The sequence below is a fragment of the Chelonoidis abingdonii genome, chromosome 15 (genome assembly GCF_003597395.2).
Source record: "Chelonoidis abingdonii isolate Lonesome George chromosome 15, CheloAbing_2.0, whole genome shotgun sequence".
In the NCBI taxonomy this organism is placed as follows: domain Eukaryota; kingdom Metazoa; phylum Chordata; order Testudines; family Testudinidae; genus Chelonoidis; species Chelonoidis abingdonii.
The window spans coordinates 8904668-8976474 of NC_133783.1; the positions used below are offsets into that span (position 1 = coordinate 8904668).

Here is a 71807-nt window from a genome sequence, read left to right on the forward strand (position 1 = left end):
CAGCCACAGCCATGGAGCTAGGGAAAGTCACCTCTTTCTCTGGCTACTGCAGCCCTGAACATCCCAAATTCTCCCCACCCCATCTTCTCACCCCACTGCCCCCTCCAACCTACTCCCTATTCCTCCCAAGGCCATCACCTCACCTTACATGTTTGTCTTCTCCAGAGTCCAGGCACCTGTATGGCTCCACTAATTAGGTATGTGGCCCTTCATTCTCTCGTGTGCAGCTGCCCAGGCATGCACCTTAGAGGGAACTATCCGTAAACCACCTGAATAGAGCTCGCTGGCCACTGGTGGTCTGTGGGCCACAGTTTGAGAACTTCTGGCTTAGCACATCTGAATAAAATACAAACCAAAACCACCAGGTGTCTGAGAAAGAACCTCAGATAGCAGGCAAAGGACATATAGCAGTAGGATAAGTGCATACATAGCACTAGGTACCTAATATATACTGTGATCACTGGGCACTCCCAGGTGTAAGACCTATGGCCCAAAGCCTATGAGAAAAGAAAGGTAATTGAGTGAGCTCTCTGGTGACATCTGTTGGAGAGACAGGGGAGTTTATTGAGTGACGCAGAATCTCATTTAAATATCACAGTATTCTCTGCTGTCATCTGCTAGAGAGCAAGGGGAGCCAACGAAAAGGGCAAGTCCTTGGGTGCACCTTAACTAAGGGTAAGGACATTGGAGTATAAGTCAACTAAATTTTGTACTTGAGGCCCGTATTTATGAGATTAGCCTTTTGGGAGCCCACTGGGGCAAAGCCTGAATAATAACTGGATCTGCGGTCATCCTGATGAAAACTGATGTTTGCCTAGGTGGGGCAAGATGCCATGGACAGAGCTAAAGAGTCTGTGGCAGAGAGACTGCACTTTCTTGGCTGGCTGCTGGGAATAGCTTTCTGGGTAGTAGCCAGGGGCTTTGATGGGTTCCTAAGGCCCCTGATCACCTTGCATCTTGAAGAGTAGGGCTAAACGCTATAATTGCCTTTTGTGGGTAGAGCTCACCAGAGATCCCAGTTGTCTAGCTGGTGGTGAGCAGAGAACAAAGCCCAGCCACAATTCCAGTCACCTGAGCAGTGAATAGAATAAGGCAGCAGTTGGGCCCAGCCACAATACCCAGCAGGTGAAGCAAAGCAGCAGCTGGAGTCTTCCAGCAGGAGAGCTGCAGAGTGAGCACAGTTGTGTGTCCTACAATGGGAGCAGAAGAATTCACAGCAACTATCTACATCAGCCTCGCTACTCTGGTGAGTTCTCCCTGTCCCAGCAGCTGAAATCACTATAACAGGACAGGTGGTAAAGTCCCAGAGCTTCTTACAGAACAGGGACCCTAATTTCCTGGACTTCTGGAACCACAAACTCTGACTGAAGAAGGAGGCAGAACAAACTATCAGCCATTCAGGGGCTATGTGTTTGGAATTTATTGCACCTTGAGGTAAATGAGGTGGTGTTAATATTTGTCCCTATTCAACCTGATCTTTCCATTTTATCCATGCCCTCACCCAATACAGTTTGTTTGTTTAAACTTCTGTGCTTGCGAGTGGGTCCAGATTTGCCTAGCAAAAGCCCCAGAGGGATTATAGGTTCCCAGATTACTGGATGTGGGCTCAAGCCAAAATTAAAGAGAATACCCTTAAATCAGGGTCGCCCAGAGTCGGGAGCAAGTGGGGCAATTTGCCCCAGGTCCCAGGCCCCGCAGGGGCCCCCATGCGAATGCTCTGGCCCCAGCCTCACCTCTGCCTTTCCCCATCCTCCGGTGCCTTAGCACACTGTGACCAGGAGTGGCCCTAGACAGAGCTAAAGCAGCTGCTCCCCACTCAGAGCCACATGGTAAGGGGGCGGGGCTGCGAGCGCTGGTCCCACTGGAGCCAGGATGCTGCAGCACTGTCCAGGGGCCAGGACACAGCATGCTGAGGCTCTGGGAGAGGAGGGAGGTGGGGGTAAGCAGCATGGCAGGGAGCTAGGGGGGGTTGGATAAGGGGCAGGGAGTCCCAGGGACAGTCAGGGCACAGGGAGTGGGCAGAAGTTCTGGGGGTTTAGTCAGGGGATGGGGAATGGGGGTTTGGATTGTAGGCATTCCGGGGGTCTGTCAGGACTCGGCGGGGCTGGGGATGGATAGGGGTTGGGGCAGTCAGGGAACGGGGGGGTTGTTGGTTAGTGGGGTCCTGGGGTGGTGGTTGAGGGGTCTCAGGGGGGCAGTGTGAGGACAAGGAGCAGGATGGGTCAGGGATTCTGAGGGGTGCAGTCGGGGGGCAGAAAGTGGATGAGGGTCAGATAGGGGGCAGGGCCAGGCTGTTTAGGGAGGCACAGCCTTCCGTAATCTAAAGCTCATTCACCAGTTTGAGGCTTGCAGACAGCTATTTAACACAAAGAGACAAGCTGTTATCTTTTCCATGGGGGAGGGATCACATGAGAATAGCAATATCCTACACCACCTACCTCCTTCCCAACCCTACCAAAGGAGACCCCCCCCCCTCCCCTGGATTCCCCGAGGCTCCAGAGGAGTTAATTCAGTGGTTCTCAAACTTTTGTACTGGTGACCCCTTTCACATAGCAAACCTCTGAGTGTGCCCCCCCCCGTTATAAGTTAAAACACTTTTTTATATATTTAACACTATTATAAATGCTGGAGGCAAAGCGGGGTTTGAGGTGGAGGATGACAGCTCATGACCCCCAGTAATAACCTTGTGACCCCGTGAGGGGTCCTGACTCCCAGTTTGAGAACCACATTTTAGCACCCTGTGTTCATTCACATGCATGTGCTATTTTGAGCATTTCAGTTTTCACAACATAAGCTCATCCCGGATTCTGGAACAAGCTCAAATGCTCAGTCGTGGAGTAATGTACATAAGCTATATAAAGAAACCAAACCCATAGTAACCGTCTCACAGTTTGGTGAGGAAACCCCAGGGAGCCAGTCTCTAGGAAACAGATACATTATGATCGGAGTAACTACCATTAATGGCTTTAGCCAAGATGGGTAACGGAATGGTATTACTAGTCTCTGTTTGTAAGAGGGTGGAAATGGAATGGCAGGAGAAGATTCATCATTACCTGTTAGGTTCACTCCGTCTGGGGCACTTGGCATTGGCCACTGTCGGTAGACAGGATACTGGGCTGGATGGACCTTTGGTCTGACCCAGTATGGCTGTTCTTATGTTCTTATGTTCTAAGCTAAATGAACCCAAAGTTATGGAGACATATATGACTCATTGAAGCCAGCAGAGTATCAGAAACATGGAAAACCCTCTGACTGGATGGGCTCAGGCGTTTGGTCACAAGCTGAGATGGTTCAAAAGTCTTGGATTTTTTTAAGCAGAATTTTTTTTATTGTTTCTTTAAACAAACACAGCAAGCAGCAAATATTTGGCCACATGCTTCTGAAACCCCAAACCATGTTCAGGTTTTGGCAGACTAATTTTAGCTTTTCAATTAAAAAAAACACAACAAATTTTGAAGGAAAGCAAACATTGTCCATGATTTTTTCTGCTTTTTAAAAACTCCTAGTTTTTGATCCAAAAAAATTTTGACGGAAAATATTTGTCCAACCCTTTTAATAAGCTTTAGTGCCTTTTAGCACTAGCTGATGCTGAGAACCAGCGATACCTTGTAAAGATGACTTGAAAAAAGTTTTCTCAAAACTGGGTTTGTGCCGAAATGCGGAAGATTTTTAAATGTTTATTTTTCCCAGGGTTGCCCAGGGCAGGAGAGGAGGGCAAGTGGGGCAATTTGCCTCGGGCCCCACAGGGGCCCCCCAAGAATATAGTCTTCTATAGTATTGCAACTTTTTTTAATGGAAGGAGCCCCTGAAATTGCTTTGCTACAGGCCCCCTGAATCCTCTGGGCAGCCCTGCCTAAAATAAAGACATGGCCCTTGTTACTGCCAGTGCATTCATTGGCAGAAGGGTTACACAGACTAAGGATCCTCATTCTTAGGATGATAAGGGATCATGGTTTCAAATGGGTATAGTTTTCACTGTGTTTCATTAATCACTGAGAGCTTTCCATGGCCTCAGGCCAGGTCCATGTTCAGTATTTCCAGCTTTTGCAGTTTTATCATGTCTCGTGATATTTGGTCTTTTTATATATAAACTTTCAGAACTGTGAAACAAATCTTTTCCATTACTTTTGTTCAACTTCCATCAAATACAGATGTTGTTTCATTATCATAGGGCTGCTTGGAAGAGTTGGCCAGCACACAACTGCTTATTTGTCGGGTTCTGTATTTTATACTTTGATCCTTCTGTGGTCTTCTGTGCCCACATGGAGCCCCATTTATCCAGGTGAAGCAGTCTGCCTGTACATTGGACATGGCAGGGGCAGGGCCCTCTCTGTGTCCTCTATCACACAGCTGTTGCAATACTGTTTTGCGGCAGTTATGTTGCAATGTTTCATCACCATATTGCATCTGCCTTTGAGCTTTGTCGGGACTGTTTCAATGCCCTGTGAACTGTAGGATAGCCCCATCAAAATTGTGACTGTACCTTTAAAAAGAAAAATGGCAGGGGGTGGGGGGTGGGGAAGAGATAGAATTGATAAGGTTGGCTGGGCTGTGAACTCTGGTTTTGTTGTTGTAGGGGTTGCTCATCATAAAGGCTACCTGCAAGTAGTGTCTCTCAGGAGCGGCACCAGGGTTTTTGGCGCCCTAGGCGGGGGTCCTTCTGCGCTCCCAGTTGTTGGTGGCAATTCTGCAGCGGGGGGAGGGGTCCTTCCGTGCTCCTGGTCTTCGGGGCACTTCGGCGGCAGGTCCCGGAGCGAGTGAAGGACCTGCTGCAGAATTGCTGACGACAACACAGAGCACGGAAGGACCCCCCTCCTCCGAATTGCTGCTGAGGGCGGCAAAATGCCGCCCTTCCAAATCCTGGTGCCCTGGACGACCGCCTAGGTTACCTAAATGGAAGCGTCAGCCCTGATGTCTGTGGTTTTCAGTCATCAGTCGGTGCTTAAGGTGCTTTAAGAGCTGATTTATTCTGTGTCCATTTCCAACGGTCTCTGCATAACTGTGACCCTGGGAGCCCATTAATGCCAGTTGGCAGAGGGCCCATCATACTGTAACTCAAACCAGGCCTAACACATTCATTATCCCCAACACATTGTTGTCATAATGTGTATCTGAAAGGTGTCATGTCAGGTATTATATGTAAGCTGGTACCATGCTGGTCCTGCAAATCATTCTGTGGTGTATGTACAGGTTGTGTACCAAGGGTTATATATGTCTGCTGGAATAGGTGCATAAAACATGTTTGGGAGGCACAAACCCAACTTGCCCCAGACAAATAAATGTGCATTTATCTATCTAACCAGCTTGATTACAGGTAGAGGACAAAGAAGGTAAATTTACATATAAGGCAAACAAAGCCATCAAACTAACAAGCGACAGAGGAAGGAACTTAGTGAACTCACTGGAGGTTGGAATCTGCACACCAGGAAGACTTCCTGGCTCTCAAATCTATCTATTTTGGTTAATTTAAGTGGAGCAAATCCATCACTTAGGAGACATAGGATACAGAACCCTCTGAACCTGTGATAGTTGGATCCCCTGGCTTGGAGGGCTAGAGAGGCTGGTAACTTGAGGAAAGTAAGAAAACTGCTTAGGCAAAGATTTTTACTTGGTAAAATTAAATTTTAGTCACTAGAAAGAATGTTTTAGTTTTGTTTGTAACCATACCAGTCTCTTTTTCTCTTGCTTAGTATCACCTAAATCTCTGTTCTTTGTTAATAGACTTAATCTTTTATTACAAAACCATCGCAGTGCTATGTATTCAAGTGAAGTATGCATCTTCTGCTAATCTAATAGGCTGAGGTGTGCATTGTCTCTTTGGAGGCAGCAAATTTAATAATTCCTGTGAACGTCACAGGGACTGAACATTGCAGAGAAGCATCTCTGGGGAAGTTGGGAACTGGGGTTTACTGATTGTTACCTGCAAGGCAAGATTTAGACTGGCAGGGTCCCAAGACGTTTGCTGGTAAAGTAGACAAACGGAGTGTGTCACTTCCTGAAGCAGAGGGGTAACACAGTGGCTTACGGTTCTGGTTATTCTGAGCAGAACATCACAATAAGATCAAGAGCTTGCCTAGACTCTCTGTCTGGGAAGCTTCACCCTTAAAGGCACAGTGCCCAGTGCCCATTTAAAAAAAAAAATCTCTTGCTTTGCTAAAAAAAAAATCACTAGATGCAGAGTTGCTGAAATTTCATAAACAATGCAAAAATAAAAGAGACAAAAGCAACTCTTTGTTTTAATCAACCTTCCCAATGTCCCTTCAAAATGATAAGTAATAAAAATAACTGGTTCAAGCTTCTCATTTCCCATGTTGTTTGTTGTCCTGGAGTGAGTACTTAGTGGTTTACACATCAAGAGTTCATGATTTTAATACTGGAAAGTAAATGAGAACTACCACACAAACCTAGATTGACCTATATGCTTCCACTAGAAATAGCATATCACAACTTGGTCTAGTCTTTGTAAATAAAAGTCCCTCCTAGACAAGTATGCACTAAGCCTATTTTGAGAATTTAAGTAGGATGTAAGAGGTGCACTCACCTTATTCTGGCCTTCACCACAGGGGGCAATTTCACCCAGAGGAGAGGCAAGTATGGAGGATGCCCCTACTGACACAGTCCTGGGGAAATGTATGAAAAGATTAGTAAAAACCTGAAGATGCCCTGGTATCACTCCTTGCAATATGAGTTAAGATTGAATATGGTTTTTGTTAGCTGATTTGGAATTAGCTTAAAATACAGTATGGCTCACATTCTGCTTCAATTTACACTCTGCGCAACTCAATTGACATCAATGATATTTCATGAATTGAGCAGTGGACTGCATTTGTCTCAGTGTGTTATTAAGTGTTTGTGATGTTTTCAGAGAGACTGTAATGTGCACTCCTCTGTTTCCACTGACAATAAGTTAAATGCAATGAGAAGAGGAAAACTGACACAGGAGTTATAGTAATTAAAGGAAACAAAAATGCTTATTTCTTTCTATTCATTTTTTTTAAAATAACAATATATCTCGTTATTAAATTCTTTGAAGATGAGAATTTTACAGAGTAGGGCCCTCTGCATATAGCAACATGGAAAGCCAAAGTGTTTTTAAACTTGCCCATGTGTGATTAAACAGAAGAGAACAGATTAGCAGAGGGCATGTCACGTTTCAGTGTATCAACATGTTCACAAAGGTAAACGTTCTTTTTCTCAACACCCTGCAAAAAGATTGGTATTTGCCTGCAGATGAAGAGATCTGCAGTAATGCCAACTCCAACTGTTCAAAAATCATGAGTGAGGCTCCAAAAAGCATGAGATTGGCTTACAAATCATGAGATTTTTAAAAAAAAGTGTTAGGGTTTTCTAGTTTTTGATCTGTTAAAGTTCATGTTTTCAAGTTTTTCTGTGCAATTGCGAGGGCTAGAAATTTACATGTTTCTTTAAACATTAAAGCTGATATCTGCACTAAAAGTATTGCTATCACCGTTATGGTTGATTATGTTTATTAGAGCAGTGCTGAGGGGCACTAGATCGAAGTGCAAACACAGAGTAATAGCTTCTCATGCAATCACATCACCCCAGGAGCTGGGGTTTTAAGAAGCTTACTAACAATCGTGAGACCCACAATAATATTGTGAGTTGGTAACTCTGTGTATGGGCTTTGATTGTGCCTTTAACATATTGGCCCATGTTGGGGGCTCTGCAGAGCTGCACTGCCCCAGGGAAGTTCCAGAAATCAGTGCTTCAAGAAGGAACAATGCCTCCCCGGACAATTAGTGCACCAGGAAGCAGACTCACTCCCGTTGCCTTTAAAGGGGCACTTCCCATCACAGCTGGCAGCTCTGTCTTCCCATCTGTCCCTGAACTTAGCTCTAGCCCCTTCCCTTCCTTGCGCTGATGCGTTCCCACAGCCAGGCTTCTGCCCTTTTTTGTTGTTTTACGTTTTTGCTTTCTCAGTCCCTCTCCATTAGTGTGTTGTTGCTGAGAGTGTGCCTCAATTTCCTCCCATATTACCTCCTCTTTTTCTCCCTACCAGGGTTTCTGAGGATGGTGAGCTAAGTTCACACTCCTTCTTCCCACTGCCTAACATGTATGTTGCCTGCAAATGAAGTATCTGTTCCATTGTAATGCCCCACCCCAAGTGGCCAGAGACCTCACTGGCAGCTCAGCAGGGGAGCAAAAGTCAGATAGGAGAAAGCACTCAGCAGTTTCAGCACTGCCACAGCTGCAGATTGATCTTTGGACCTCCCAAAAAGCCAGGACATGGAGCCCATGACTCTGCCTCCAAGGTTGGCCCAGGACAAATGAGCCACGACAAACTTTCAGTCCCAGCAGCAGGTTTCCATTTCAACATATAGCTCAGCAATGGAAAAGGCTTGTAACTTACTATTTCTAAAGGGAATGTTGACATTAGCCCTGGGCAATAAAACCAGCAGACCCACGGCCCTAGCCCTCCGGTATGTCCTGGCTGTCGTGAGTTTGCATTCCAGAAGCAGAATCAGAACTAAGGCCGTGTCTACACCAGGATTTGTTGGCAAACATTTCCCACCATTGATCTCACTGCTGAAGCAACACAATTGTTAGTAGTGGTGAATAGGGTGATATGGCTGCTAGGGTTTTCAGGAGCATCACTCCATTTTGATGCCTCTGTGTCACTCTGATAGCACAGAGGGTTTGTAAAGTCAGTGGAAATGGCTCCTAGGCAATACCTCCAAAATACAGAGGTTCTCCAGACATAGGGAGCACCTTGGAGATGTGGTCAGACTGTACCGCGGCAACAGCTGTAGCTGTTGGAATGGCCATTTGAGGTCATTGCTATATATAAAATAAAGCACTTCTGATTTATGCCAAAAACCTGGCAAAAATACAGGGAGCCATAAAGGTGGTTTAATTCCAGCTTTGACCCTACTCTATTTTTGTGCTAAGCATAGCTTGGGTGGGGTGCAGTATCAGGCCCCACATCATCTAACCCTGCTCAGAGCAGATCTAAGTGACATGATGGTAAAAATGCTGGCAGAGACTACACTAGTGTTCTCACCATTGCTATCACTTGTGGAGCTGCCCTGGTGTTAGCAGCCGTGGGAAACTTTTGCCAAAAATCCCCTGCATAGACTGGTCAATGTCTATAAAAGCACTGAGTGTGTGCCTACTGTGAGGATAAAGCAGTGGCAGTGAGGTGTAATTTGATTATGTTTTTATTAAGGAACCTGTTTTAAATGTCTTAAAAAATAAAACAAAAATGCATGGATGCCTTGCTCAACAGCAGGAGAGAAAATGAGCAGGAACAGTGCCTTTTTCAATAGGCTACTCCCCTCCCCCCACCAACAAAAAAAAAATGCTGTAAAATAGTTGCAACAAAACTTCAGTGCAAAAAGCCTCAACCATGGAAATTTTTAGCTGTCTGTCAATGCCCATAGTAATTTTACAGTGCAGTTAGGGGTTAAAGTGAAACAAACAACTGAAGGCCATTGTTTCCAGGGTTACAATTATCAGCTAAATAAATACTGGGTTTTTTTAAATTACCGTATCTACTAAACACACCATTGGCAAAAACAAAACTGTTTGAGGCAATAGTGAATCAAACATAGGTGTGTTTGAATGCAGCCAGTAGTTTCTGCAAGAAGGTCTGAACAGGAGGTGGGGTGGAAATGAAGGATAATGATTGGACAGTCCCTCAGTACATTCCCAGAAATGCTACTTGAGACCGGCATGCTACTCAGAGGCCAGGCACTGAAAAAAGTGCATTAGCTGAACTCTTCTCTCCCCATCCCCCTGGAACAACTAATCTCATTTTTCTCCTGCAGAGTTTCTTCCCACACATAACCTGAGTCAGTCAAGGCATCCAAGTTTATAAAGGCATGCAGGGACTGTTCTTAAGGGACAGAAGATCTGCTTGTCATATGGGCAGAGCCCAGAGCTGCTCTCCTTTTTGACTATGGGGGTTTTGCCTTTGACATCTGTGTGAGCAAGGTCAGGCTCCTGAGATATTAACATATCCTCTGAGTAGAGAGGAGACCAAGACACAAAATTCAGATCCAGATTTTGAACACATCAAAGTTCAGGTCTGCTCAGAGCTGTGGTTTTGATTCAGCCCACTATAAATGTAAAGACAAACCATGATATTTAGGTCTAGGTCCAGACTCAGACTCCGTCCTTTCTTCCTCAGAAAGTTTCTCCATCTCTAGTTTTAAAGAACCAGTTTGACTGTAGTACTTGCCCCACCCACACCAGAACCTTTATCAATTTCTCAAAGCAAATTCAAAATGAACCTTATTCAAAATTCCAAAATGTGCATAAAAGATTTTTCACTTCCACTTTCCAGCTACGATGGAAAATACTGAAGTACCATGAGAATGACCGTTCTTGCAGTGTCTCTGCCCATGATTGAAAGCAGGAAGAGATGAGATCTCAGAAGAAAGTCTGTTCTCAGGATTTCCAACCCAGTCTTACAGTCTCTAAAGGTCTGGATAAATCAGATAAGCTTGGTATGATACCCAAAACTATTGGAGCCTGAGCTCAAAGCCTTTTCAGATTCACCCATTGCTAGTTTTATGTGCTAGATGCATAATGATGGGAGAGGATGTATTTCAATTTATAGTTAATCATTTATATAATTACAGACAGCAGAGAGATTTTTTGTTGCTTCACACTCAATTGCTCAGATAAGATGCAACATCTGTTTTTCCCCTGTAATTAAGACTTGATTCTTTTTTCATAATTCAAATATGTACCTGAACTAGTTGAAGTACACAGAGCTAAAGTTATATGCCCCTGGTCACACAATAAGTTGATGATTTTGATGGCTATTGGAATAGAAGTTCTGTTTCTGAGCAGGAATCAAGACCTTTGTCAAACCCACAACAAATTTGCAAGAGCCCTCATCAGAGATATACCCAAAAGCAAAAGGCCAGTTATGGTTAGTCTACCTGTAAACTTTGGTTATGCAACTAATTCTATGGAATAATTAAGTTAGCAGAAAAAAATTACCACTGCTGTTCTCCCCTAACTTCTTTCTGTGCCTCTTGACTCTTCCTTGACTGCCCACCTTTTCACTTGCTGGCCTGAAATTAGAGTTAGTACACTACATTCCTGCAGCACTGATATGCATTACTCAGATTTCCTACTGAGTGAAGTTGACTAATCATCATGCTAGTCGATTTCACTAACAATTGGTACATGTAACTCCTAATTCTAACCCTCCCATTTCCAAGTTTATTTGCTCCAAATCATATTTTTGAAAAAATAGTTCTGCTCATGATGAGAGAGACAAGGTAGGTGAGGTTATATCTTTTATGTGATGAAATTCTGTTGGTGGAAGAGGCAAGCTTTCAAACTTCACACAGATCCTCCTCAGGTCTGCAGAAAGTAACCAGAGTATCCATTTTGTTCATGACAGTCTTCTTACCCAGGCCACAGACCCACCAGGGGTTTGCAAGCAGCTCGCAGTTTGAGATCTACTGAATCAGAAGACAATAATCCAGGAAACAACTTTGTCCCAAACCTTCTGATATAACCATGACATCACATGTCCTAATGGGCTCTGTCCACTTTTGTAATGGCACATTATACTACAGTTTGAGTTATTTCTTTCAGCCCAATTTTTTAGTGGGAGGGCTCACATGCATCAGTTCACTTCTGGCACTACTCTTGGTGAAACTGCAGAATTAGCCACCTGTGTGCAAGAGATTTAAGCATACATTAACAAGCCACTTTAGGCCGATGGGTTTGAAGCTGCAAAGGAAATGACTGAATCTTTCCTTTAGAGCTGTATATTTCTCTAATGCCATCACGAAAGGGTACAGAATTCATTTTGTGTTATTACCAAAATGAATTAAGGCTGAGGGGTTGAGTCCAATTGCAGAATACTGTACTACTAAGCATGACAGCTAAATACTATTTTGGATATAATCTTTTCATTTTCCAGGGCATCAGGCACTCAGAGATCTATGGGGAAAGGTGAGCTTTGCATTCCCACCCTTTAACAAGAAGCAACAATGAGCCTCCTCTCCCCTTATTTATCTGTATATTCCTTTTCTCCTGAAAGGTAAAAGTTTCACACTGTGTGCGACTGAGCTTCCCTCTTTTTTTTTTTCTTGGAGGTCTGGCTAGTTAAACTAATTCATTTAGACCTTACTCTGGTCTTCATATCTGCTTTCCTCCGTACACTTGCTTCAGCTCTGGAGGAATGGCAACAGCTGTGAGGGGCATACTACTATCAGCACATTCTTTGGATGGTCTCTACATGGGGTCTCCTTTTAGCCTAAATAAACCTGCAGGCATTCTGAGGAAAGGAAGAGAGAACACGTTAATGATTCTTCTGTCAATATTTTGGCAGTATATTTTCCCCAACATTTTCTAACACCTGCTCCCAAATTCTGCCTTTCCCCACAAATATATTTTAAGGGTAAATCATACTGCAGCTTAAGTTTCACTTACTGATTGCAGTTCTCAATACAGTGCCTTCCATTTTATTCAAGCAATGGTCAAATTTCATCCGCTATTTAATTGGATTAAAATTTCTCAATTTGTGTGTATTAAGCACAACACAAATGCCACTCTGTAGGCCTCACAGGATGCACAGCCAAGAAGAGGAGAGGGCAAAGGTAATTTTAAGCCACCTTTGCACCCCTGGATTCCAGGACCCCTGGATTTTAATTTTAAGCCACCTTTGCACCCCTGGATTCCCTTCTGTAATTTGCAAAAGCCCTGCCCAGACCATCTGTGGACTACTCTGTACCCCAGAGTAGTGTTAAACAGTGGCCACTCCCTCTCTCACCCCTGTCCTCACACAGGAATGTCTCCATGAAAGGCCACAAAACGTCAGCTCTGTTCTATTCCTGAAAGGCGGGGGGGGGGACGAGACAGAATTCCTCTAGGAGCCATTTGAGACCCTTTATGAGCCCTCTAGGCTATTGCAGCAGTATTCATGAACTGCAGGGTGTAAAGGTGTCAGAATCTGGCCCTTATTTGATCCACTTTAATCACTTCTAAGCAGGTAGTACTGGAAAATAAATCACTGCCTATAGAAAGCTGCTACTTAATAAGAGGGCTCATTCAGAATTTGGTCTAAGCAGAAAGAATCCAAAGAAAATCCACAATTATAAAACAAAACAAAAAAACTGTAACAAGATTGTTACGGACATTACAAATACTGCCATGTGATGCCAAGATATAATATGCATCCTGGTGGATGTATGTGTAACAAGATCAACAGTTTATTTCAAACCAAGTGATTGGAATGGGACTGAATGAAATAACAAGTAGGTACTGTGTTTCTACTGGTGTGATAGGGAATTAACAGCTGAAATTATTAATTAGCATGTTAAGGGCCACGGTCTTGTGTTTTAGTTGTATTTCCTAATTACATATCAAGGCCGAGATTTTCAAAGCTGACTAAGGGATAGGATATGGAGACATGGCTGCCATTAAAATTAGACAAATATGCATCAGTTCAGAATAAATGTATGCACTGCAACACGGGAACCCAAACTTCTAAACACTTATTCACACAAATAGTCCCATTTACTTTAATGAGACTATTTACATAATTAAGGATAGCTGCATGAATCAAAGTTTGTAGGAATGCGTCCCAGACTATTGTTGCTCTACTGTTGTGTTTTTAAACCAAAGTTCTCTCTAAAACAGGCAGATGCCAATAAACAGCATAAAACTATCAACATGCATGGGCAATAGTATAGTTCTGGGTTTTCACTATTTATTTGCCAACAGAAATCCAAGGCTATTTTACATATTTTTTACTTGTTGCTACAATGCAGCATTTTCGGCACTTTGCAAAGATGCATTTAACCGTATCAGCCCCATGCCACTTTCCAGCATGAAATTAAAGCATGATTCAAAGCCATTGGGAATCTTTCTGTTGACTTTAAGAGATGGAAACAAAGACACTAATGCACTGACGTGAGAAATCAATAGCAGAGAGTGCACAAGGAGCAAAGATTTTCTTGGAGAATTAAATTATGAATCGATAGTGTTAAACCATGACATTTTGACAGGTTTCTGCTCAGTGCCAGCTTTAGCATATGAACAGAGTAAGTCAAACTGGACAGGAAAATATTTATTGCATGACTGACCTTTGCCTGTAGGGTCTACATATTTTCTATCTTATAAAGGGCAGAAGAAATCCTAGAACAAGCTTTAGCACAGATTAATTATCTGTGCTATCCCAAAATCTCTCTTTCATCCCAAAACACAAAAATATCAATTAAAGAAAACATATACTGAATTTGTAATGGAGTAATATTTTATTATATATTGTTGATCTTAACTGAATGTTGATTGCTCAACTAATCTGTACTGATACAAGACACTGAGGTGGAAAGAAACCTTTTTATTTTATAACCAAGAGGCATCCAGTTTCTCTGTTCATTCTGGTATCCTTTCCAGACAAGTCAGTGTCTATTTAGAGCACGCAAGTTAATACTCTTGACAATCAGCAACAAGGCACCATCATTTCCTTGTTAAAAGTAATCTGATTAAGAACAGAAGAAGCCATTTGGATAAAACTTGAACAATCAAATATCCAGCTCAAACTCAAAACAAATTTGAATTTTGTAAAGATTTTATAGTTTGTTTTTTAAATGGACACATCAGCACTTGCTCGGTTCAACTGGGAATATAAGTAATGAAATATAGAAAAAAATACCATAATTGTGGAATTTTTGGCCAGGAGAAAACCAGAAAATTTTGGAAATCTCTTCGGTCAGGAAATCAGGCTAAGTTCAGCATCCGAAGAAGTGGGCTGTAGCCCACGAAAGCTTATGCTCAAATAAATTTGTTAGTCTCTAAGGTGCCACAAGTACTCCTGCTCTTTTTGCAGATACAGACTAACACGGCTGCTACTCTGAAACCTTCAGATATGATGTTTATCTGATGCCTATTTGAAGAGAACTTCAAAACCTTTTGAGGTTTGCCCATTACTAACAAGAATTCATCAGATAACAACTGTAATTTAATATTCTACATAGCACCTTTCATTTGAAAGCATTTTGGACTCTATCCTACAAGGTACGGAGCACTGCAGCCCACATACAGCAAAGCACTTAAGTATCTGTAAAATTTTCAATACATGAGTAACCCCATTGATCCTAGAGAACTCAGATCAAGACCTTTATTATAAACAGTTTACATACAGGAATCATTTCTTCCACTAATGAAATGCAACTAGTTCTGGATGGAAGCAGTAACCAATCTAATAAATAAGAAGAGGAGAATTTTTGGACAACAACATCAGGATGAATCCCTAAGGTTACTTCTAGAGCTTTAATATTTAATATTCATGAAGGCCAGTCAGGATATTAGGTTTTGCGATATTTGTCTGAAAGTGAACTACATGGAATTCAGTGTATCCCTTCAGAATAAATTGTTTCTCCTGGTTCCATTGAATCTAGGTACAGTATTTACAACCTGATGCATAGAACACTAAATGAATTAGTAATCAGTAGGAAGTCAAATCAGTTTTTCCAGAATTTGAATGATTTTTATTTTTATGATATTTGCCTTAAATTAGCTGCCTTAAAACATTTTGTTATCTAACTCTCAAACCCCAGGTGTCATTGAGAAATTCATTTCATTCATTAAATACACAATTACAGTAAGTCACTAAACTTCAGGAATCGACTTTCATATCAGTTGGGATTTCTTCCTCTGATTCAGCCATGAGATTTGGTGCAGTCTAAGACCAAAAAAAAAAAAGGAAAAAGAATTACCAGTATTAACAGAAACTGGTAAAAAATGCTACAAAGCAAAGCAAACAGAAACAGTGTTTAGATAACCTTCAGCATGACTATGTATTCTCCTATTCAGTGAAGTAACACTTTAGTTTTTATTCCCCTCTACCATCAACAAGTAAGACTGCATAGAGACAAATGTCCTGATTCCCAAGCTAACAAAGGGCACTAAAAGGTGCAAGTGTATACAATACTGTACGAATATTGATCTGGTCCCACCATTTTTATGTAAAACTCACTGACAATATCTTTCCAGAATGCAAAAAGAATGTATCATCACCAGACTAATGCTTATACAACTATGAACCTAATTTATATGCCTAAAACTGGGTAATTACATAGGTGAATGGCTACACACATAATTACTACTTATTTGTATATTTCATTATCCAATTTTCATGGGAAAATGCAGTAATAACTACACACCAAATATGCCTGCAATTGCATGCATATGATTACATGAGCTTAATTGTGAAAACCTGACTTCAAATGTATTCTTAGATACATTAAAAATAAGAGACACTGTAAAACATTTCTAAAAAGCAGGCTATCACATCCAAAACATGTTAACAAAAATTCCTCATGCAATGTAAAATCAAAGCTGAAATTACATTATTGACAATAAAATAATATGGGCAAGACAACTTAATGAATTTCAAAGAAAAAAAATTCTAGCAACAGCATACTGGAACTACAAACAGTCTTTACCAGTATCTTGAGTTACACATTCATTTCAAACAAAATATATTCTGTTACTTGAAAACAATGTATTTCAAAAATGTTGAATTGAAAAGTGGGATCTAACACATTCTTTTGACCATCAAGATATATGTAACTGGATAGATTTCATTTCTAGTAGCTTGCCCAAAAGGTATTGTTATACACGCCGCAATGCCTTGCACAAGTCAAAATCTGATTCACGTTCTCTCACTTCCCTACAGTGACAGATTCAAGGAGTATTGTGAGGACTGTGTGCTTTAGCACACCAGGAAAAGAGCCTCTAATTACTCTCAAGATTCACCTCCAGTTGATTAAATTAGCACTTATCATAGCCATATGATCACAGAGGCAAAGGGAGGTAGCTGCTCCCCTGGGAATATTGAAACTTTCATTTGGAAAACGCGCTGAATGTACAAAGTTTGAAATTTAAGGATTTCCTTTACCACATTGGCTCCATCACCATTTTCCTCAACTGCTGAAACATGGCCACAGCTGGGGGAAAATGAGGCAGGGCAAGAGAGTTCCTCTAATCAACTCATCCTTGGCTGTGGGAATGGCCTGTGGGGGCCACCAGCAGCCAACAACCACAGAGAGCATTCCAAAGCTCTCTTCAGAATGTCTGGAGAATATGGCCCAAATACTCTTTTTTAGGCCATAATGGAAGTGCTGACACAGCCTTAACTGTATAGGCATCAGTGGGGACAGAAAAATCTCTATATAGGGATTACTTAGCCTTCTTTTTTTTTCGTACTTACGTCAGATTGCCCACTCTCATCTATCTCCTCAACTCGGGTCAAATTAGGGGCTCCATATTTATCTGTAAGCTCAGCTAATGTCCTTGATTTATCCCCCGGTTCCTACAATTGAATTACAAAGCTTACCGTGAGTTATTAGTAATTCTGTTAATTTTGTCACAAATGTATTTAAGAATTCTGAAGATATGTTAAAGAACCTTAGTATGCACTAAACTAGTGAAAATAAACAGATGCCATAGATTAGAGATTTATGGTAACAAAGCCCTGGAATAAATAAATTAAGTGTGAAAAAGGTCTATGTATTATCATTAGGGCTAATATTAGTTATTATTAGAGAAGTTTGAACAACTTTAGGTTTTCATGTAGTACCTTTTCTCTATCTCACTTTTATAAAGTGTGATATTTAGAGTGATACATTGTCAATATTTTAACAAAATTAGTTGAGAAAAATATTCTCCTTTAGATTGTGATGAACCCCATATACTAGAAGCTGGTCTATACTTAAAAATTTTATCAATATAGTCATGTCAGTTGGGTTGTGGGTTTTTTTTTTTAAAGCCATATGTAGACAAAGATATACCAGCAGAAAGATCCCTTATGACAGCATAATTTATTTTGCCTCACAAGCCAGAATAAGCTATATTGGTATAAACACTTTTATACTAGCATAAGTGCATCCACAGCAGGAAGGTTTACTGCATTAGCTATACCATAGCTAAAGCAACAAAACTGTTAGCGTAGACAAACCCTAAGTGTGTTTGCATTTATAAATAGGATGAGTGGGGAAGTTATTCACTTGTGTTCCCATTTAAACAAAAACACTGTCATAACCACAACTAAGGAAGACTGCAGCACCACTAAGCAAACAAATGTATACTAAGCTGCACTCTGAAACCATTTATACTTGGTTATGAAAAATATGCTGAAGAGACTGACAGTACAGCCCAGTGTGTAACTCGGGAAATTTGAAATGAAGCTGCAGGGCTAAACATGCATTCCAGAAATGTTCTTTCACAGATTTTGACATTTTGGTCAAATGTTCATAGGCTAAAAGCATACATACACAATTCCTGCGCTGATCAGAGAGGATGTTTGATATCTAAGCATGGATCTTGGAAAGGCTGGTTGGTGATCTGTGACATTATTTAATTATTATTATTATTATTATTATTAATGGAACTTTGTCAGACCTCTTCAGCTTTTTGCTGCAAGGACAGCTCTTCTGCTTTCTCTTTCTCTACCCTTTTGAGTTCCAGCTGAGCCTCCTCATGTTCTCGTTCCAGTTGAGCCTGCAGTCATTTTATGGAAGCAATATAACATGGACAAATTGAGAAAAAAAAGCAAACTACAGTAGGCTGACCTATGTTGGTGTTAAAGTTTGCAAAGCAGAGGTTTTATATATGTACTTTTTTTCAAGAGACAAGATGGATGACGTAATATCTTTTATTGGACCAACTTCTGTTGGTGAAAGAGACAAGCTTTTGAGCTTACACACCTCTTCTTCAGGTCTGCGAACTACTCACAGTGTTACAACTACACCTCTACCCTGACATAACGTGACCTGATATAACATGGGTTTGCATATAGTGTGGTAACCCTGGGGCTCAGGCAGTGGGACTCGGGTGGCGCTTTAAAGGGCCCGGGGCTCCGGCTGCTGTGGGGAGCCTCGGGCCCTTTAAATCATCGGCACTGGGCCCTATAAATCACTGCAGCATCGGAGCTGCAGCATCGGGGCTTAGCCGGTGATTTAAAGGGCGTGGGCTCCCCGCAGCGGCCGGAGCCAGGGGGGCTTTAAATCACCACTGGAGCCCTGCCACTGCTACCCCTGGGCTGCGGCAGTGGGGCTCAGCCAGCGATTTAAAGGGCCCAGGGCTCCAGCTGCTGCAGGGAGCCCCTGGCCCTTTAAATCACCATCGGAGCCCTACCACCGCCACCCTGGGGCTCCAGCAGAGGGGCTCAGGTGGCGATTTAAAGGGCCTACGGCTCCCCACGGCCGGAGCCTTGGGCTCTTTAAATCACTGCTGGAGCCCTGCTACCGCTACCCTGATATAACGGGGTTTCACCTATAATGCGGTAGGGTTTTTGGCTCCTGAGGACCGCATTATATCGGGATAGAGGTGTAAATACAAGATGGAACAGATTATTTAGCATAAGTAGTTAACATATGTCAAGGGAGCTTAAATTCATAACTAGACACTAAAAATCATGGATTGAATAGAGACACTAGATTTATGGCTTATTACAATGATCACCCACTAGCAACCCCCCATGTTTGTTTTCTCCCCACATCTAGAGGGGTGTTAATGGACCACTTCACCTTAAATGGTCCCTTGAAGTATGTGTTTAACTACTTATGCTAAACAATCTGTCCCATCTTTATGGCCCATCGTTTCCAGTTTTTATTTTATTTATTTTTTCCCAGGCATGTATTGGTGTTTATTACTATAACAACAAAAACAGCTGAAAATCGGTGCAAAAATTTTACTAATTTTTTGGGTAAATATTGGGATTTATTTTGGTGGACGGAAGGACAGGAGGGAAAAGCATTCAACTGATTCATGCTTTCGTGAACGGAATTCAGTGTGGTTTGCTGCAGAACTAAAACAGAACTCAAAATACAATGCCAGCTCTGAGTTCAAGAAAACAATGTATCGCTAATCCCCAAATAAAGCTTTTCATTTGAATAAGCAGTTTACTGTTGTAGATTTAGAACTATTAGACTATAAATATTTACACTTAATAATTGGGCCCAATATTTTAAAATATTTATGAACACCCATTGTGAGGTCCTTCAGTGTAATTTCCAAAAGTCCTGAGTAGCGTAGGCTTACAGCAATTTTTTTAAGCAGTCTTTTCCCAGGCCCATTTTCCCACAGTCTTGGATGTAGCTGAATTTCAAAAATACTCTCTCCACAACAGCTGAGCCAGGAGAGACACTGAGGATGCAAGAGACAGCACGGCTCAAAGTTGGACAGTCAGTGTGGTGGATTTTCCAGAATTCAAGAGGAGTGATGGAGTGGTTGTCTGTGGAACGCACTGCCATATAGACACTTTCCTGTTTTGTATTTTCTTCATTAGAAGCCACAAAAAGGGAGATTATACAAGCATACTCTTTACATTTATCAGCTGAGGTCACACTTTTACAATGAGGATCAAACAACACAATGACTTTCCAGAATGATGGTTCTCTCTGAAAAGCTGCAGGGGACATATTGTGAGCATCAGGGGATGTATTGCGAGCTTCCCACTTCTTTGACAGCTCTTCGTAAAAACTTTTGAAAGCTTTTGCAAGGTGGTCCTCCTGTACAGTGATTGGCAACAAAGACATGAAAAAAATTGTTTTTTTTACTGGAATCTCCCCAGATGTGCTTTTTTGAGAAAGTTCTGCAGAGATATTGTTAACCAGAATGCCAGACACCTCTGTATTAGACAGCTGTTAAAGAAGTGGATTTCAATTTCTTCTGTGCTTCATGTAGCGACTGAAGTGTTTCAATCAGGAATTTGAGTTTTGTACAAAGGCTTTGCCTAATTTCTTACATAGCTGCTTGAGATTTCAGCTTTTTGGCTTTTCCACTGTTGAACTCTTTGTGATCTAAATGTTGCATTAATACACCTATTTCCTTCTGAACTCTCTGTGCAGCCAAATACAGATTAAACGATCTTGTCAGTACAACTGGAACTGAAATGCTGCATTCAAGTGCGATCTCTTCGCAAACATCATGGAAGATTTTTTTTATCTGAATGCTTGAAAACTGCACCAGCATCTATTATGGAATTTTTTAAATCAGCCATTTTGGGAACCCCTGTTGCATAAGAGACAGCTATGTGCAGTAGTGAGCTGGGCAAGACAAACAGAGCAATTTAGGTTTTTCATTCAGCTTTACATCTTATGTTAACTTCACACAGTAAGAAGCTGACTCAGAGTTCACGGTAGCTCAAATCCTTCCAGATAAGTGCATATTCGTTTAAAGTGTTACTGACACCAGCTGCAACTGTTTGATTGCTGACTTTATAAACTATAGATCTGCCAAAATGAGTGCAGGCTTCTCCAAAATTAAATGAAAAATGAAAACAAAATCACGAGGATTAGCCGGTTGAGAACATCAGGCGATTTGTCAAAAATCAAAGAACTAACTATATTTCCAGTCAACCTCCCTTTAATTTTGTTGGTCAGAGCATCATCATTCTCCTCCGGATATTTCTTGGTCATATTGATTGAATTTGGCAAAGATTTTTCTGCTGGACAGAAAAATACAAAGTCCTCCAAAGGACCTCAGCAAGGCTTAGCAGCGGCCCTGAAAAGCAGAGGGCATGTACAAATTCTCTTATTACATAGTTTTGATCTTGCTCTCTTTCTGCCGTGCCCAGACAAATGCTGATTCCAATGTTTGCTTGTTTCTATTTTCACCTTCTTGCTTTAGTCTTACGTGTCATTTGCTCTCCATATGTTCTTTAATCCAGTTGGCCCAAGTGTCAACTATGATGCCACACCATTTGCAGCACATACAGTCAACTTCATCCTTTTCTCCTATTTTGTTTATTTTAAAACTTTTGAATACTTCCTTATGTTCTGAATCATATTCTGATTTTCGTCTTCTTCCCATTTTAGTGTGTCAAATTCTTTAAACTGTTATCTAACAACTTAAAATGGGTACATGGTGGGTGTGAGATTCATCAGGACGTTCAGATGTGCATGCACTTCAGAGTTTGCGTATAAGCCTGTTTGTTTATTGTGTGCATCTTCTAGACTAATATATAGCCTCACTTCAACAGGCAGCTTCGAATATACACACAAACTAATATATTATCATAATACATATATCTCATGCAATGTACTGTATTTTCCTAATAAAACATGCTATTTTTATATGTTTGAATTATACAGAAAAAAAACAAAGACTACTTTTTGAAAATACCAGAGATTTTTTCAGTAAAAACTGGTTTAAACTGAAAATGAAGGCGCTTATCCATCTTGTATTTAGCTGTGACATTCTGGTTAAGTTTCCTAGACCTGAAGAGGAGCTCTATGTAAGCTCGAAAGCTTGTCTCTCTCACCAGTATAAGTCGGTTCAATGAAAGATATTATCTCACACACCTCATCTCTCTAATATCCTGGAACTGACATGGCACAACAACACTGCATACTTTTTCTTCACCATTTACAATGTATTTTATGCTTGAAAACATAAACACACAATAACTGAAATAATAAGACGTTTAGATTTGTTGAAATATCAGGTGACTCAACTATCTTATCAGCTGTGGACCAGAATAGAGAGCAAGATCTTTTAATTGTCAAAGGGAAAACGGAATAGACAATTGAAGACCTTACCCTTCCATACATCCCTCACACACTCTCATTAAAGGTCAAATCCAATGTTCATTTGAAAACAACTGGAACTCACAAGAATTTAAGACCCAGATTTTTAAAGGTGTTTTAGGTGCTACTGCATTTAGCGTTGCAATCTCTAACTGATTTAGGTGGCTAAATCTCATTTCAAAAGGGATTTAAGCACATAGGAGCCAAAATCTCATTGACAGTCTAAGCGGTTTAGGTTTCTAAATGCCTAATCTGTCTTGAAAATGAGATTTAGGCCCCTAAATCAGTTAGCTGTTGCAATGCTGAACGCATGAATGTCTACATACCTTTAAAAATCTGGGCCTAAGGTCTTTGCTGCCATCCTATGTCAAAAACTGCATAATTTAAGTATACATAATGTTTTTTATTCATTAATACTTATGCTGGAGAATCAAATGCTGGCAGCAAAAATCTTGTTTTATTTGCTGTAATATTTTGTGAAAATATATTAAACATGACCACTAAGTCCAAAAGTGGAATTCAGATGCCCTTTGGCCATATGCAGTCATATAGAGCACATACATGTTCCCAGAGGTAGTCGCTCAAAACTGTTACCCACTCACAACTAGCCCCTTGAAAAATGTGACTTTTCTGTGACAAAGCTGAGGGGAAAATTCATAACAAATAACTTATTTGATTAATTTAGCCTTTTCTTTCTTTGTGAGCCACATGCAGATATAACATCATATATTCCTCTGTATTAATTATTTGAAATTAATTATTTGAAATTATTCAGCAAATAATTCGGTTTTCAAATTGTTAAATTGTAAATTAAAAAGTATAAAAATATACAATATGCAATTCATGCTATAACTTACACAACTAAACTAATGACAGCAGCATGAGTTTAAAATTGTATATTTGATTGTCATATGCTTAGATTACACTGTTATGGTTAATTATGTGAGCAATCCCAATCTGGGAATAGCAACAGTACCATGTGATATACAAACGGGGCCATTTCAGACACTGCTCATTCAAACAGGTGGCTTTGGGTCATGAGGCCAGAGGTCTGCTCTACCAAGGCCAGCTAGAAATGTGAGTGTAGTCTTTACTTCTCATGCTTCAGTTCTATACAATGTCACAAACAAATGTTTTTATGCTGAAATAGCTCTACTGTGATGATAAATTGAGACATATGAAGAATCAGGACATCTCCTTAGACCATGGTATCCCACACCACAGATTTTCCCTTCTTTTATTTAACAGGAAACCTCCATCCACTAATCCCGACTCTTTCCACAAACACACAATTTCTGGATACATTCACTATTACCTTCCCTTTCCACATTCAGATGTTAGAGTAGAGCAGTTGGGCAAAGTAACATGAAGGTTATACATTAAGGCAGACATGCAAGTAGGGCCCAGTCAAATAATTGTGCAGTGCTTCCCTAGGTTTGCTTGAAGCTACCCTTGTATGTAATTAACTAACACAGTATGAATTATGCAATTTATACTCAAATATACATCCTAAACATGTATTCTAAAAATACTGAAACATTCACTTTGCATGAACACTCATAACAGTAATGCTCAAATGCTCACATAACATTTGTTGAAAGCAAACATGACAAAAATGCATACATGATCAAATCAAAATTCAACATCCAATTCAAACAAATATTTGCAACAAAACAACAACAAAAAATTCTCAGCTCTAAACTCCACATAGGATAGGAGGCTACATCACAGATCAGGGAATCACAGTGGATGTGCTCCATGATCAGACAATGGCAACCACTTTTAAAGTTGTGTGTGTGTGTGTGTGTGTGTGTTACAGATCTGTTGATTGTCTGCCACAATATAGGGAGCAGTCAACATCTACTGAGTACACCTACCATGTGCATGGACAGTGGGGCTGTCAAGCGATTAAAAAAATAATTGCAATTAATCGTGCTTTTAAACAAAAATAAAATACATTTATTAAAATATTTTTGGAAGTTTTCTACATTTTCAAATATATTGATTTCAATTAAAACACATAATACAAAGTGTACAGTGCTTATTTTATATTTATTTTTATTTCAAATATTTGCACTATAAAAAACAAAAGAAATAGTATTTTTCAATTCAACTAATACAAATACTGTAGTGCAATCTCTTTATCATGAAAGTTGAACTTACAAATGTAGAATTACATAAAAAAATAACTGCACTCAAAAATAAAGCAATGTAAAACTTTAAAGCCTAGAAAGTCCACTCAGTCTTACTTCTTGCTCAGCCAATTGCTCAGACAAACAAGTTTGTTTACATTTGCAGGAGAAAATACTGCCCGCTTCTTATTTACAATGTCACCTGAAAGTGAGAACAAGGGTTCATATGACACTGTTGTAGCCAGCATTGCAAGATATTTACGTGCCAGATGTGGGAAGATTCATATGTCTCTTCTTGCTTTGACCACCATTCCAAAGGACATGCATCCATGTTGATGACCGCTTCTGCTCAATAATGATCCAAAGCAGTGAGGACCAATGCATGTTCATTTTCATCGTCTGAGTCAGATGCTACCAGCAGAAGGTTGATTTTCTTTTTTGGTGGTTCGGGTTGTGTAGTTTCTGCATCGGAGTGCTGTTCTTTTAAAACTTCTGAAAGCATCTTCCACACCTGTCCCTCTCAGATTCTGGAAGGCACTTCAGATTCTTAAACGTTGGGTCAAGTTCTGTAGCTATCTTTAGAAATCTCATATTGCTATCTTATTTGCGTTCTGTCAAATCTGCAGTGTAAGTGTTCTTAAAACGAACATGTGCTGGGACATCATTTGAGACTGATATAACATGAAATATATGGCAGACTGCAGGTAAAACACAGACCAGGAGACGTACAATTCTCCCCCAAGGAATTCAGTCACAAATTTAATTGACCCACTATTTTTTTAACAAGTGTCACCAGCATAGAAGTATGTTTTCTTGAATGGTGGCCAAAGCAATTAAAGGCATACAAACGTTTAGCATATCTGGCATGTAAATAACTTGCAAATCCAGCTACAGAAGTGCCATGCAAACACTTGTTCTCACTTTCAGGTGACATTGTAAATAAGAAGCAGGCAGCGTTATCTCCTGTAAATGTAAACAAACTTGTCTGTCTTAGCGGTTGGCTGAACAAGAAGTAGGTCTGAGAGGAGTTGTAAACTCTAATGTTTTACATAGCTTTGTTTTTGAGTGCAGTTATGTAATTAAAAAAAATCTACATTTGTAAGTTGCACTTCCATGATAAAGATATTGTACTACAGTACTTGTATGAGGTGAATTGAAAAATACTATTTTTTATCGTTTTTACAGTGCAGATATTTGTAATCAAGAATAAAATGAAGTGAGCACTGTACACTTTGTATTCTTTGTTGTAATTGAAATCAATATATTTGAAAATGTAGAAAAATCCCCAAAAATATTTAATAAATTTCAATTGGTATTCTATTATGGTTTAACAGTACAATTAAAACTGCAATTAATCACAATTAATTTTTAATAGCAATTAATATTTTTGAATTAATCGCATGATTAACTGCAATTGACCGCCCTAATTGACAGGCAACTATGCATAGTGAACACCAGCACCTGACATGCCAATTCTAAGTTATTGATGCTTAGAGAAGCCTTAAATTGGGTATTCTTTGCCTCAGGGTTCTGCATTATTTAAGGAGATCATACTGCAAAGTCAGTTTCCTTACTTAGCCACTTCCATGTTCTGGATGGTCATGTTACCTATTATTTGACACAGATACTTTATGCAAGTCACATTATAGTGCTTTTATGCTATGTTATTGTAACACTATTATACAGACATATGCAATACGTCAACCATAAGATACATATCTAGGCTTGTACCAGTGTTATGAGTTAGGCTGCGAGTCTGTCGTGGAGGTCACCGAAGTCACGGACTGTGTGACTTTCAGGGACCTCTATGACGTCTGCAACGGCTGGTGCAACTGGCCCGGGGGCCGCCTGAACAGCTCAGGCAGCCCCTGGGCCAGCCACACAAGCTGTTGCTGGAGCAGTCTCTGGCCACCACCTGCCTCCCCCAGCAGCAGCAGGCGTTTGGGTGTGGGAAGGGGCTCAGGGTTGGGGGTTGGCATGTGGGAGGGGGTGAGGGCTCTGGGCGGTTCTTATCTCAGGGGGCTTCCTGGAAATGGTGACATGCCTCTCCCTTAGCTCCTAGTCGGAGGCGCGTGAAGGCGGCTCTATGTATTGCCTTCACCCACAGGCATCACCCTCACAACTCCCATTGGCTGCAGTTCCCAGCCAATGGGTGCTGCGGAGCCAGCACTTGTGAAGCAGGCAGAGCGCGGAGCTCCCTGGCCACCCCTGAGCCGAGGGAGAGCCAAGGAGCCATGCGGAACCAGGTAGGGAGCCTGCCAACCCCGCCAAACCTCCTCCCCCACCCAGCACCAGCGAGGATCCCAGGCCACGCGGCCCCCACCACTGAGCACCCACGGCACTACTGGGCTGCCCCCTCATCCTCCCATCCCCCCATTGCACCCAAGATTTAGTCAGGGGTATATAGTACAACTCATGGACAGGTCACGGACATGAATTTTTGTTTACTCCCTCTGATCTGTCCATGACTTTTACTAAATATACCTGTGAGTAAAACTTAGCCTTAGTTACGAGGTGTCAATGCCACAGTATTATCTGCTAGACATTTTAATTATTTTTATTATTGACTATATTTTGCCATACCTGTTGCTCCTCTGCAAGTTTCTGCTGGATCATGAGTTCTTCTTCCTTCATTTTTTCTAACATTTCTAGTTCTTTCAGGGCCTCCTCACGCTCTTGCTCAAGTTCAGCCCTCTCCTGCTTCCTCTGTCATTGCAAGATATTGACAAATCAGAAAAAAGATTAACTAATATTGGCTATATTCTCATTAAAGTTTGTGAAAATGTAACAGTAATCATTTTAAATGCAGAGAGATCCACCTGTTGTTCTTCATCTAAATTTCTCCTGTATTTGTAAATCCAGTATGCCAGGTACTCTATTGGGTCTATGGGCCGACGCTCTACCACTTCTGCAAGTCCCTTTGCCAAGCATATTCCTAGGCATCTCTTGAGGTATTCAGACTCCATTCACAACTCCTGAAAAATGTAAAGGAAGCAGACACTAAACAGTGATTCCCCATTTAAACTAAAATATATTTTAAGAATTACTGACTAGACCGTATCAAATAGTTTAACCAACGAATTCAGCCTTTTTTCTGTGAATGCTCTGTGAAGAGGTTGTGCATTGTATTAAAGACAGCGTTATCTAGTTCACAAGGCACTAGGTTAAGAGTCAGTTCACAGTTCTGCCGTGACCTGCTAGATAACTTTGGAAAAGGTCATTTGTGTCGATTCCCATCTCACCCCTTTGTCCATCTTGCCTATTTAGACTGCAAGCTCTTCAAGGCACAAACTTTCTCTCACTGTGTGAACAATGCCTAGTAGCAGGGGTCCCAATCTGAGTTGGGAGTCTGTAGGCACTGCAGTATTACTAATAATAAATACTAATTTTGCTCATTTTTTACAAGTGTTCAATACTTTGTGCATGAACATTTTATCACAGAGTTTTTGAGATGGTTGCAATTAATATTTTCTACACATACTTTATGACCTAGTCATGTAAGTCACATGCTATTGTGTCCGCTCCCTGATCAGATGGCCTAAACTTTATAAACTGGAATTCCCTTTTTCGTTCACAAATTATCTGTGAATATTTGTAAGTGTCAGACTAATGTGAGAGTAATTACACCAGCTTTGCAAAATGACTCTGAGAGTAGTCCCAATACAAATGCTGTCATAAATAGATTTATTCATGCTAGAATTTGAGAGATTTAGCTTCCAGAAAGAATTCTTGTGAATAAAAGCTTGTTCTTCTGTGGCGAGGTGAATAAAAGTCATGAATACAATCAAAACAAATTTGTAGGTTATATCCATAAAAATCTTCATTAATGCTGCGTTACTGACAAAGAGCATGCACACATTTGATGTATTTTAATCAGAAAATGAAGTGGACATGCACTTTCTGATATAAATAATCTATATTATATGCCAGTATAGTATGATTTGAATAAAGCAAGAGACATCCCAGTCCTGTGCCTAACCACAAGACCATCCTTCCTAAAAACAAATAACATCTTTAATTTACAAGTAAGCCTAGGCAGACCCTGGAAGTTGGTATGAACTTACACTGCCTAAGAAAGTACTTCACTCCAACTTTAGACATGCTCCCCTTTGCCAAAAGGGTGCCAATCTGCTACATATTTTGAGAAAAACCATCATTCATAGAGCATTTTTTCTCAACTATTATTTACAGTGATTATTCATGAACTTGGCTTTTAATTTCCTCAGAATCTTAGACCCTCTGTCTTCTAACTATATTTGAAGCATTTTAAAAGCAGATCAGATGAGGCTTGCTCTTTCTCCCACTGAAGTCAAAATCTCTGATTCTCTGTTCATTCAGTTTGTAAAATAATATTTTACATAATATACTTCCCAGGATACGTTTGTTCTCCAGTCTAGTGAAGCACCAGCATCGTCCATAGTTATACAGATAGTGAAATAATAAAAACAAGCTTTAAAATTTATTCTTACTGTATTCTGTTTATGTAAGGCCAGATTCTAAAATCTTACTTATGTTGAGTATAACCTTTCTCCACAAAAAAGTCCTACAAGTAGTAAATGGGACTACTTGTTGAGTAAAATATTACTCAGTATAATTAAGGGTACTAGAATCTATGTTGTCCCAATTTCTTTACAATGTTATAACTTCTTGAAGGACATATCATTTCAGTTGTTTTAAACGTTTTAACAATCCTTCTAACTAGATTACATTTAAGAAAACAACAAACTCTCTTAAATATGGCTCACTGTCAATTAGTTTGATAGAAATTCAGATGGTGATGCACAATGATATATGTATAACTCATCAGTTCAGAGAGAATTTATTACAATATGTACAGCGTAGCCTGTACAAGGGACCATACCTCTTTTACACCTGCCTGTATATATCCAGAACAGAGAGTACAATTCTACTCCATTTGTTTCAAAATGTAATTTCCTTGAAGCATTAGTTGCTTAACATAGTTTAGGAAATATTCACATATCTCCAGTTACAATAGTATACGATCACTACAGTTTTCCTTATAGTGCTAAATTCTATGAGCTCTTCTCAAATAGTCCCAATTAGCTATTTTCTGTCCCTAAATACACACTTCACTGAATTCAATGTGGATTCCAAAGGAACCTAGAAGCTACTTAGAATTTAAATTATTTCTGTATATGATCTATTTAAGAAGAAGAAAACAGATCTATCTAAAGGCAAGTCACACAAATGCAGGAAGGAGAACTTGTTTCTTGACACAAGTGAGATCAGAAACATCACAGACTATTCCTTCCTTCTGGTCTCTTGCACAGACGCCCCTTTGGTATGCTTCCTGTTAAGTTCAAATCTTAATTTCTGGCACACTGGCTTGTATCAGTGTTTTGTCACAATGCACCTCCATAGAATGCACATCTCAACAGTTACCTCCTGAAGGTTCTATAGTTTCCTCTCACCTCAAAGGATTCTGCAACCCACTCTTCAAATATATTTACATTCTTGGCATGGTTTGTACACTTTGTTTTTGGGATGCTTGATTTTCTTGTTTAAATCATTTCTACAACAAAAGAATAGTTAGGTATGAGACAAGTATAAATAGCATAAAGGACTTCATTTATGGGCATATGTCTCATCTCTGCTACTCATGAGATTAAAAATATATTGACTCCGAATGCAGGTTTTGTTTTCCTATAGCCTCATGTCAGCTAAGTTTTAAGCATGTGTATAAGTGTTTGTACGATCAGGATCCAATATATTACCACTATTACAATACTGTTATACAATATAATAATGATATGACTATAACAATGATATTAACATCCTTGTTTTGGGATTTGTGTGTGAACACTGACCGAATATTGCTTATTGTCAGTACAGTACTGAAATCACGGTCTGTTCAGTATACAATTTCCAACGCTTTGGAAGTAATAAAAGATCACAGAAAAAAAATAATAGTTTGAATACACTTTCATTTTTAGTGTTAAACTTAGAACTCAAAATACATTTAGCTTTTTGCTATCATCTGCAAAATAATTTTTTTCTGAACCTTTTAGTAAGCACTGGCCCTTTACATACGGTTGAAGTAGAGGGTCAAACTGGAAAGCAGAAAATATATCAAGTGTAAAGAATATTTCCAATTTAGATACAAGAAGAATAGCTCCCTTACAAATACTTACGCAGCATTAACAATGTAAAATAGTCAATATTTTATTTAGGCCAGGAGTGTTCACAGTGCAATCTGTGGTGCGTTAAAACGTAATTTAGAATTGTTCTCTTTGTATAAACAAAGAATGAGGACAAAAAGGTTCATCTATCAGTTTTTAATGCTGGTGAATGGAGAGGAAAAACAACTCTTTCCAGGAACGTGAAAATGCAAGCAAAATTATGGTTGTGTGTATTTGTGTTTTGATTTTCAACAGCCGTAGCACCATCTAGCTTGGGCTACATCAGTGGTTTTCAATCTGTGGAGGCGGAGGGATATCCACAGACTATACCTAAAATTTCCAAAGCGGTCCACACCTCTATTTGAAATGTTTAGGGGTCCACAAATGAAATAAGGTTGAAAACCACTGGTTTAGATGATTTGTTATGAATACTATGACCCTGCTGGGTGCGGGGAGGCTGCTGGGAGACAGATGACCAGTGGCTGCGGGTCGTGCACTGTTGCTATAAACGGACTGGAGGCTGTGTGGGAACAGGAGCGCGCTGAGAAGGTCCCGCACACGCACGGGAGGCCCATCGGCAGGGCAGAGCCACCCGCACGGGACCCCGGCCCTGGCGCCCCCTGCCGGCCGCTCCCCCGCACGAGGGGAAACCGATTTGAAAGGTTCCCCCACGCCCCTCCCGCGCTGCGGCGCCCCGCACAGACCAGATTCAGTGCAGCCGAGCCGCACTGGGGACCAGGCCCGAGCTCATGCCCCCACCCCACTTCCCTGGGGGGCGCGACCCCCAGCTGCGGCCGGGGAGCCCTACCGGGCGCTGTGGGCCAAGCAGCAGTGCAGCGCGGGCCACCGAACCGTGCGCGCGTGATGAGTAAACGGGACTCGGCGGGCTAACGAGCGTCCTGTGTGGGAAAGGGCCGTTGCTCCGACGCTTCGAGGAGAGCGCAGCCGCAGAGGACACCTCCGCAGCGCGCGGAGTAGGAGCGTCCTGTCGCTAGGCAGCCGCCCGCGTGACCCGGGCGGTAGGATTCGTGGTGGGGCTGGTGCTGGGGCTGTCACGTGAGTAAGGTGGCGGGGTTCACCCCCTCGGGGCTGGGCATTGGCAGAACATGGGCCCGGCCTGAGGGCAGCTCGCCTTGGAGAGCCGGGCACGGTGGGATCCCGGCGTGTTGGCCAGACCCGGGGCGCGGCGGTGCCTGACTCTGGGGGACCCGATCGCGCTGCGCTCACCCGTGGGCTACGGCATCGCAGCGGGCTCCTGGTGGGGTCAGCCCCGGGCAGGCAGCCTGGCTGGGGTGGGAGTGATGTGGGGCCCCAGCGCGCGGCACGGCTCGGGAGCCGGTCACCCTGCGTACAAAGGGCTGTCCCGCCCCTTTGACTGATCGTTACACAACAGAAACTTCCGCTACTTTAACTCTCTAATACCAGAGGCTGCTCTTTGCGGTAGCTGCCCATGGGGGAGGTAAAGAACCCAGGGCCGGTGCAAGGATGTTTCGCGCCCTAGGCGAAACTTCCATCTTGCCCCCCGCCCCCCCGCCCACAATCACATACATTATACACAATACAGGGTCACAGAGTAACATGTTATAATTTAGAATTTACCTTGCCCAATGCATGAGCTGGGGTCCTCTTTCTTCCTCCGCTCCACCAGACCACCGCTGAGACCCCGGGGACGCCCCAGGCTGCCGCGGCGGCTCCCTGACCCGGGGGACGCCCCGGGCTGCCGCCCTGGCTCCCTGACCCGGGAGCGCCCCGGGCTGCCGGGCTTCTGTGGCTGCGCGCTGACCCCGGGGGCGCCCTAAGCTGCCAGGCTGCCGGCAGCTCAGACTACACAGCGGCCGCTGCAACCATTTAAAAATTTTGGGGGGGGTGCCGCTTTTTGGCGCCCCCAAATCTTGGCACCCTAGACAACCGCCTAGTTCACCTAAATGGTTGCACCGGCCCTGAAAGAACCCCTGGTCTGTTCCTGAGAGGACACGCTAACCTCAGTAACCTGGGCAGTAGGGGGTCCCACTCAAACAGACGCCACCCTACAAGACTTACTCCTGGTGGAATTCTGCGCCAAAAAATAAAAATTATGTGCGCTGTTTTAAAAGTCTGCATATTTGTCAAAATAACAGTATAATCACACCAGTTTTAATTATTATTGGTCATTTATTTCAAATATCTGTCACCAAGTATGTCTGTGACAACACACAAGAAAAAAAGATTCAGGAAATGTTTTTTGACAAATAGATTCCTTACTGGGCATGTTAATATAAAACTGAGTAATAATTCATTTAAACTACAATTCAGAACCATATTTACCATACTCCTCAGAAGCAAAGGCTTGGAGGACTCAGGGGTAACGGAGGAGCTGGGGGAGTAAATTGCTGGGAAAGAGCCAGGATGTGAACTTGGAGGGCTGTGGGAATGGGTGGGAAATGAGGGTATGGGTAGGGAAAGTTTGTTTTTGAATGTTTTTGACGGGCAGGTAGGATTGTTAGGGAGCTTCCCCCCTCCAGACCTTCGCTGAACCCTAGCATCTCCCATTCAGTCCAGCACATCTGCCCCTGTCCCGATGTGTTCCCACACTCCCTGTCCACGTGTCCCTTCGCCCCCACTCAGTCTCCCCATCCCCATGTGCTCTGCACCCTCTTCCTCTGTCCCCAAGTGTCTCTGTGTCCCCCACCTAGCCACTCCCTTGTCTCTATGTAGCTCTGCACCCCATCCCCCATCACAATGTGGCCCTGCACCTCCCTTCCCCCCTGTGGCCCTGTGCCTCCACTCCCATTCAACCCCTACCCCAGTCTGTCCTCCCCAGCTAGCCCTTATGAGCCCCTGTCTGACACCACCCCCCAACAACCCATGCTGTCTGTCTCCCCCTGTTTCATGATGTGGTCTGACAGGCGCTGCAAAGAAGGCAGGCTGTTTGTCTTCCCCAGCTGGCTGGGAGCTGCTGCTACTGTTCTTACATGACAATACCCTCTGGTGGGCAAAAAGTGGAACTTCAGGAACGTTTCAGTAGAAGCTTTTTTCTGCACAAAAAAAAGTATGCACAGCTTATTAATTATGCGCACACACAGTAGTGCAGAATTCCCCCGCGAGTAAAGACTCAGTCTGAGACCCAGTGTACACTAGGAATGTACATCACTATAGCTAAGTCTCTCAACAGTGTGAAAAATCCACCCCCCTGAGAAATGTAGCTATACCGACCTAACCCCTGATGTAGACAGCACTAGGTCAATGGAAGAATTGTTCCATCAACCTAGCTACAACCTCTCAGGGATGTGGATTACCTACACAAATGGAAAAACCCTCCTCATTGGTTGAGGTAGTGTCTACACTGACGCATTATAGAGTTGTGCCGTTGTAGCATTTAAATGTAGACATACTGTTAAGCTTTGCCTATGCTAGCACTTTTGTCAGAAAAACTTTTGTTGATCAAGGGTGTGAAAAAACATCCCCCTGATCAACATAAGTTTCACCAACAAAAGAGCTGGTATGGACAGTGCCACTGCCATGGCTACCACCGCTTGGTGGGGGTGGTTTAATTATGCTGGCGGGAGAGCTTTCTTCCGCTGGCCTAGAGCAGCTATATGGGAGACCTTATATCGGCGCAGCTGCAGTGGTACAGCTGTGCTGCTGTAAGGTCCATAGTATAGACATAGCCTTAGTACTTACTCCCATAATTGCCCTACACTGTCATTGCATTGTCAGTTTCTTATCGTTTACACTTTCTTCTGTAAAAGCCACTTACGCTGTTTAGATTAGCCTGGAAGCTTCTTTATAAATCCAACATTTTGTGCTCTTGTTTGTGAAAAATGAAAACTAAGACTATTGTGTGTGGTTCAGTGCCATGCAGTTTGTGCTAGTTAGGGCTATACTGCAGATCCAGTAGGAATAAAACAATACTTAAGGAGTAATATTTTACCAAGATTGATACAGAATTTAATTAGAAGTGCAATACAGGGACTTTCACTTCTAGAGAACCAAGATGGTAGTAACCAAAAGTGGTTACCACCGGATGTCTTTCCAACAGGCTTTCCAACAGGTGAAATGAGTTGCTGGTATCAGTATAGTGTTCATCTCACAAAAATAACAACTCAGTTGCCACCTTTCTTAGCTGTGTCATTCAAGAATGTATTGGCCATTAAGGCTGAATTTATTCCCTTACTACCAGAAATCGTTCCCCATGTCAGGGTTGAGATGTATCACCAAAGCAATGTAAACAGATTTGTATGACCAACAATGTCCATATGAAACCTTTTGTTAGTGCACATGTTCTCACTCAATAATGTCTAAAACATTTCAGTTAATATATTGGTGCAGCACTTGGTAGAAGATAAGAATGGATACAGAGTACCTCAAGAAATGCATAGGAAAATGCTTAGCTGAGGGACTTGCAGAGGTGGCAGAGCATCGGCCAGCAGACCCAATTAATTATCTGGCATACTGGCTTTACAAATACAAGAAAAATTTAAGTAAAGAAGAAGAGGTGAATTTCTTTTCATTTTTTAAAAAAATCTTTTTTGACATTTAATCCCAACATTTTAGTTTCCATATTTTGTCATTTGTCAACGTCATAATTTTTCTGCAATGCTAGAGGAAGGTAGAGAGGGACCAGCTGATACGAGATCGTGCAAAGGCCCTGATAGAACTGGAAATGGTACAAAAACTGAAAGCAGAAGAGCTCCTGATCAAGCAGAAAACTGAAGCACATTATCAGGTCTGGCAGAATTTAATTTTGTGTACTGCATTTTAAAACTGAAATCTTATTATCTTTACATGCTTAAGAAAATTGAATCTTAATAAAAACTATTTAACACACAGCATTCTTAATCTAATAATGCAATAGTTTTCATCTAATTTTTTTTTAATATTAAAAGATTAAGCCTCACAATTCTCCTGTAATTAGCATAGATAGATAAATAATTTTATCCCCAGTTTACAGACAAGAGATAAGGCATTCTCACTGTGTCCCCAGCTACTTGCCTAAGAGGGAAATTTAGATTATAATCCAACAGCTCATATTTATATTCTTGGTCCTTGCAATGTCCAGGCTTACTCATATTGTCAGTTTCCTATCCGCTGTGTCACAAGTCATAAAAGCAGTTTGTCTACATTGGAAAATCTTTTTTAAACATTGATAACATTGGTCCTGTTTCATCAGTGGTAGACACATTAGAAGTTCTAGTATAAAGAGACTGCCAGCATTTTGAATACCATGTCAAAATCACAGCTGACAAAATTTATGGATGATTCAAAGATTGGCAGAGTGGTAATGATGAGGAAGACAGGGCATTCATGCAGAGTGATCTGCATCAGTTTGTAAACTGGGCCTATTCAAACAAAATGCATTTTAATACAGCCAGCTGCAAAGTTATACATCTAGGACCAAATAATTTAGGGCAGCGGTTCTCAAACTGTGGGTCGGGACCCCAAAGTGGGTCATCATTGTGTTTTAATGGGGTTGCCAGGGTTTGAGAAACCCTGATTTAGGCTATACATACAGAATGGTGAACTGTATCCTGGGAAGCAGTTACTCTGAAAAGGATTCAGAGGTTACAGTCGATGAGCAACTCAACATGAGCTCCCAGTGCAATGCTGTGGCAAAATGGGCCAATGTAATCCTTGGATGTATAAATGGGAGCATTGAGAAGGAATAGTGAGGTGATTTTTACCTCTGTATGAGGCATTTGTGTGCCAGATGAGACAACCCTGCATACATTTCTGGTGCCCATATTTTAAAAAGAATGTGGCAAAATTGAAGAGGGTGTAAAAAAAAACAAAACAAAACACAACAATGATTTGAGGGCTTGAGAAAATGCCTTACAGTGAGAGATTTAAAGGATGCAATCTGTTTAGCTTATCAAAAAGACTTAGGCTATGTCTACGATAGCACTTTTGTCAGTAAAACTTTTGTTGTTCAGGGGTGTGAGAAAAAACACACTCCTGACCAACATAAATTTCACTGACAATAGCACTGAGGTGAACAACTCTCCCATCAGATCAGATTAGGCAGCCTTCTGTCAATCTAATTATGTCAGTGTCTACACTACAGCCTTCCTCCCACCAATGCCCTACTACTCAAACATAATAACTCCACCTCCACGAGAGGTGTAAGGCTTATGTTGGTGTAATTCAGTAGTTCTCAAACTTTTGTACTGGTGACCCCTTTCACACAGCAAGCCTCTGAGTGCAACCCCCCCTTATAAATTAAAAACACTTTTTTATATATTTAACAGCATTATAAATGCTGGATGCAAAGCAGGGTTTAGGGTGGAGGCTGACAGCTTGCAACCCCCTATGTAATAACCTCGAGACCTCCTGAGAGGTCCCTACCCCCAGTCTGAGAACCCCTGGTGTAGTTAAAGTGACATAGCGTCTATGTAGACAGTGTCCCTTACGTTGGCTGTCTTGTCAATTTCACACCTGTGAAATTGACAAGAAAGCTGGGCAGATAGAGCCCATCTACCCCCTGGTCCCTGGGAGAGCTAGGCTGCTGAACCCTGCTCCTGGCAGACCCCATTCCCAGCTGGGAAGCAGGGCAAGAAGAGGAGGCAGCTTCAGACTCCACACTCATCTGCGAGCTGAGGTGAGAAACCCGAGCTCCTCTCTCCCCCCCTCCTTCAGGTGAGGATGTGCACCACCGACCCAAGGACAGTAGTGTGGACATACAGCCACCATAATAATTACTGTGGTGATGCAAGTCAACCTAATATAGGTCGACTTAGGTTTGTAGTGGAGACATATCCTTATTGTTAAAAGATATAGAAAAATATTCTATATAGGGCTAATCCTGCTCCCACTGCAGTCATTGGCAGAACCTCATTGGCTTAACTGGGAAAGAGATGAGACATGTAGTCTGTCTGTTTCTCTTTTTGTTTGTTTGAATCAAATGTAACTTTTACCTTAGAAGATAATTATTGAACAGTATCCAAGAAAGATGACAGCAGAACTGACCAACAGGTCTGGAACCCCTAATTTGGCAACGGTTGTAGAGGATGACGAGACTATTATTTAGGGTAAGTATTATACCTACCAATACAAATAATGTCTAAACAGTTTTTCTCACCACATGTTCTCAACAGTCTTACTGGCTCCATTCATACGTACTACAGTTAGTGTTCCTTCGGACTCAACCTGCTTTGAAAAAGTGGGTTGACATATACCACTAGAAAAGCACCAATCTTTAGCCAAATATAGAATGACTTCAGCAAACTCTTTATCTAAATAAATTTGTGTTTTAGATATAACATGATTTGTCCATAAAAATGTTTTTCTATAAAACAAGAAAACTTATTGCAACAAACAAGTAAAAAGACAATCAATTTTAAATCTGCTAGGGAAACAATATTTTGGAAATGTGCTGCTTTTTTCAGTTCAGTTAAGGAATAGAATTTATCATAGTTTTGCTATTTGTGGGACTTACATTATGAACCAGTTTTTAAAAAGAAAATATTCCTGGAAGAATTTTAATGTGAGAAAACCCAGCTAAACTTGAATAAAAGCCACATACTTAACAAAAAAATCACAAAGGTAATTTAAGTTTTGCAGCCAAGTATCTGTGTGTCTTTTTAAGTAATGTTGTGCTGTAGCCTGATTAAAGCTAGGAATTTCCAAAGTAAGGTAGTTTGACTCTATCTCCCTATCTATTAATTGCCTGGCTCATATTCATACATACCCCTGAACCTTGTCACTGCAGTGCAGGCTCTTTGTGAATATCAGTAGTTCTGTTGCAGGTGGAGGGCTGATGATATGCCTTTTTAAACAGGAGCGATACCTTATGAGTGTAGCAAAATTGTAGTTTGAAGCAGAAGCCGTAGCATGAAACATCTGGCAAAAATCAACACCTGGGACCGTGGACTAATCTCTTAAGTCACTGCCATGGATGGTATCTACACTCACAGATGTATGTCTCTAGTTGGTGGTCGGAGGAAGTTAAGAAAGGGAAAACCTGACCTTAAATAGAATCTATACATCTTCATCCAAAAAAAATGGAATATATATTCAAAAAGCACACAGCTATACAAGAGTGAGAAAACAAGGGCTGAAAATTAAATTATATATTGCCAAATGAAGAACAGCCATAGTTTGCGATGAAGTAGACAATATTACGTGAATAGAAAAGAAACTGGATAAATGTACTGCATACTGACAAAATAAACTCATGTACACTGATTAGCTGTGAACTAGAGTTCCTTGTGCAACAAAATTTATCTGTTGGAGTCATGAAGGTACCTCTCCAGAGCGTATCAGAAATTAAGGACGCAAATAAGATGTTTGCTGCATTTTTTAAAAGCAACAAACTGTTCTAGCTTAATGTTAACCTTTGCAATTCACTGTCACAAGAAGTTCCTTCTCCCATCCCTTCAGAGAAGCTGCTTGAGTCTCACAATCCTGCTGACATTAGAAGCATTTCCTGTTTCCATCTTTCAAGGGAGCTGGATAGTTACAGTGAAAATAAATGGAGAAAATCTTGGACTTCAAATCCATTCCTTTCCTCCTCTCTGAAAACAAAAGCAACCTATTCTTCAGGTTTTTCTTTTTCTTTCCTGTCTCACTCTGAAATATTTACAGGGGAATAACGTATATGTAAAAGGTTTTTAAATAGTAAATGCATTAAGTTTTAATTTCAGCACATGAATGAAAACTTTATTTAAAAAGTTTAAAGTGATAAGAATAACAAATTTCTTGTTATACTTATGAAACAATAAGAAAGTTGTAGCATTAGGTAAAAGCCTAGAAGATGAAGGCAAAAGGATGGTAATGTTAGTGCCCTGGGAAAGGGGTATATGGCTAGTGGGTGAAGTCATTTGTCATTGGATATTGAAGAGAGATCAGTGAGTGAAGTTATAAACTATTAGGTAGAGGGGGTCTTGGTTTGCGAAAATTCAGAAATGTCAGATGTCCTGTCCACATTTTAAAAACATGGCTAAATAAAGTTGGTTGGCTAGCTCAACTTTCTTTGTCTTCACAGTGTTGAATTCACAAGGTAATTGTTTCTAACTGTGGAAAATGGAATAGTTGATATTTAATACCGTAAATGAGTGATAAACGATGTTTGGTAATCAATAAACATTAATCTGACTCAACATACCTAATATGAAAGAAAGACAAGGTGCGTGAGGCAATATCTTTTGTTGGACCAATAGTTGGTGAGAGAGACATGCTTTTGAGCCAGAGAGGTCTTCTTCAGGTCTGGGGGCTGGTGTACATTTAAAACACTGCATTGGCGCAGCTGTGCCACTGTAGCACTTAAATGAAGATGCTCCTATGCTGACAGGAGAGTGAGTCAGCATAGTTAATCCATCTCCACAAGAGGCAGTAGCTATGTCGATGGGCGAATCCCTCCCGCCGACACAGCGCTGTCTGCAACGGGTCAGGTCGGTATAACTACATTGTTCAGGAGTTTGGATTATACTACTGATGTAGTTATACTGATATAAGTGTGTAGTGTAGACACGGCCTGGCAAAAGTACTCTCAGAGGGCAAGTCTACACTACAAAATTAAGTCGACATAATTTAGGTCGATTTACAGCCACCGCCATAATTAAATTGCTTTTTCATATCCACACTACACTTCTTGTTATGGCGGTGCGCATTCTCACCAGGAGCCCTGGTACCTGTTTAACTGTCAGTGTGGGGCACTGTGGGAAAGCTTCTGAAAGGCATCAACAGTTGCTGTAAACAATGCAGTGTCTACACTGACACTGGATTGACCTGTCAACCTAAGCCTCTTAAGGAGCTGGAGTTAAGTCGGTGTAGTAGGTGAGTTGCACTGGTTGGAGCTACATTTTAATATAAATGCTTACAGAGTTAGGTCAACATAACCTAACTCTGTAGTGTAGACCAGGTCAGAGTCATAGCACAATTGCAAGGTGGAATAGATAGTTTAGTGTCAGTAGTTAGCACGTATTGTAAGGGACCATTCTAGAGTGACCCGCTAACACCCCTGCAGTCATAGGACAAAAAGAGGGAGTTAATGGGTTACAGATTGTTGTAATAAGTCATAAATCCAGTGTCTCTATTCAGTCCATGATTTTTAGTGTCTAGTAAAGTTATGAATTTAAGCTCTCTGCCTTGTCTTTTCAGGATGAGAAATGATAGGTCAGAAAGAGAGTGATCACTTTGTGAAAAATATTTATCCACAGGGGACAGGGTGTTTTGTCTTATCATTTTCCTTTGTGAGTTCATTTGAGAGCATGATGATTGTATGGTTTCACCTGCATAGTTACTATTGGAGCATTTAGTGCACTGTATGAGGTTTACCACGTTATGATAGGCATGTGTAGGATCCATGGATTTTCAAAGGTGTGTTGTGGTGAGTGTTGACCATTGTAGCAGTGGCGATATGTCTGCAGGTTTTGCACCTGTTGTGCTGGCAAGGTCTGGTGCCACTTTGAGTTGGGGTGTGTTCTTGTCTGTGGGGAGCTGGCTCCTGATAAGCTTGAAGAGGTTGGGGATTGTTTGGAAGTCAGAAGTGGAGGCTCAGAAAAGATTTATTTCAGGATGGGGTCCCCATCAAGTATGGGTTGTAGTTGTTTGATGATACCCCAATATGGATTCCAGTGTGGTGTGACAGGTGACAACTAGGTTTGTGGTCAGAGGGGGTTTTATTTCTGTATTGAAGGATGTTTTCTTGGGGTATTTGGGTAGCCTCTTCCATAATTCAATCTACTTCTCTGGTGGAGTGTCCTTGTTTGGTGATGGCAGTTTTAAGTGCGTTAAGGTGTATATCCTGGACTTACTCCTCGCAGCATATTCTGAATGCTTGGCTGTAGGTAACAGATTTCTTGATCCATATAATATGAAAGAAGTAGCAGAAAAATAAAGACACAATGGACTGAGAAAATAAATAATTCTTACAAAGTTAAATATAAGCATTTTCAAGAGTTAAGTAACTAGATAGGATTTGTGCTCATCTCAGAGAGTGCAGAAAATTGTAGGTGGGAGTGGTTAGTTATTCTCCAGGAATGAGTGCCATTGAATGAAACTTTGTCAATTGAAGTAGAAGAGCAGAACATTGATCTTGCCAGTGAGAGATTTTCAATGCCATCATCAACTAAAGGTAGTGGCAATGATGATTTAAGTCCCCATTCCAGGCCTTTGAGCAATATCTCAACAGTGTGTTTTCTGTGAATCACAAAATGATTTTTATGGGATATTTGGCTCCAAACAGAGAACTAAGGATCACATAGATGTGATTTAACCATACACTAAACCCAACTGTTGCATATAGGTACAAAATGTAAGAGCTGAATGTATTAAAATTCATGAATGAAATGAAATTGTTCATGCCTACTTGCAGGCAAAGAATACTGTTACTTTTCTATAAGCAACTCTTTGCTTATCATTTCATAATCATAAAAGAATTACTCCATGTCATTGTAAACTTGTGGAGTAATTCTGTTTGTTTCAAGTGTTAGCTCTTGTACAAGTAAGGGCTGATAGTGTTTGGCTAGATCCTGGCACAGAGCAGACAAGCTACTGCAGTGTTCCCCACTCTGATCTGCCAGTTCATCTCAGCCCTAACTTGCTGTTTATTTATTATTTTTCCTGCTCTGATACTTGCCTGGTCAGATACTCCCAAGTGTGCTAGATTATGGGTACATACTAGATTTCTGGTACAGTCAGATTTACTTCACAGATTAAGTTGTGGGACAAAATGCTCTTGAAAGCTTTCATTGTGCCCTAATTTTGGACCTCCGGAGACTGCTAAAAATCACTGAAAAAGGAGACTCAACGAATAAACAGTAATCCTGCCTTTTAGATATTATAAATCATTCTTCATTTGTGGAAATTAAATATTACAAAACAGATAATGCAATTTGATTATTTTGCCAAAAGTGTATTTGTTTATGTTTGTACAGAAAAATTCATTCTTTTCATACATAGAAGGGGGGTAAGGAGAATGTTGTGGACATTTTGGCAGATGGTAAAGCTGTTGAAACAAACCAGGAACCATCAGGGGACAAACCTGACAGGGAAGACAACTCAATACATGAATGAGTGAGCTGAATGAATCACTAACAGTACATCTCATGAGGAAGCCTCAGATGAGAACACTGCAAGCAAAGATTCCCTAAAGCTTTCTAAGATGACTAGTAGAATACAGCAAACCTAGGAATGAATAAGACATGCAAACCAAAGACACAGTAGTTCCACATAACAAATATGAATCCAGTGAACTGAAATAAATATAAATACAAAAAATAAGATATGTGAATTGACTAAATTATCTTCCTATTGTGTACGGTGCTCTGGAAATGAGTAGGAAAGAGTCTTCCTTTCTGTTCATGATGGTCCACAGATACTAAGGCCTGATCCTGAAATGTAATATGTGTGTGCAGACTGGTGTCTGTATTTGCATGGGATAGTAAAATAAAGCACTGCACGATAAAAAACTTTGGAGCATTTTCTTTTCTTTAAACTTTCTGTACCTGTTGCATCCTTGCATCCTACACCACCTATTAGACTGATTTTTTAAAATATGTCCTGGGAAATATGATGACACTACTAATTTTGTACTGATATTTAATGGATCCAATTTGATTACTGTATCTGTAATTGCTCATTTTGGAAATAGTGCATCCTTTAGAACACCTTCTTAAAGTGATAGATATTACTAAATCTCAGTCACAAAGCAAATGAAACTGGTAACTTTACATTTTGCCTATGAAACAGTATCCTGGATTTCTAGTTAAATAATTGAATAAGATATCTTCTGAATAATTGCTACTGCTAAATTTAGAATTAGTTTAAACTGCTTTGAAGTTTTTAATAAGGTTTTAACACAGCTCCTATGGCCGATCATATTTTAAAATCTAGGTTATTAAAAGCTATTTTATCCTGTCTGTTCAGTTAGTTTATAGGTTTTTTACAGTTATGCATACTTTGGATCCAATTTGAATGAGAGAAGTGTCAAAGATCATGCTTTCTTATATGTATTCAGGAGGCCATCAAAATAATTTGGATCAAAAGTTGTTGGGGTTTTTCCTCAATAAAAATGTATGATTTAAAAGTTTTATAAAACACTTACGCACATGACTTTGGACTAGAGAGATGGAATGTAAGAGCCTCAGTCAGTCTCCGAATAGGCTTTTCACATTGTAAGAAATTTCAGATGGGGAAAGGGAGAGGAGAAGGAGGAATACTCTATAGCTGATCATGATTCTCCAGAAAGGCATTCACCATTAATCTATTTTACAGCCCTCATTTGCATGTAACTCCCACAGAAGTCAGCTGGAATTCTGTGAAGCAAGCCCTAAATCTACAATTAGCAAACATAAACTACATATAATGACAGTTAAGGTAGTAAATGGCAGGACATACCCCATCCACCCCTCACGTTAGAATCATAGAAATAAGAGGAAAAACTTGTGTCCTTTCCACCTTCACATTACATGCAATGACAACACATGATAGCACAGGAGTTCTCAAACTGCAGGTTGTGACCCCTCAAGGGGTCACAAGGTGGTTATATGGGGGGTCACAAGCTGTCAGCTCTATGGAGCTGACAGTCCTGAGTCCCCATTACATTATATTAAGCCTGCCTGTTTTTAATTTATAAGGGGGAAGCACACTCAAAGACTTACTATGTGAAAGGAGCCACCAATACAAAAAGTTTGAAAACCACTGTGATAGCATATTCCATAAGACATCCTCTTCCCTCTACAGCAGATACCCAAAAGCAATATATATGCCAACTTCATCACACCTACACACTAAAGCAAAACCTTAACAGTGATCTCAGATGCTTTTATATATTAACATAGCATATCCAACTGTCACACATGTAATGCATTTGGGGAGCAATTGTGCCTTAATGTTACTGAGATCGCTATTAAAGGTTTGCTACTGCTATAACATAACACCAATTATGTAATTATGAATCTAATTTTACTGATCTTTTTTACACAATGAAGAGTCAGAGGCTTTAGGACAGGGGTGGCCAACCTAAGCCTAAGGAGCCAGAATTTACCAATGTACATTGCCAAAGAGCCACAGTAATTCATCATCAGCCCCTCATCAGTTTACCCCTCCGCCAGTGCCTCCCACCCACCGGCAGCCCTGCCAATCATTGCCTCTCCCTCCCTCCCCACACCTCCCAATCAGCTGTTTCCTGGCATGCAGGAGGCGCTAGAGGGGAAGAGGAGGAGAGAGGGCATGGCAGGCTCAGAGGAGGGGGCAGGAAGCGGCGGAGTGAGCAATCCCGACCCATTGGAAAGTTGGTGCCTGTAGGTTCAGCCCCAGAGTCAGTGCCTATAAAAGGAGCCACATATTAACTTCTGAAGAGCCGCATGTGGCTCCGGAGCCACAGGTTGGCCACCCCTACTTTAGGAGATAGTGCCAAGAAATATGGGCAGTTACTTGAAGATTGCTAATTGTGAGAGATATGGCAATTTCCCACACATCCTTGGGAGACCTTATTGAATTAAATGTAAATATCTTTGGAGTCCATTGTATTCAGTGCAAAATGTATGCATTATTGTGGGCCAGGATTACATGTAACCTCTCCAGAAGGGAGATGTGTTGCCTGGGAGTTCAAAGGTGTCATTGTACAATTCCCCACTCTGAACCTTAGTGTTCAAAAGATGGGGTACCAGCATGAATTCCTCTAAGCTCAATTACCAGCTTAGAACCTGTAGCGCTGCCACCAACCAGGAATTCCAGTGCCTGGTACACTCTGGTCCCCCCAAAACCTTTGCCTGGCAACCCAAACCCAGATCTCTGGATTTACCACAAGGAAGTAAACCCTTCCCACCGTGCTTTCCCAGACCTCCCCCTGGTTACCTGGAAGTACTGTGATTCAAACTCTTTAATCACAAACCAGAGAGGAAATTCACCTTCCTCTCTTCTCTTCCCCTCTCCCAGACTCCCCTGAGAGAGCAAGTATCCGGCACAGAGAGAAATTAGCCCTCTCTCCCCCTCCTCTTTCTCCCCACCCATTCCTGGTGAATCCAGACTCAGTTTCTGGTCTCCAGAAAAAAACCAGACAGTTCTTAACAAAACTTTAATTAAGAGAGAAATAAAAACTATTTTATAAACTAAGATGGATTAACGACAGGGTTTTCAGTTATAGACATCGGGATACCTCCAGCCAAATATTAAATACAAATAAAATTCTTAAGCAAAAATATACAATTAAACCATCGCAAACTGCACATTTGCAATAAGAAAACTAAACATAAAGCCTAACTCACTTTATCTTCTAGTATCTTCTATTTTGAATTTAGAGCTGTATCAGGAGATTGAAGAACCTGTTGCAACATCGGTCCTCTGAGCCCCAGAGTGAATCACAACCAAATTCTAACAGCACACACAGAAACTTCCCTCCCTCAAGATTTGAAAGTATCCTGTCTCCTGATTGGTCCTCTGGTCGGGTGACAGCCAGGCTTACTGAACTTGTTAACCCTTTATAGTCAAAGAGATATAAAGTACTTCTGTGCTATTAACTTTTCTTATCTGTTTATGACAAAAGGACTATACTGAAAATGTGCCTAATAAGAATGGACCTTGGGACAGTAAGAGTGAAGTGTATTTCCTGGAGAATGCCCAAGGAGAGGTTAATGCAAATTCCTCACCTCTGGTTATGCAAAATCCCAGCCTTTTGAAGCTACACCTTGAGGTGTGGGTCATTGCCTGCTAATTACCTGTTCCTAGAGACTGGAGATCAAAAGCCTGAGCTATATAAACAAACAGCTGAACTGCTCAGCTGGGAGTTCTAGTTCTGAATCTGAGACAGGTATGAACCCAGTTGTGGATTTTTAAGGCTTGACACCTACTAGAGCTTGTGGCTGGAGCTGGGGATGACCTCTGGTAACTGTTTTAGTACATATAGGTTCTTTCATTATTTTAATGTTTTCTCTTTAATGCTGTCACTTAAGAATAAATGTACTTGCTTACAAAGAGCTATGTGGTAACTTGTAACTGCTGGCAATTCATAGTGGCATAGATCACACACACACTGCCTTCCCACCACGTCACAGTTTCAGGGTAACTGCACCTGTATTCCCAATTCATGGCCCACCAAAGGCACCCACTTGAAGATTTCTGGCTGCTTAGCCATCACCTGTCCTGGGTGGAGACCCCATCTCTCTCCCTCCTAACTGGGGGTTTTTAATATGCTTTACACTGTGATATTCTCAGCAAGCCAGACTGCCTAAAAGGGCCAGTGTCTGCACTTTGCTTTTCTCTTCACAGACTATGAACAGTGTAACTGCCAGCAATTAGAAATTACCACACAGTGCTTCGAATTCCTAGGCTTCACAACACATCTCCCCCCTCACAGTCCACAATAACATATAAAAGTTGCATTTAATACAGTGGACCCCCCCCCCCAAAGATACTGAAATACAGTGGACCCCCCCCAAAGATACTGAATTAAGTTTAAGGTAAGTCTTCCAGAAAAATACAGGAAATTGCTATATCTGTCACACTTACATTTTAGTAGTATATGATAATAATAAAAGATTACTGTATATGGAGTCAGCTTTTTTAAAGGTGCCTTAACTTGTATCCTTCATTTGCTCATGCAAATTCTACTGTTTGCATGCTCAAATGACCGTGAAGCCAAAGTATATGGTAGAATTGGAAACCACATTTTAAAAACTTGGGACTAAAACAAAGAAACAAAAGCTTAACACACTGAAAAATGTATTAACTAGAAGTAAGACTGTCAAGCAATTAAAAAAATTGCCATTAATCGTGCTGTTAAACAATAGAATACCATTTAAAAATATTTTGGATGTTTTCTACATTTTCAAATATACTGATTTCAATTAAAACAGAATACAAAGTATACAGTGCTCACTTTATTTTTATTACAAATATTTGCACTGTAAAAACAAAAGAAATAGTATTTTTCAATTCACCTCGTGTAACTTCTGGAAGTAAGACAAGATTTAAAAGTTTTGTGTTACATCTGCCTTATGTTATTTTCTTCAATATTCTGGATGTTCATGTTACATTTTTGATCTGCAAATAAACTCTTGGGTTTCTTTTTATTTAAGATCTTATTTAAGATCATGGTAGGGGTTTTTTTTTGTGCATAATTACAATAGGCCTTAAGAGTTATATTTTGTATTTCTAGTCCCACATGAGTGTCATACAAATAGGATGATCACACTCAGTAGATTATAAACTTTGTAATGATACCTTATGTACCTATTGGGTTCTGGGAAGATTGGCAGGTGAATTTCTAAGTCAATATGATATGATTGTACAATAATCAACTCCCTAGTATTTTTTTTTTGGCCAGATGATGTCGCCACCGGTTAACAAGCCAGTGGCAGATCAGTCTTCTGTTCTGTTTTTCATTCTAAGTCCAGTTTTCTAGTTCAGAAGTTAGTATTTATGTACACGAGTGAATTATTCAAATAGTAGAGAAAAAACTGGTCTGTGTATATTTCAAATAGAACCAGTCAACGAGTATAGATGCTAGCATATATATACCTGCCCCTGGAAATTTCCACTACCTGCGTCTAACGAAATGGGTATTCACCCACGAAAGCGCCTGCTCCAAAATGTCTGTTAGTCTATAAGGTGCCACAGGATTCTCTGCTGCTTTTACAGATCCAGACTAACAGGGCTCCCCCTCTGATACTTGTAAGAGTAAGCACTTTTGACTACAGCCAGGTGTTGCAGGCATCCGGGAGCTGGTCCTGCAACGTGTTGCACAGGGGCAGACCCCCACCTCCAATCGCACAGTTTGACTGTGAAGTCCGGGCGGGGGGGGCGACGAGGAGATGGAGGCTGACTTTACAGGCTCAGTAGCCAGTTAGGGCTACACTAAGGCCCGTAGTTGGTGCCTAGCAGCACAGGTGTGACACAGGGCAGGGCCAGGCCCTTCGGCTGCACCAGCCCAACGCTCCTCGCCTGCACAGCCGCCATGGCAGGAGCCGCACTGAATAGGGCAGTGCCCCCGCGCGCACAGCCCCAGCTGGGACAGTTCAGAGTGACGGACACCCCCGCTCCTTTCTCCCTAACAACGAATCTGCGCCGCCGCTGCCGCCAATCCTGCAACAGCATAAACGCCGCCGGGCGGGCAAAAGCTAGTTATGCGCCTGCGCACGCATGTGACGCACTCCCCGCCGGTTATCTGTGCTTTCTGCGCACGCGGCCCCTTGTCGCGCACGCGCGTTAGGCTCAGGGAAGCTAGCCCGGCCGAGGAAAGGCCCGACCCTACCATGGCGGCGGCAGAGACTGGGGCCCTGCCCACCGAGGAGCGCGTGGGGCAGGTGGTGCTGCCGGGGGATGTGCTGCTGCTGCCCTCCCACCCCGAGGCGGATGGGGAGCGGCTGTGGCTGGGCCCGGGCGCCGCTCTGCCGGGCCGGTTGGTGTGCGGGCCGGGCCTGAGGAGCTGTGGGGCCGGGCTGCTGGTCACCAAGTGCGGGCTGCTGCGCCACCGCCAGTCAGGCGGGGCCGGAGGCGGCTCGGGTGGGGCCTACTGGGTGGACTCCCAGCAGAAACGGGTGAGAGCGCCGGTCCCGGAGCGGGCGGGGGCGGGCCTCAGGCACGAGGGGCGGTGGCGTTGCAGAGCGAGGGTGAGCGCTGTGGGGGCCTTTCCCCCGGTGGGCTCCGTGCGGCTGAAGCCCGGGTAAGCTTACTCCGAAGCTCGCCTTTTCTGGGACGGTGCCTCTCTTCCTTCCCCTCGCCCTACTTTCTCACTCTCCAGGAACTGCAGCTGCCGTCCTCTTTAAAGCTCTCAGTGGCATCCTTCATTCAGCGCTTCGAAGTCGCAGAGCCAGAGTGGAAACCCCTTCCATTGCTTTTCTTGGGAATTGCGGGGCTGCAGCCATCTGGTGTCCATTTAGTCCTCGTCCACACACAAATTACTACTATACTTCGCCACTAGTCAGTGGCGTGATTGACTACGATCTGTTTAGGATGTTACTAATAATCCCCGATTTGAAAGCTAATGTGACAGGGATCAGTCCTTCTAAGGAGTTATGCACGCTATTACTTTGTTGTACTGGTGTCACCCACTACTATGTTCTTGTAATAACTAATCCTACCATAACACTGTACAATTGTACATCCAATGGTGTACATAAATTGCTGTTCAAGGCAGGGTGATCCCTAGCCATTTGGGTCTCCTACACAACCCCCAGGGCCTCCCCCCCCATCTGGGATGCAGGAGCAGGGGGTACTTTTAGGGGCCCCACAGTCCCAGAGTGGTCTGAGGGATTAGCAGGGGACTGGGAGCAACCTGCTCTGCTTCCCTCATCCCGGCGCTAGTCGTGTCACTTGGTGGAGGGGGCTTGGGGGAAGGGATCCCCCCACACTCATTGGAAGCGAAGTAGCCCGGCCCCAGCCTGCTCCACGCCGCCAGCTCCCAGCCACAGCGCTCCACATCCTGCTGCAGGTGAGTCGACGGGGGGGGGACCCTTTCCCCAGCTCCCCTGAGTGACACGGCTGGGGCTCAGGCCACGTTGCTCCGCTTCCCACCATAGGTGAGTGTGGGAGGCGTCCTGTCCCCAACTTCCCTGCACTCACCAGCAGTGGGAAGCGGAGCATCATGGCTGGGAGCTGGCAGAGTGGAGCAGGCTGGGGCCTGGTTGCTCCATTTTTCATCCCTGCTGGGGAAGGGGCCTTTCCCCAACCCCTCCTCCCCCCCGACGACGCGGTTGGGGCTGGGGCAAGGGAAGCGGAGCAGGCTGCGCCCATGTTGCTCCGCTGCTGGTGAATGCAGGGTCACTGGGGGAAGAAGTGGAATGGGGATGGGACGGGGGTGGAGCAGGGGGGAAGAGTAAAAGGCAGGGCGGAGGGATTTGTCCAGGGCCCCTCACACCCCTAGAGATGTCCCTGCCCCTGGAAGTGGGTGCAGGATAGGGCTGGTTGCTCGGGCTACCGTGTAGGCTGCACGCAACTGCCCAGGACACCATTAAATTTGGGGCAGGTTGGTGCCCCAAGTTTCATGGTGCCCTACGCAGTTGTGTATGCTGAATGTATGCCTAAGGATGGCCCTGGTTCCAGGGCCTCATAAGTACCAGGCTTTGGGCATTAATTTACACTTATGTGGTTTCTCCAGTGGTAGCAAAAGTGGGAATGCTACTGTATACAGGATTTTTCTGCCCTTTGCTGCGTTCAACAAACCAGCTAGATATGTTCCTTATTGGGTTGAGTGTTGCAATAGGTAGCTGAGAAAGCTAGCAATATCACTGGTAAAAATACATTGTTGCTGGTAAGAATGGGAGATTTTTTCTTCTTTGTGCCAAAAGTGTGGGAATCCTCTCCACCATCTAAGCTTACCAAGAAGACTTAACTGTAACCTCATCTGGAAAATAGCGAGGTGAGGAGGTACTAAAACAACCATACTTGGTGCAGGCTGCAGCAACTGATGGGACACTGTGGGATAGCTGGCCAAAATTAGGCAGAGTTGCTAATTACAGAAGTAGAAACATGGCCCTAATGGCTGAAAAGTTGCTGTGTGGTGGCAAACTGTTATTGGTGAAGCTGACTGTGACCCTGATTGGTAGCAAACTCTCAGTTCTAGTGGTAATGCGAACAAGAGTCCTCCTAAAAGAGAAACCATCCAAATATAGATCAATGTAATGTTCAGCTCATTCTGCTGTCATTCTGAAACAGTATCTTTGTGATGTGTAAATTGTTGTAGTAACCTTATTGGAGAGTTAATGCTGAAAATTAATGAAGATTTAAATTGCAGTACTGATTATTTTGCTAATCAGGTTAACAGAAATTTGTAGATACAATAGAAGTTAAAAATGAAGACCATGACTTCTAATCTATCCGGTTACCGTAGGGTTAGTTAGGGTTGTTAGTTATAGCATCTTTACCAATATCTTGTCCAATTTTATATGTCCTTTGTGAATTTCCTGTCACTTCCCCTTAGAGACACACGCAATCAGGATGTCTTTTCTGCACTTATTTTTTTGCAGTCTTATTTTATAGTGTTACGCTAAGGCCTTGTCTTCACTGTAGCCCTTGTTAGTTTGCTCATTACTGTACTCAAAGCTAGGTTAGTTCCAGTGAGAGTGACCACCACACTAGAAAACAACACTGGAGTTACATAGAGTAACTGGATTTGCTACTGATGAGACTCTTGTAATTTGAGCTGTTGCCTTCACATTACATTACTAGATTCAACATCACCCAAGCATCAACTCCCCCACTTCCTCAACTGGCTAGCTAGCTTGAGTTTAAAGCAACAATTAACTTCAGCTAGAGATTTGTGTGTGGATGGAAGTCAAGTTAGGTAACTCTTCATCTAACTGCTGTGAAGACACACCTTAGGGTATGTTTACACTACAGCTGGGTGTGTGCTTCCCAGTTCAGGTAGATAGCTGTGCTAGCTCAAGCTAATACACTAAAAATAGAAGTGTGGCAGCAGCTAGTCTCCTGAGTACATACCCAGAGTGTCTGGTATTATTGTAGCCTGTGCCACCCTGGCCGCACTGCTATTTTTAGCATGCTAGTTCAAGCAGAGCTAGTGTATGTGTCTGCTCGCACTGAGAAGCATGCTTCTAGCTGCACTGTAGAGTTACCCTTATTTATAAAGACTGTGAAGCCCTAATTTTGCAAATGTACATGCTTAACTTTTAGGAATAATCCTGTTGAAGTAAATAGACCTACCTATGTGTGTAAGTATTTTCAGTGGCATCTGTGCCTTCTAAAAATAGTTCATTTTGATACTGTATCAAGATTTTTTTTTTTTTTCAGCAACTTTTATTTTGCAATTAAGTTTGGTCATTCAGCTTCTTTGTACACAGTGCTTGTGTGTGTGTATACATGTAAAAAGATATATTTATTTCTTGTCCACGTCTTTGTTTTAATTTTCAGTATGTCCCAGTCAAGGGAGATCATGTGATAGGCATAGTGACTCTCAAGGCAGGTGACATATTCAAAGTGGATGTTGGTGGAAGTGAACAAGCTTCTTTGTCCTACTTGGCATTTGAAGGTGCAACCAAAAGAAACAGACCAAATGTGCAGGTAATGTTCTTGTTTTATATATTGGCAATACTGAAGCCTTTAAAGTATTATATTTTCACTTTCTTGCTAAGTGACAATTTAAAATATACTCAAAAAGATTTGCCCGTATCCTTCAGTCATAAGATGTTCTGATATGTGAAAGATTTTCCATGACATATACAAACTTCTTTCTGTAGTGGCTTTGTTCCCTTCCCTTTCTCCTAGGCCTTTATGTTGGGCTATAGCAGAGGAATTCAGTTACAGATCCTGGATTTTCTTCTTCTGATCACTGACTGTCACAGCAATAGGTGCCAGGCTTTGCTATTTGTTGTACAGAGGATGTTGCAGCTGTATCTTCTCATGATATTACAGGCAGAAGATGGCAGTTATATGGTAGAATAGCCCTTCAAATAGAGTCTGAGATCAGCTTAGGCCTAAAAGTCACATTTCATAAATCAGGCCCTTATGAAATGTGACTGTCACGCTGTCTGGAGTAGCTCCTGACTGTGAGTGCCTATCTCAGGACAGACTGTCAAACAGAGTAGACCGCCCCCTTCCCCCCGGTGATGTGTTCTATAATTAGATTTCACCAAACCAGTGACAAATGTAAACTCTTGGATCACTGCAACAGCCTTACCAGGGAATCAGACACTCCCCTTAGACTCTCCAGTCTATGTTGCCACCCAGACAAGCTGGACTAATGGTCACTTACACCAAAAATCACTCAATGTTCAGGTTGCTTGGTTGCTTTCAGTCCAAGAGACATTTATCCCAGATAATTTGGTACCCAAGATCTTATATCAAAGACAATGCCTGTAGCCAGTCGTGTAATAAACTATCTAAAGATTTGTTAATTAGGAAAAAAAATGAATTACTTACAGGTTCAAGCAAGTAAGTTTGTACATATAAAAGCAGCAAAGAGTCCTGTGGCACCTTATAGATTAACAGACGTTTTGGAGCATGAGCTTTCGTGGGTGAATACCCACTTCGTCGGATGCTCATGCTCCAAAATGTCTGTTAGTCTATAAGGTGCCACAGGACTCTTTGCTGCTTTTACAGATCCAGACTAACACGGCTACCCTTCTGATACTTTGTACATATAAATTAGTTATAACCTAAATCCCAAGAGTATGAGAGCTGTAATGATCTGTCAATTCAAAGTGTCCTGCCCTGCGGATCTCTGCCTCAGCTTAGACTGTCTGGCCCTGTCAGAGTTGAGACAGCAAAGAGGGAGAACATTTTCCTGAGACTTTTTATTTCCTTCATTCAGCTTCCAAGTCCAAAGGATGAGCTTCCTTGCACATAGCATTTCCAAGATGGGATAGAGCCATTAACTAATCCATTGTATCTCAATGTTCCTTGTTGGCCCATCTGATTTTGATAGCCCTACTGGAGGGGGTGGGAAGAGATGATTCCAGTGCCTGGGTTTAGAAGTTCAGTTGCAAACATTTTCAGTGTTATAAAGAAAAATGTAGATATTTTCTTATAGCATAGAACAGGGGTTCTCAAACTTCATTGCACCGCAACCTCCTTCTGACAACAAAAATTACTACATAACCCCAGCAGGGGACTGAAGCCTGAGCCTGCCTGAGCCATAGGCGCTGACTCTGTGGGTGCTCTGGGGCTGGAGCACCCACAGGGAAAAATTAGTGGGTGCTCAGCTCCCACCAGCAGCCAAGAACCTAGGGATGAGTTTAACAGAAAAGATATACAAACGTGATACAGTTTCTCTGAACATTTCCCATCACTTGTTTTAGGTGGGAGATCTTATTTATGGTCAATTTGTTGTAGCCAATAAAGACATGGAACCAGAGATGGTCTGTATAGACAGCAGTGGAAGAGCGAATGGAATGGGAGTAATTGGACACGAAGGCCTGTTGTTTAAGGTTTCTTTAGGTCTAATAAGAAAGTAAGTATTACAATTTTTAACTTCCCAGGAATGAGAGAGAAGCTGAATTTTGTCAATATTTTGAGCTGTGACAGATGAGTGAAAATCTTTGGCCGTGGCTACACTGGCGCTTTACAGTGCTGCAACTTTGTCTCTCAGGGGTGTGAAAAAACACCCTTGAGCACAGCAAGTTACAGCTCTGTAAAGCGCCGGTGTAAACAGTGCCCCAGCGCTGGGACTGCGGCTCCCAGTGCTATAAGCTAATCCCTACGGGGAGGTGGAGTTCTTGCAGCGCAGGTAGAGTACCTGCAGCCTTTATCTTGATTGGAAACTGGTATGCACCCTAATATTTAATGCTGTAGCATTGGATGTCCATAACCAGCTGTTCTGAGCAGTATGACAAGTGGAGTAACAGATGTGTATTATATTGTTCTTAGGGCATGTATTGTCAACATTATTGCCTGACAAAGTTACTTGATCTTTGTGATCCTAAGTTTGTAATCTGCATAAAAATATAATATAGTATAACAATAAGGGAAATAAATGATAAAATACAATAAGTACAAACCAATAGATGTCACAAAACTAAAAATGCTCCTCTCTCTGTTCTTCAACTACAAACTGGCATTTTAAATTAATAAGCCTCTGGTATGTTTGCTGCTTCCTTGAGAAAGCTGTGCTCTAACCATATTCTACTGTAAACTTTACCTTTTAACTTTAATAGGTGGTAGTGTATTGAAGTGGACTTTTTTTTCTACTTGATCTTGTTGCTACATTATTTAGAAAATATTGTGAACCCAATCCATCAGAAACTTGCTTTTGTCACCTATGGAGGCTAATCATAAATTTGCTATGAACATATTCAGTCTTCAGTGGTAGAGTGGAATCTGTATATAGCAACTATTCTGAGAATGACATCAGTTCCTTGAACACGATCTTCACACAGCCTTCTCAAGCATCCTTAGAAATCTCTCTTCCAAAGAGAACCAAGAAAAGGACTGTGAAGAAACAAACAAAAAATCAGTTTCCTCCCTCCAAACACTGTGCAGGGGATGAGGGAAGGGAGGGGCAACAGCAGAAAGACACCCTCTGTTTACAGATTTTAAAGTAGCACCTCTCTTTCACATACAGTCTGGATGAGCTGTTCCAGGTTAGATTAAATCCTGTTGACTGCTCTGTCACAAATGAGGAGCTAACAATCAGCTTAATTAAATCTGGTTCACAAACACTAGACTGTCTTTATTATGATTGCTGCATGGTGTCACTGCAGGGTGATTTTTTTTTTTTTTTAATTTTAACTCTTAATTTCCTCTTGGTTTGGGAATTTTTTTAAATTAAACTCATACATGAGCACTAAACAAGAAATTCAAAATGTTACTATGTTATATTACAATAAAGTTTGAATCCATGCTTTCAGCTCAACTCAGCCTTAACTATTGAAGTTGCTACAGATGCCTTCATACTACTCGCAGTATTAGCAGTGGTCCTGTTATTGACTAGCAACACTGAAATGTATTTGTTACACAACAATTTCTTCTTCTGACATGCCTTTTACTTTGTTTTCAGGCTTTTAGCTCCCAATTGTGAAATCATTCAGGAATTGGGACAACTCTATCCTTTTGAGGTAGTGTTTGGAATGAATGGAAGAATATGGGTAAAGGCAAAAACAATTCAACAGACTTTAATTGTGGCAAATATCTTGGAAGCCTGTGAGCACATGACACCAGAACAAAGAACGCAAGCATTTGCCAAACTATCTGAGAGGTGATGTAAAGAAAACATCTTAGGTTCTTCTCAGTCTTTGCAATGATTGTAATATTTTTGTATTCAGATATATATTAATAACTCATTTTTAAACTTTGTGTCTCTCTTTTGTTAATATTTTTACCCACCAGTCCCTCTTTCCTGATCCCTCAATCTGTTTAGTCTTCTGCATTCAAGAATTCTCCTCACTTTCTTAGCAGCAGTGTTTGATTATTATGAAACAAATAGATGTAATCTTTTAAAGTCTCTCACAATAAAGAGTTGTTGCAGAGCACAGTGATTTTTGCCACACATAATTCAGTAGTAACACTAATTCTTACATCAAATGAGAGCAGAAACCTCAGTTGATCACCTACTCATTTGGTGTTACTTCCACCAAGAGGTTCTGTGTATTGCTTTCTTTGCTGGTTCTTCAAGTTCATCAGTGTTTTAAGCCTTAATATATTAACTTTAAAAGAGCCAGTTCTTCTGTCTTTCTTAACAAAAGATCCAGATGGCACAGGCCAAATGCTAAAATAGAAGATGAGGAAGACATGAGGATGGAAGTTCACGTTTCTTTAATAAGCTACGTGGGAAGTAAGGCACTAGAAATGACATACCGAACAAAAAAACAGTTGATCCAGAATTACATGATGGTTCAAACATCCTTTAAAGAATAAGCCAATTACTCCATATTCCTAGAAATATATGGCTAGCAATAGTTAAGTGAAAACATTACAGTGTAAAATACATCATCTTATGCCACAGTGATTAGTAAGTGTCCATAGGGAACACTTTATTCCCTGAGGCGTATTTGATTACCATTATCTTACCATACACAGCTGCAGATAGTGTTGGCCACAAAAATTATTCAGCTCTGTTTGAATTCTTTCCATGGGCATGACTCAATCTTCTATGGAAGTAAATTCCACAGGTTGGATATACCAGTGCTATGTGAAGTATTTGTTCTAAACTTGCTTGCCACTGAGTGAATGACTGTCTTGTTAGCAGGCATAATCAAAGGACCATCGGTTTTCATTACAACCTGCAGTTATCTCTTGTCTTGCACTTAAATTGTATGTTCTCTGGAGCAGGAATGGTCTTTTTGTTCTGTTTGTACAGTGCCTGGCACAATGGGGTCATTGTCCCTAATTGAGGCTGCTGGGCATTAGGATGATACTACTACTACTAATGTTAAATACGTCTGAATAACTCATGGGGGAACATCACTTCAGGGCCTTTCTCAGACTCTTCTACAATTGTCCCTCATCCTGCAAGTTTGTGTTAGCTAAAGCTTACTAATTCACAGTCATTGGTTCCATTGCATACCAATCTGGTGGTGTATAAGCCTTAGTCATTTTTATCCTACAATAATATGTTCAGAAGCATGCTGAGTCAGTCATGCTGCATACATGACTCCCTCTCTGGCTTCCAAAAGATAGGGATTTGGAAAACACCCTTCTTCAGCCCTTGGCCCTGGTGGCCAAATAAGAAATGAAATTCAAAAGTTTGCAGGGCTTTTCCGGTCTACCTGGCCAGCATCGGAGTTGAGTGCTGTCCACTACAAGTTAGATTGAATTTAGCAGCGGTAGATCGATATAACCCTGCACCCGTCCACACAACAAAGCCATTTTTATAGACTTAAAGGGCTCTTAAAATAGATTTCTATACTCCTCCCTGACAAGGGGATTAGAGCTGAAATTGACCCTACTGGGTCAAATTTGGGGTAATGTGGATGCAATTAGACGGTATTGGCCTCCGGGAACTATCCCAGAGTGCTCCATTGTGACCGCTCTGGACAGCACTCTCAACTCCGATGCACTGGCCAGGTAGACAGGAAAAGCCCTGTGAACTTTTGAATTTCATTTCTTATTTGGCCACCATGGCGAGCTCATCAGCACAGGTGACCATGGAGTCCCAGAATCGCAAAAGAGCTCCACCGTGGACCGAACAGGACGTACTGGATCTGATCGCTGTATGGGGAGACGAATCTGTGCAATCAGAACACCATTGTAAGACTGATTAAGTGCAGCCAGACACCAGGGTGGTTACAAGAGTGCAGCAGGGCATGCTGCGCATGAGAGAAGCTTTGAAAACCAGTTTCATGACTGGCCAGGCTACGGTCAGGAGCATAGCTAGCGGGGGAGCAGCTGCTCCCTCACTGAGCACAAGTGGCGCCTTGTCAATTTCTTGGTGCCTTTGTACTCACCCAGGGGAGCAATTTAAAAAAAAAACCAAAAAACGATGCCACCCTGGTACCCCAGCAGAGGTGGGGGAAGAGGGAAGCACAGGGTTGGGGTAGTTGTAGGGGCACCCCCTAGAATGGCATGCAGCTCATCATAGAAGCAGGATGTCTGGGGCTCTGACCCAGAGCAGCTGTTGCCTCTCTGGTTCTATGGTAGGCTTGTGTGATATTCCAGTCAGGACTGAATCTCCATTAGATTAAACTTAAAGAAGGGAATGACATGGAGTCACTCCCATTTATGTCCAGGTGCCCCCAACTGATCTCACCGAGGACAGCCACGAGCACCCATGTCTGCCCAGGAGCTCCCAGCTAACCTCACTGGGGCAGCCAGGAGGAACCAGAAGACAGCAGCAGATGGAACAACACGGCTGCAAACTGTCTTTGATAACTTGCAAAGGCAAGGAGCTGCAGCTGTGTAGTACTGCAGTACTGTATCTGCCAGCAGCACCCAGGAGACGTACGGTGATAGCCCAGTGGGCTCCATGCTTGCTGTGGTATGGCACCTGCACGGAAAAAAGGCAAGAAACGATTTTTTGCAGTTGCTTTCACGGGGGGTCGGGGCTGATGATGTGTACCCAGAACCACCCGTGACAATGTTTTTGCCCCATCAGGCATTGGGAGTTCAACCCAGACTGCCAATGGGTGGCGGAGACTGCGGGAACTGTGGGATAGCTGCCCACCGTGCAACTCTCCGAAAGTCAACGCTAGCCTTGGTACTATGGATGCACTCTGCCGATTTATTGGTCTTAAGTGGGGACACACACAATCGATTGTATTAAATCGATTTCTAAAAAATTGACATATTAAATTGACCTAATTTCGTAGTGTAGACATACCCTTGACGATGGAGTTTTAACCATTGCCTTTCAATCCTGGTTGAAGATGAGACCTACTCATTCTTTCACATGGTTGTGAGGGGATCTCAGTGGCTTCTGTGCCTGGCATCTTGTTGAAAGGGCGAAGAGATCCTAGAAACTCCTCCTCGATCTTTTCATGAGTGAGATACGGTTCTTGCTGGCGCTTCCTGTGACTGACCACAGAGATGGAATTGATGCCAACACACCAGTTGATATTTGGGTTGAGCATGGCAAGTGGTGCTTATCTCCTCCACTCCCTGACTGTTCTTGGAGGGAGCTGAAGAACGACCTTTTCAGCCAGAGCTAAGGCAGAAGGCCCTGAGACGTAATTTTCTATTTCCATACAGAAGGTGATGGATTCTTTGGAGCCCAGTACTCAGTCTTCCTAAATTTGGAAGCCCCTCTCCAAACAAAGGACCTGGATTCTGCCTCAGAGTGCCAATTAGTGCTGTTTGCATGTTTGCTTTGTGAGTTTAAACAATTTTTAAAATCTTTTTTAATCAGCTTCTTTAAGCAAAGCACTTTCTCCAAAGCATGATATGTAATAGCAGGACTAATCAAGAAATGGAAATATGTTAATATATCATGAAAGGTCTCGAGATGCTGTACACTCATTACAAGTTTCTGTCAAAACATTGGGAGTGTTGTCCTTTTAGCATAGATGAAGGGTATCTGTTGTTACAAATCTTAGTGATGAGCTATGTAATGGCATGTTAGGGAAAAACTGGAAAGTTTTCAGAAAGTCATTCAAATGCAATCAAGCATGCTGCTGTGTCAACAGATTATGCAGAACAAAGGAAAATAAGTCAGGCTGGGTTTTCTTTTCATTAGCATTATGAAAAGATCTGACAGGAAAAATACTGTTTGTGCTTTAATATTGGCATCTGCCTAGTCCAGGGGTAGGCAGCCTATGGCACGCATGCCAAAGGCAGCACGCAAGCTCATTTTCAGTGGCACTCACACTGCCTGGGTCCTGGCCACAGTCTGCAGGGCTCTGCATTTTAATTTAATTTTAAATTAAGTTCTTAAACATTTTTAAAACCTTATTTACTTTTCGTACAACAATAGTTTAGTTATATATTATAGGCTTATAGAAAGAGACCTTCTAAAAACATTAAAATATATGATTGACACGCAAAACCTTAAATTAGAGTGAATAAATGAAGACTCAGCACATCACTTCTGAAAGGTTGCCGACCCCTGGCCTGTCTGTGCAGTGTTTTCTCAGCACATTTAATTCAAAATGCGTATTAACACAATTTTTAATGAAAGAATCTATGGTGTAGGATTTGAGGGGTTGTGTTGGAAAACTAAACTATCACTGATCACAAGGAGCCTCCTTCACCGAGATAATGAAGACAGTAGGAGTGCAGTTTAAAATATTTTTTTAAAGTTAGCTTGTTTTCCAGGCAACTTTCCTGCAGTGACCTAGATGCCTTTCTATCATCATACAGGAAGTAAGGCAGTAGCAGCCCAAAGAGGGCCAAAATAACTGCTGGAATAAGATGGTGAAGTTCCTCTTACTGCAGAGCAGCTGAACCCTTTCCCCAGTGGCAAATGTGGCCCTGAGCCTTTGTGATGAGGGGATCTGTTAGCTATGCTGGCTCCAGTCCTTTGGCTCTACCATTTTTATTATGCCACTGGACCCTTTTTATTATCCTGGATCTACCACTGAACTAAGAGTATGAAGTTTTCTCTTTGCAGTGTAAAATTAAGAAAACTGCCTTGCTTGAACTCAAAATACATTGGATTTTTTTTCCCCTGGTCTAAGTCCCATGAACTCAATTAAGTTACACCAGGGACTAATTTTGTTTAATTTATGCCCCACTCTGCAAAAATGTCAAAGTTTAATCAGAAAATGTGCAAAAAGCTCTGAATAACAATGGATTTCTACAGTAAGTAAAATTCAAAGGACAGAAAAGCTGAAACTACCCATGTGGAGATCTTCATTGCTTCTGAGCAATAAAACTATCAACCAGATCTGAAGGGCTTAACTCTTTAGTAACCAGTCTTGTAACTTTTGTAGTCTTCTCCAGATATGGAATTCCTACAAAAAGGTCTGTCTTGCTTTGTTTTGTTGCCTTCCCAAGGCACCATAATTTAATGATTAAAATGAAGGCTGCAGCTTCAGGAGCCCAGGGTTCTGTCTTTTGACAAACAGCAGGGCCAGCCTCTTGTAATGTTATGCTATGATGATTCTCAGGGTACCCAGGAGTGAGTCACTTGTTGCTGCCCTGCCTCCAGGAGGAGGGAGACTTGTTTGTGCTTAACTAGCCTGTTAGCCACCCAAGCACTCCCTTCCGGCCTGTGGCAGCCCTTATTTTGCCCTGTAGGCTAACAGTAAGTGCACTCTAGTGCATGAGTCCCTTCGAAGTGTTCCCCTGTAGTCTCCATTAGAGCCGTGCGCAGCACTCCTTTTAATCCCACTCCTGCTATTATGGCAGCAGCTCCTACAGGACCCATGGGATGCCAGTCCCGCTGCAGGGTTCTGCACAAGGCCAGCTCCAGCTTTTCTGCCTCCCTAAGTGGAAAAAAAAAAAAAAAAAGACGAGTGGCAGCACTTTGGCGGCAGCTCAACTGCGCCGCTTCTGTGGCAGTTAGGCAATGGGTCCTTCCTCTCTTCCTCTTCAGCAGCAATTCGACAGCAGCTCAAAGAGGAAGAGGGGGAATGAGGGGCTCACCGCTGAATTTCCGCCAAAGACCCAGATGTGCCGCCCCGATACCAGATGGAGTGCCGCCCCTTTGAATTGGCCACCCCAAGCAGCTGCTTGCTATGCTGTTGCCTGGAGCCGGCCCTAGTTCAACACTAGTTCCGTACAGGGTGCTAGGCTCCAGTCCTTTATCCACTCACTACAGAAATACTAGGTCTGCTGTCTCCAAGGGAACAGTTTGTATAAGTCAATGCAGGATCAGCACCTTGCTTAATACCACAACAGTGAGATATATTTTGGTAAAAACAATAAGTTTTATTAGCAAAGAATCAAGAGACAATGAGTAAGGATAAGGGAAACAAAAGGTTACATATAAAACAAAGTCATAATGTGCTTTCTAGAGATTAAACAAACAGGCCAACCCCATCTAAAGAAGTTTATCTTATCCTAAATGTCCTACGCAGCATTGCAACACAGATTGGTTTTGATTTCGTTTTCATGAATGTAAACCACTGTCCGTTTACTGCCTAGGTTGGGGAGGATGGGGTATCTTTTTGTATTGCTCAAACAAAGCTTTGAAGTTCATGTTAAAATAAGGTTCTCTTTCCCCTCTGTGTACCTATACCTGTTAGTTCTTTCTGTTGACTTTACATCTCTCTGTCGACTTAAAGTTTAAGCATGCCTCTCTTACAATGCTTAATTTACATGCCGACAGAGAGACAGGAGAATAAACATCCAGTGTCTGACAGAAAGCCTGTCTTAACTCTGCCTACAATACAGACTTTAAAACATATTTGCAGTATATATACATAACTCTTTATATAGTATCTGTGCATACATTTCACAACTATATTCGTGACCAGTATGACCCTGGCTGTCAACTAAACCTCGCATGGCATTCTTTGATGAACTAGAATGTACATACTATACCAGAATCAGGATATCCTTGTACTCTGCCCCCGCTTGCCAGTTGGCATTGACAGCTTCTTGTGTCACAAATACCTACATGTGGGATCATTCAAACAGCAAATAATTTCCCTTTTATGCTGTTTGTTTACTCTTTAATTCCTCTTGTCTTGGATACCCTAGCTGTACTGTTTATTTCCACTCCTTGTTTATCATCACTTTCTGATTCTTCTACATTGGTCATCCAAGTTTTGGTCTTCTGTCACAAAGCAAAAACAAGTGGTGGTCTCCAAGCACTGACACTTCCTGGGAATTGCAACTTAGTCTAGAACACATTCAAGCTTTCCAGAGATTATTTTTCTGCAGACTAAAAACACCCCAAGCACCTTTGTCCACCCTGCATGGCTGCTTTGTATTTTTTAAAATGTACCTTGGATTCAACTTGCCATTAAATTTGTACATAATAGGAAAACTGGAGGGGCAATGAACATACAAGAGTACAAAACTACAATCAGAAGAGATTAGAGAGTGTCTCCTGCCACTGTGGGAAGATCTAATGCAAGTAAAGTCCTACAGTCAGAGAAAAAAATAAACAGAAAAAATATAGACTGGGGGGCCAGAGTCAAGCAGTCACATCCATCAATTTAAAACTACTTTATTTTCATCTTGTTTCTTTAATTCTGTGTACTCAAGTGCTCCAGTTGTTGTAGGGAAGTTGTGGGACTGAGGCTGGAAGGGGAGTTGGACCATGCAGATCAGAATTTGAGAATGAGTGCACTAACAGCTCATCAGTAGATCTCAAAAGACCTTACAAAGGAAGCAAATATTATTTTCTGCACTGTATAGATGAGGAAACTGAGGCATAGAGGTGAAGTGACTTGCTCAAGGCCAACCAGCAGGCCAGTGGCAGAGTTGGGAATAGAAGCCAGGTCTCTTGAGTCTCACTCCAGTGCTCTGTTCTCTGGGAACCACTAGTACAATGCCTGTTGGGTTAGACTTTTCTGCACTAAATCATCCCAACAAAAATTTTGTTAACTAAAATGAAAAAAAAAATAAAAAATCATGAAAGCATTTATTAGGTGGTCTTAAATGTCATTTGCTCCCTCCACTCCTAACATTCTTTTCACTTTTTTTTTTATTTATTTAAAGAAAACCTGAATTTTAGGCCAAACAGATTTGAGACCTCCTTTTAGACCAGTTTACCTCTGATGAGTTTCCTTGCTTGATTGGTTTCATTCAGAGCTACAAGGCTATTGACGTGTAGTATTTGCATTACTTCCTGTGGGCTACTGGGGTGAAGAATTATTTGGAATTTGTTGTTAGTTAATTTTTAAAAATTGTTTTCCTTAATGCACATGCACCTAGAGCACTAACACACATTATTAAATGTGTGCAATTGGTGTAAGTCTTTCTGGAAAACTCCACTGCAAACTCAGTGCAGCAGACCATGCAGGAATTAACTAGCTCTTGTATAATACAAAAATTAGGCATAAACAGCATAGGAATGGATGTTGCATCTTCTAATACAGGCAATGATAAACAGTGAAAATCTGAATCAGTGTATCATCTACCGTAAATAAGCTACACACTAAAAGGGTATTTTTACTAATCATACAGTTTACGAATAATTCAATATTTATAATTAAGCTAGGCTCCTAGGCTTTTCTGCTTGGCACAGATTTATTCCAGCTCTAAAAAGCTACACTTAACTAGAGTATAGTAGTTTTAAAGTAGGTTTCCATCATGCAATTTGTTCTTGAATCCTTTTTTGATCTGTGAAAACAGGATTTCATGCTTATACCTGTTGGGATAACTGCCCTCAGGTTTGACAGTTACCATTTAAAGAACCCAGCCCTGAGAAGAAGGAAACGCATGTGCTACTAGGGATGGGCCAGTGCTCTTGCTGAAAAGTCAAAGCTAGTTTTAAAGTTCAGAAACAAGGAATGCTGACAACCTGCAGAAACCAAGATTTTAATATATGATAACAGGCATAATTTATGGCAGTCATGTTATCACTGTATCATAATTATGTACAGTGAGGTGAGGAGGAGAGAATCTATTTTGTTTCCAATTTGTCTTCAAGACAGTGAGAAAGGCACTAAGCTGTATTATGCTTAGTGGTTTAAAGAGAGAATTCTTGCACTGGGTGGGGGCTTAACTAGGGAATTATATCTTCTCACCAACTCTCACCAACCTGTCTCCCATCACAAATGCTAAATCCTGGGACTGCCTGGCTTAGAAAATCTCTCTTCTGCTTGTTCTTATAAATATTGAATTTAGCCTGGTTATTCACTACCAAGGTGGCTTCCCGATTATTTTCTATCCATTGCCTTCGCCTGGGACAATTAGGGTACATTTTCAAAGGCAGTTGTAACAATTTCATGGCTTCATAGACTTCATAGTGCTCCTGTATATTCTGCACACTATGGTCACATGTGCTTAATGGCTGTCATTGGGCATAGGATTCAGTTAACAAAATACAGCCACTTGACCTAAAGAAGCATCTACATTCGCTGTAGGGGTGTTAAGGCACATAGCTTCAGTAAGATGCAGCCCATAGAAGGAACGTTAATCATACAAACTTAAGGTCAGATATTCTATCAAGCGAATAGTAATGGTGCACGTGCATAGTGACGAGCCACTATATATTAGAAGGTGCACAGGATGTACTACACCTCTACTTCGATATAACGCTGTCCTTGGGAGCCAAAAAATCTTACTGTGTTATAGGTGAAACTGCATTAATATAGAACTTTCTTTGATCCACTCAAATTCGTGTTATAACAGGGTAGAGGTGTGTATGGTGCCCCACTGTTGAAATATGATGTTGTGTGATGTGTTTAAAATATAATTTGGAGGAATACTACAGCAGACACATGTTTCTGGTTTTGTGTGTGTGTTTCTATAGTATGTAAAAAGTGGTAATCATGCACATCCCTGATGTATACTCCACCTAATTTGGGGCCTGACCCTCAAAGTGTTTTTATCCATAGATGTAGTAGCCTCATGAATAGTCTGAGTCTCACAATATGACAAACTTTTGTATTTGAACATCCATATACTTTTGGGAAACTTCCCTGTATGATTGTCCCAAACATTTGCTAAAATGATGTAAAAGCTTGTGGTGGTGTTTTTTTTCCTAGTGATTGCATATGGTCTTAAAGAAAGCAGTATTGTGTAGCTATGTGAATCCTGGTATCTTCATATTTCTAAAGCCAGTTTAGTTTTGCTGCTACAATAATTCACAATCAGTAGAATAAAAAGAAAGTAAACTCACTTTCAACTTTCACACATTACTGCAGTGAAAATATCTATTGACTGGCTTCTATTTTTCAGCTGTTGTGGGCAAAGGTAGAGGAGTAGAGTTAAGGTAGTTTGAGTGACTTTAGCTGTGTATTTCCACACATAGAATCATAGTAATGTAGGGGTGGAAGGGACCTTGAGAAGTCAGCAAGTCCAGTCCACTGTGCTGGGGCAGGACAATGTAAACCTAAGCCAACCCTGACAGGGTTTTGTCTTAATTTGTTTTTAAAAACCTCCAGTTATGATAAAAACCTCCACAGCCTCCCTTGGAAGCCTATTCCAGTGCTTAACTACCTTTACAGTTAGAAAGTTTTTCCTCAGAACCAATGATATTTCCAAATGTCTAACCTAAATCTCCCCTGCTGCAGATTAATCCCATTTCTTCTTGTCCTACCTTCAGTGGACATGAAGAACAATTGATCACCATCTTCTTTATAACAGCCCTTAACATATTTGAAGACTATCAGGTTCCCCCCTCACAGGCTTCTGTTGTCAAGACTAAACACGCCCAGTTTTTTTAACCTTTCCTGGTAGGTCAGGTTTGCCAAACCTTTTATTATTTTTGTTGTTCTCTTCTGGAATCCCTCCAATTTGTCCACATCCTGCCTAAAGTGTCGCACACAGAATGGGACATAGTACTCGAACTAAGGTCTCACTAGTGCTGATTGAAGTGGGACAGTTATCTCCCATGTCCTACATACAATACTCTTTTTAATACACCCCAGAACAATGTCAGCCTTTTTCATAGTTGCATCACATTGTTTATATAGAATTTGTGATCCACTATAATCCCCAGATCCTTGTCAGCACTTGGCCAATTATTTCCCATTTTTAGTTGTGCATTTGATTTTTTTCTTCCTAAATTTAGTACTTTGCACTTGTCTTTAATGAATTTCATCTTGTTGAATTCAGATCAATTCTCCAATTTGTCAGGGTTATTTTGAATTCTAATCCTGTCCTCCGGGGTGCTAGCAACCTTTTCCAGCTCAGTGCCATCTCCAGATTTTATAAGCATACTCTCCACTCCGTTATCCAAGTCATTAATGATAATATTGAATAGTAGCAGACCCAGGGCAAACCCCTGCAGGGCCCCACTTGATACCCCCTCTCAATTGATAACATTGATAAACTACTCTTCAACTATAGTCTTTCAACCAGTTGTGCACCCATCTTACAGTAATTTCATCTAGACCACATTTCCCTAGTTTGCTTATGAGAATTTCATATGGGACTGTGTCAAAAGGCTTACTAAAATCAAGATATGTCACAGTGACTGCTTCCCCCATTCCCTAGGCCAGTAACCCTGCCAAAGAACATTGCAATGTCTTAGGTAAGGTCAAACTTGAATTTCCAAGATTTCTAATATTTGTATTTTTATAAGAAAAGTACAGTGTTCTCAAATGTTTTTCTTCCATAGTTTATTGACAGGCATTTTTCCAACTTTACTCCAGGTTAACTTAGTTTTTCACCTTGGAGTTTCTGTGGCTTTTGAATATATCTGGTGAGAGTGCTCATGCTACTTTGGTGTCAATTAAAGTCCATTACATTTCTAAAAGGTATATATATTGGTTATTGCTTCAATTAAAAGCAAAACAACGTGAGTAACAGCACTGTGGCATCATGTTTAAAATACAAAAGCTTTTTTATAAAAAGTCTACTCCAGATATCACAAGGCATACATTGCCTAGCAGCAAAAACATGAGCCTTAAGAGGGCCAAAACCATGACATTGCTGCCATCATGGCAAAATCCCCCAAACAATTGCACTGCAGATTCGTGGCTTGCCAAAGTGCAGTTCAGTAAAGTTCTACTGCAGTACTTTCCAATTTTTAGTAGTAATATAATGTCCTGTAGAATATTTAATAGTCATGTTCATATGCTTTTAGGTATTTATTGTGATGCTAAGGCCTAGTTTGGAGAAATGTTTCACAATGACATTCTGTAGTGGAATCCCATCAATGCCTCCTGAACCCTAAAACTGTGGACTTTTCTAGCCTTGCAGCAGAAACCCACCAGTAACTTGGTGCCAGCCTTTGGCTTGTTGACAACATACGGGGAACAGGCTGGGGGAAAGATTCTCAGAAAATGGAGTTCTGTATCAGCAATGAGAGCAGTTGATGGTACTTGAAGTTTCAAGCATCTAGGTGGAAAAGTGCAGCAGGGGAGGGGAGGGATAGCTCAGCCTTGGTTTTGGCCTTGAGTATTAGCCTGCTGAACCCATGGTTGTGAGTTTAATCCTTGAGGGGGCCACTTGGGATCTAGGGGCAAAATCAGTACTTGGTCCTGCTAGAGAAGGCAGGGAGCTAGACACAATGACCTTTCAGGGTCCCTTCCAGTTCTATGAGATAGGTATGTATCCAAATATTTTTGCAGGAGGGATAGCTCAGTGGTTTGAGCAGTGGCCTGCTAAACCCAGTATTGTGAGTTCAATCCTTGAGGGGGCGATTTAGGGAATTGGGGTAAAAAAACTGCCTGGGGATTGGTCCCCCTTTGAGCCAGGGGCTGGATTAGATCAGTGCTTCTCAAAGCTGATCCGCTGCTTGTTCAGGGAAAGCTGCTGGGGGTCCAGGCTGGTTTGTTAACCTGCTGCGTCCGCAGGTTCAGCCGATCATAGCTCCCGTTTGCTGTCCCAGGCCAACGGGGGCTGTGGGAAGCAGTGCGAGCCAAGAGATGTGCTGACTGCCCTTCCCGCAGCCCCCATTGGCCTGGAGCGGCAAACCACAGCCAGTGGGAGCCGCAATCAGCCAAACCTGTGGACGTGGCAGTTAAACAAACTGGCCTGGACCGCCAGGGCCTTTCCCTGAACAAGTGGCTGACTGACTTTGAGAAGCACTGGACTAGATGACCTCCTGAGGTCCCCTCCAACCCTGATATTCTATTATTCTATTTGCATTGGTAGATGACCAGAGCCCTGCGCAGATACAAAATTTGTATCCACACACCTGCTCCTCAGATATCTGCAGATTTGCAGGGCTCTATAGATGACTTCCAGACAGGAACAGGAATGCATAGATGTCAAGAAAAAGTCACAGGGGAAAGGCACTGGGGGACTAAAAGCTTTCTCATTGTTTTGTGGCACTAGTGAACACACTACAGATAGCTTGAGTTAGCAGCTGACAGGGGAAACTTACTCAAGGTCTGGCCTCTTTTCCCAGTCATGCCACCCAACTTGTATAGTTACAACAACTTCACATGACCAATGTATTTGTGTGTGGACAGGGGTCAAGTTCATGAGAAACACTCAAACTGTACATCATATTAACTCACTAGCGAGGATAAGTAGAGCCCTGCAAATTTGCAGATATCTGCTGACCATGTTTGCAGATCGGATGCAGATACAAATTTTGTATCCACACAGGGCTCTAAGGATAAGCACTTGGACTGGTTATGGGTTATGCCTAATAACCACAAGCAATTGGCAGTCTCTGTTCCTGGGGTACTTCAATGTTTATTAAACATTGTGACACATTACTGGCTGATTAATGCCAGGAAGTATATTCTATTGAATAATTGAATCTACCTGTATGTAAGCATTTCAGAAGCAACTATCATTGTATTAACTAGTGAATACTGGAATACACTGTCTTTGGCTTTAAACCAGTGATTTCATTCTTTCCACTTTTAATAAACTGAAATTCACCAGTGAAAACTCTCAAAATAAATCTTGCCCTCCACCACCTCAGACAGCTAATGTAACCCTAGTGAAGAGACAAAAAGCTCGTTTAATAAAAAACTCTATGAAAGGCATTTACTCATTTTGCCTTCTTAAATATGAGATACTGTAATCTTACTTATCAAAAGAGCTTTCTGTAATTCCAGTGTAGTAGAGGATGGCTGAGACCAAGAGGTATATTTATTATGCAAAGAGTTGATTAGGTACAAACTACTAGTGTTAAACAGCATAAAGAAGAATATATCAACGTGCAAGGTTTTCATTGACTGGGGTGAGCATGGGGGATTCAAGAAAGCACTTATGCCTGTTCCCATGCCCATCCCTTTCAACAAAAAGAACTTGAGTATAGACTTAACTGTAAATTGAGGCTTAATAGGACTCCCACACCTCATTAAATGCTTTGCTGAATGCAGATGGATTTAAGGCTGGTTCTCTGGTTTCAGATTTTGCAGGTACTGATTCTCCTTGGTCCAGCTAAGCCACGTTCCTGAGCCGTCACAAACAACAACACATTCATGCTCCCTGGTTTTAATCTCCTTGTCTTGCTGAGTCACGCGCGCACACACAGTCCGACAATTCCCGGCGGCGCGCTGCAAAGGGGCTCTCCCCGCTTGGGAATCGGGGCACGTGGTGTTGATGAACCACCCTGCAGGGAGCTGGGAATGCCGCGCTGCGCGGGGGCTGCGAACGATCTGTCTGCAGACGCGCCGAGGCTGGGGCCCGGCTCCCAGGTGCTGGGGAGGGAGTAGGGAGGAGTCATCCCTGCGCACGTGAGCCGTCCGGATGCAGCTATAGTGTGAGTATCAGCGGCCTCTCCCACCCAGGCCGGGGCTGGCTGGCCCAGCGATCGCTGCTGTGCCGGGGGGGGCTGCAGCTAAACAGCCCCAGTTCCAGCCGCGGAGAGCGGGCTGGCGAACCAGGGTGTAGAAAATGCAAGGAGGCAGCAGGCGGTGGCTCTCCTGACTCCGTCCCTTGCACCCCGCATGTCAGGTTGGAGGGGGGCTGAAGCACGATCCCGCAGAGCTGCATACAACAAAGGGGGCTGGGTTGGAAATTGTAGGTCGGTGCCTGGGAGAGGGGAACGATCTCTCCTTCTAGTGCCTCCCCAGAGGAACTCGGGATCCTCCTTCGCTGACTCTTAAGCGGGGCTTCTGAAGGTCTAATCAGCGTGGGGCTAGATGGTCGGATTGGAAAACCTGCCTGATGCTGGTTGTTTAACTTTGTATCCTCGCAAAGGGGCTCATCATTGGCCAGCAGGAAACTGCCATATTTATCGTATGAGAGATTGAGGAAACAGGGTTAGAGATTGGGAGGAGGAAGCAGCAGCAGAGCTGTGCAGTAGATAAACCCTTGGTGACCTGAATTATGATGACAGGCTGGACTTGTTCAAATGTATTGTGTAAGGGGAGGTGCATTAGTAGCAATCTGCCTTGCTCTACAGTCAGTCCACGACATTGCTAAGTTTCATCTTTCTTGTGTGGGACGAAGGCCATTTTGATAACACAAAATGTACACAAGGATCTCGGGCTAGATTTCACAATCTGAACAGACAAGACAGATAACAGGTAGGATCAAGGAGGTATTCCTAGTCCCATTTGAGAGATGGGGAGCTCAAACTCAGAGATTAAATGATCTGCTTTGAGCCGCATAAGGAATCTGTAGCAGAACTGGAATTGGACCCAGATCTCCTGAGTTCCAGTACAATGGCTTCTACACAAGATCTCTCAGCTGAGAAGAGATAAGCACTAGCATCATGTGGTATTTCTGTGTTTTGGAGTAATTTGGGCTTCTGGTAGTAAATTTTTAACTTAAACCAGACCAGATTGCTTAAT

At 41.9% G+C, this 71807-nt stretch overlaps 3 protein-coding genes and 1 long non-coding RNA gene across 10 annotated transcripts in view; 3 read left to right on the plus strand and 1 right to left on the minus strand.

The window, feature by feature from the left end:
- Positions 1 to 15098: 15098 nt before the first annotated feature.
- On the minus strand, positions 15099 to 30188 carry LOC116828250 (DPY30 domain-containing protein 1). The gene is made up of 6 exons (XM_032786343.2): positions 30091 to 30188; positions 27478 to 27633; positions 27242 to 27364; positions 18397 to 18495; positions 17207 to 17308; positions 15099 to 15676 (listed from the first exon to the last, which is right to left on the minus strand). Exons 2-6 carry the CDS (start codon positions 27622 to 27624, stop codon positions 15611 to 15613), a joined length of 537 nt encoding a protein of 178 aa, XP_032642234.1. The 5' UTR covers positions 27625 to 27633; positions 30091 to 30188; the 3' UTR covers positions 15099 to 15610.
- A 4757-nt stretch (positions 30189 to 34945) lies between these two features.
- LOC116828251 (uncharacterized) lies at positions 34946 to 39262 on the plus strand. Of its 2 annotated transcripts, none has more exons than XR_012657045.1 (3): positions 34946 to 35503; positions 37694 to 37802; positions 39154 to 39262. It is a non-coding gene; the product is annotated as an uncharacterized LOC116828251 (long non-coding RNA). The 2 variants fall into 2 exon arrangements; XR_012657044.1 differs by lacking the exon at positions 39154 to 39262 and adding an exon at positions 38552 to 39000.
- Positions 39263 to 48953: 9691 nt separating this feature from the next.
- On the plus strand, positions 48954 to 56636 carry EXOSC3 (exosome component 3). Its single transcript, XM_032786342.2, has 4 exons — positions 48954 to 49253; positions 52582 to 52731; positions 54468 to 54619; positions 56165 to 56636. The coding sequence occupies exons 1-4, from the start codon at positions 48969 to 48971 to the stop codon at positions 56364 to 56366; spliced, it is 789 nt and encodes a 262-aa protein (XP_032642233.1). The 5' UTR covers positions 48954 to 48968; the 3' UTR covers positions 56367 to 56636.
- Positions 56637 to 70535: 13899 nt separating this feature from the next.
- PRXL2A (peroxiredoxin like 2A) overlaps positions 70536 to 71807 on the plus strand; it is a 24054-nt gene continuing 22782 nt past the window's right edge. For 2 of the 6 annotated variants that reach the window (XR_012657078.1, XM_032786340.2), the window contains exon 1: positions 70536 to 70771. Coding sequence is in view for 1 of the 6 variants with exons in the window: in XM_032786338.2 (XP_032642229.1) it covers positions 70959 to 70965 (7 nt within the window). In the remaining 5 variants the exon portion in view is untranslated. Of the gene's footprint in view, positions 70772 to 70802; positions 70966 to 71807 lie in introns of those variants that run through there. The other 4 variants (XR_012657079.1, XM_075072716.1, XM_032786338.2 and 1 more) reach the window with 3 other exon arrangements.

Bases quoted from the DNA above. Each gene is read 5' to 3' on its own strand.
- LOC116828250 (XM_032786343.2), bottom strand. From the start codon at position 27,624: ATGGAGTCTGAATACCTCAAGAGATGCCTAGGAATATGCTTGGCAAAG. The intron at 18,496-27,241 runs GTATGGCAAAAT...AAATGACTGCAG, and splicing joins AACTTGCAGAGGAGCAACAG to GCTCAACTGGAACGAGAACA. The intron at 17,309-18,396 runs GTCTGACAAAGT...ATTCAATTGTAG, and splicing joins TGCAGCAAAAAGCTGAAGAG to GAACCGGGGGATAAATCAAG.
- EXOSC3 (XM_032786342.2), top strand. From the start codon at position 48,969: ATGGCGGCGGCAGAGACTGGGGCCCTGCCCACCGAGGAGCGCGTGGGG. The intron at 49,254-52,581 runs GTGAGAGCGCCG...TTTAATTTTCAG, and splicing joins TGGACTCCCAGCAGAAACGG to TATGTCCCAGTCAAGGGAGA. The intron at 54,620-56,164 runs GTAAGTATTACA...CTTTGTTTTCAG, and splicing joins TCTTTAGGTCTAATAAGAAA to GCTTTTAGCTCCCAATTGTG.